A 71,236-nucleotide genomic window follows, 5' to 3' on the forward strand; every position below is an offset into this window, starting at 1 on the left:
TGACCCTTTAGCTTAAGCCTTTCCTATGTTACCCACACTTCCCCATAGTCCTGAACCTCCTTTCCTTGACATGGTAATTCCTGTCTTCTCCAGTGTGTTCACGTGGGTAGATGGCAGCCACAGGTGTGTAAGTTAGAGCTGGTTCAAATCTAGACAATTCTATTCTTTGTTGGTGATACTGAACCAGTCATTTTACCTCCCTGACCCTGACCCTTGATCTCATGTGAAATTAAGGATGTGTTACACAGCCCCCCCCCATTACATGTAAAGCACCTAGCAGAGAGGAGGTGCTTCATTTACACACACACCCCCCCCCCCCTACTGGGAATTGAATTCAGGGATACTTAACCACTGAGCAACATCCCCAGCCCCCTTTTTGTTTTTAATATTTTTTGTTTATTTTTGTATGGTGCTAAGGATTGAACCCAGGGCCTCACATGTGTGAGGTAAGCACTCTGCCTCTGAGCCACAACCCAGCACCCTAGCACCCCAGCCCTTTTTTGTATGTAATTTTGAGACAGGGTCTCACTGAGTTGCTTAGGGACTCACTAAGTTGCTGAGACTGGCTTTGAACTCATGATCCTCCCACCTCAGCCTCCTGAGCCTCTGGGATTACAGGTGCCACTGGGATTACAGTGTACCACTGTGCTCGGCTACTTTTTTTTTTTTAAGGACAAAAGTAAATTTGTGAATTTACTTTTCATTAGTGTCAGCTCTTTTGACAGGCACTAACTGAAAATTGCATACTAGTGTCACTTACTCTGAGATCATTTTAGTTCCTTTTCTTTCCCATGATTGACTCTTCCTCCTCCCCTATTGTGAGATCCTCCCCCCAGCCATGTCCATGGTTGGAAGATTTCATATTGATATGCTTGAGTTTTCCAGAGAAGCAGAGCCAATAGGGCATGTACTTAGAAAGATCGTGGAAGCTGGCAAGTCTGAAAATTTCAAGGGATGCTGACAGGCTCGGAATTCCAGTGAGATTTGGTGTTGTCTTGAATCTAAAACCACACTCAAGGTAAAATTCCTTCACCCTTGGGTGCCAGGTTTCTGTTCTCTCCACTAAAAGGCTCAGGGGTCACTCTAGTTAAACTGGGCTAACCGGGCTGCATGAAATAACCACACAAGAGACACAAATACCTTTTTCTTTGGGGTTGCTGTGACGGCTCCTCTGACCTTAAGGGTCTGCAGAAAGAGAGAGAGAGAACACACGCTGACCCCTTTTATTGAGGAGAAGTTATTCAAATGAGGCAAGGGGTCAGGTTTCAGGGGGCTGAGTCTATCTTCATGATGTCCACTGTCAGCAGGTTGACTGACACCTGGGTAGGCCACACCCAAGGGCACAGTAAGAGGAGGGGACACACACAAGGCACTTCCATGGAAGATTCTATCCTAAACAGGGCAAGGGGTTATATTACAAAGGAACAGGTGAGCATAGCTTCACCCATGGGGCTGTAGCAAGACACACCCATTTCTGTGACTGAGCGCCTCAGCACCCAGCTGGGGAGTGTAACTCAGTCACCCGTAAGGTTGGCCTCCCACACTTGGGGACCTTCAGTCTTTTCTCTTAAGGCCTTTGACTAACAGTATGAGGTTGCTCATGTTATAGAGGGTAATCTCCTTTATTCAAGATCTTTTTTTTTTTTTTCAGTTGTAGTTGGACACATACCTTTATTCATTCATTTATTTATTCATTTATTTTTATGTGGTGCTGAGGATCTAACCCAGGGCCTGGCATGTGCTAGGTGAGTGCTGTACCGCTGAGCCACAACCCCAGGCCCTTTTATTCAAGATCTTTACATGTTAAAAATACCTTCACAGTAACATCTAGATTGGCACATTAGCAAACAACTGGCACATGGCCTAACCAAGTGGAAGCAATCCACCTTCACAATTGGTCACTTAAACTGATGTTATTGGATTCATTATAATCTCGGTTAAAATCCAAGAATGCTGTTTAAAATGATTGACAGGCTGATTGTAAAATTCATATAGAAATGCAGGAGAACTAGAATTTTGTCTGTCTAGAACTCTGAAAAAGAGCAAAGTTGGAGGATCCGCAGTACTTGATTTCTAGACTTAGTGGGAAGTCGTGGTCATGAAGACAACATTTTAGTGAAAGAATAGACACATAGATAATGCAACAGGATATGGTCCAAAAGTAGACTCACATATATGGTCAATTTTTGTTTTGCTTTGTTGTAGTTCTGAGGATTGAACCCAGGGATTCTATGCCACTTAGCTATATCCCCACCTTTTTGAAATTTTTATTTTAAGACAGTATCTTGCTTAATTGCCCAGACTGGTCTCAAACTTGGATCCTCCTACATCAGATTATAAGCGTGCACTACCATGTTCGGTGAACTTCTCTTTGGATGACTTTTAAGGGCTGGGAATGTGGCTTAGTGGTAGAGCACTTGCCTAGCAAGTGTGAAGCCCTGAGTTAGATTTCTACCACAATATATTCATAAATATATAAATTCACTTAAGCAAATGGAAAGACAATTGAGAGTAGGGGAAAATATTGTAAATCATGTCTGATAAAGGACTTGTATCCAGCATGTATAAATTACTCTCAAAACCAAATAAAACAATATTCTGTAATAACTGAATGCAGAGGTGCTTCATCAAAAACACTGAAGAAGTAGATGGCAAATACACACATGAAAATACAATGTTCGGGCTGGAGTTTTAGCTCAGTGGTAGAGCACTTGCCTCGAAAGTGTGAGGCACTGGATTCCATCCTAGCACCACATAAAAACAAAAACAAAGGCATTGAGTTCATATACAACTAAAAAAAATTAAAAAAAAACAATGTCATTAGTCATAGGAAAATGCAAATTAAAACTACAGTGAGAGGGGCTGGGGTTGTAGTTCAGTGGTAGAGCGGGTGCCTAGGAACTCTCATGATTTAGCCATTCCACTTAAAGGCATTTATCCAAGAGAAAGGAAAGCATATATCTGTAAATTGATAGTATACAAATGTTCATGGGTATATTTTATTTTTCTACTTATTTGTAGTACTGATGGTTGAACCTGGGTCGTCGCACATGCTAGGTAAGTGCTCTACCACTAGTTACAACCCGATCCTTTGGCAGCTTTATTTGTAATATTCCAACCTTGGAAATAACCCCACGTTTGTCCTCAGGTGCATGAATAACAAATTGTGTTGACCATATAATGAAAGACTAGTCAGTAATAGAACAAATGATTAATACAGCATGAATAAACCTCAAAAATTATGACAAGTGAAAGGAGCAGCAAAAAAGGACATAGTAGGATTCCATTTATAGCAATACTTAGGAAATGCAAACCAACATATATAGATAACAAGCAGATCAATGGTTGCCTGGGAAGGGTTCAGGAGGGACTGTGAAGTGAGGAATCTGTTCCTTATCTTGATTGTATTAATCACTTCACAATTAAACACATGTCAGAATTTATCAAGGTGAATTGTGTGTTGTGTATTGATTATACCTAAATAAAGTTCTAGTGCCTGACATACCTAGGTTTTAGTTCCTTTCCTCCAGGCTGACTCTGCAGCCTCCCCTCATGGTGACACTGTCCCCTTCAGCCGGACAGGCCAGTGTCTGTTGTCCTAGGGCTTCATACAGCTGGCTTTCTGGACCATCATGTGCCCTTAAGAAGACTGCATCAAATGACACTTTGCAGAGGTGACGTAACATTCTGGAGCCCCTGCCCATTGGAGATGGATCTCTCTCTTTACTTCTGACTTACATCACAACCTCAGCCAGCCGTGGACCTCAAAGGTCAGATGTCACAGGCTTTCCTTAACTGGACATTCCCTTGAATGCGATCAGTGGCTATCAAATAGAATCTCTTAGTTTGCCCTACAGCTTCTTCAATTGGAGGCATGATCAGGGCCTTGACCTGCCCCAGACCTTACATCAAATTAGAGCAAGTCCTGGGGCCTTCCAACTCCTGGACCTAAGCCCAAGGGATACCCCACTTTGTCTCCCTCATTACATCTCATACGATCCCAGGGCTGCTGTGGGTAGGGGAAAAAAATGCAGTCCCTGACCCTGCCTTCCAGGGCCTGGAGGCTGGGACCATAACTGCAGCAGTTTGTTGGGGTCTGGACTTCTTCCTCATCACGTCTGCCCAGTTGCCCTAGTGACTGTGTGACCCGCCCCCCACCCCCGCCCCGCCCTTGCATGCTGCTGCCTCCCATACCCACCATATAAATAGAGGCGAGGAGCAGCTGGGCTCTCTTGGCAGTCACCATGAGGGCGCTGCTCCTGCTCTGCTGCTTCCTGGCCTCGCTCCTGCTCTCAGGACAATCAGGTACGCCCCCCTACACAAGTGGACCCCGCTGTACCCCAGATGCTTCCCTGAGGTTTTCTGTTCCCTGGAGTGGCAAAGCTTTCCTCCTTCCTGGTGTCACTGTCATTACCCTTCTCCTTGGGGTCTGGGCTGTGGAGGAAGCAAGGTGCTAAAGTGAACTGGGGGATAGGATGGCTTGGGGGAGGACAGAGGAAGTAAGAGAGGCAGATGAGCCTGAGAGCTAGGCCAGGGTCGGAGAGAGGAGCCTGATGGCCGAACCTGGGAGAGAAGACCTCCACAAATCAAGTCTGGAGGAGATTCCAAGATGGACAAAATAACAGATTGGAGCTGGAGGTCATTTGGGTTACCCTCCCACTGGGTGGGAGAGAGGGCAAATGTCTTGGCTCTGGCTAGAGCCCGGGTTTGCATGACTGAAGACAGAGGTGGACACTGTGGGCAAAGTTGGGGATCATTTTGCAAACTGGGATAAATTTGGAGTTTTTTAATAGGGTTTGATATAGATTTAGGATTTGGGCTGGAAACAGAATTAGATGCAGAGTCCAGTGAGGAGGGGGACCCATTTTGCATGAGATCCTCTGTGAGGGGCAGGGGCTTTCATCAGGAAGGGGCTCAGCTCTGCATGCTCGGCTTTCCTTTGACATCTCAGCACTTTGTGAGGCAGAGCCGGTGGCTTGGGTTGCAGCATGGAGGTTATTTATAGGCTATAGAGGGGACACCAATCATTTTGTCACCTCTCATTCCTAAGACTCCAGGGGCTAGCTTCCCCTTGGGGATGCTTTGGGGAGAGGCTGTGGGATCCCCCTAGGAATCTAGGACTCCCACTGTATCCAGGCTCAGCCTTTAACCCATGTCTGCACATGGGACTGTGGGGACCCGGGGTTCCTGTCTCTATAAGTCTTTGAGGTTCTGTCTCCTGAGAACAGGGGGCTGCAGGGGCATCATCCCAGCAAAGAGCAGAGATCAAGAGCAGCAAAAGCTATTCTTCTGGGGATTAGGGGTTCCGCAGGGGGCTCCGGCCCTAGCACACGCTGCTGGGCCCTGCCCTTGTCTGCCCTTGAGTTAATTTGGGCTCTGTGGGGCTGCAGTGGCTAGAGTGGTGAGTATTCCAAGCGGCTGTCAGGTGGCTAAGTATGGAAACAGCTATGTAATTGGATCCTGAGCCCCAAGCCACTGCCACCCCCTCCCCTTTGCAGCCCCTCCTCTGAGGCCCAGCCCCAGCTGCCACCTCTAGGCCTCCACATAGCAGGGCCATAGGAATTACTAGCCTTTTACGGACATCCTTCATCTTTCCTCCCACTGAGGGAACTGGGCATCTGTGATGTTCCATAGGCCATGCTGGGGGCTCTTGCTTCAGGGAATAAGCAAATGCTTTGTGGGAAGGATCTCTGTGCTGTTTCCTTTCTGGGCCCTGTGCTGTGCTCTTCCTCTGGCACGTCTCCCAGTGTGGAAGCACCCCTTCCTCCTTGTTCTTGCTCACCTTATCACCACTCTGCCTCAGCTGTAGATTGCTTAGTCAAAAGGTGGCTTTCTCCTGGGCCTATGGGAGCATCCAAGCCACCAGGTGGTTCCCCAGGCCTCCATAATGACAAATCTTTCCTTGTGGTTGATTTTCCCAAGAATTGTGCTATCCTGGCCAAAAGTCCTGTCTTTGTCCCTGAACTCTTCTCATTCCCTCACTGTGTATTTCCCTCCCATTTCTCTCAGCTCTCATCTGGATGGCAATAGAAGCCCCTTCTTGCCCATTTCAAAGGGTAGGAACTATGCAGTGCTGCCTTCTTTTCTACTTATGCTGTCCCTGTGTCGCTCTGGACTAGGGTGGTTGGCTCTGTAGCCCCTATCACCTACCAGGAGACCAAGCATCCCTCTCTCTTCCACCTGTGCCAGGACTCAGATGAAGTAGCAAGGCCCTGTCACCAGACACCATCCTGGTTTCCACCCTCAACCTGCTTCCCTAATCCTTGTAACTATCTGGGTTCCCCTATGGTCTGGGTCATGGAACAGGTCTGCTCAAGGACAGGGGGAAAAGACCCTAGAGATAGCTTGATGATCTCATTATCCAGAGACGGTAAGGAAGGTCAGAGAAATGACAGATTTGTTTGAGTCAGTGACAGAGGCATGTCCAGCAGTGTTGATCTCACCCACCAGGATTTGCTTCTGTCCTCTGTCTGTCTCTTTGACAAACCTGTCCTGTGGGTGGGTATGAAACTGGGGTGGATAAGGTCACCTGAGGGAGATTTCCCAAGAGATCAAGAGAGTGATGCTTTTGTTCCTCTGATTCCATGGGAGTGGGGTGAGGTAGGTGGTGCCCAGAAAGCATTTCTTTGGATTTAAGCCATTAATATTTATTGGTGAAGGCTCATTGAGTATGCTTGTGCTTCCTGTTGTCCCTCCTGTTGCTTGATACGGAGATCTGTGACATGGGGGTTCTGTGTCCATTTATCCTTCATCCTCCTTCACACCCAGCCCTGGTTTGTAGACCATCAAACTGCTCTGGCCTCACCCTGCATCCCAATAGCAAGGAATTTGTGCATGCTGAGGGTATCCATTTTTAGTCCTAGGACTAAAGTGTCCCTCCTAAAGAGACAAGGGTACAGTATGAATGTTAGGAGCCCTCCCCGAACTGAGATATTTCCAGGAGGAGTTTTCATTCCTGTCACCTCAACAGGGCACTCCACCATCCACCATGGGGAGGCTGCTGAAAGAAGGGAGAAGCTCAGGGTCTTGGGGAGAGAGCAGACCCCAGAAGCCCTTTCAGCTCCCTAAAACCATAATCTAGTTCCCCATTTTCCACACAGAGTCTGGAGTGGTAGACCAGGATATACTTATGGATGCATCCCCCTACAAAAGAGTGACATCTTGCTTGGTGACCCATGTAATGGAAGTTTAAGAAATGATGATTTTGTCCCATATCTTAGTGTTACAGTGAAGATCATACAGAAAATCCATGACAGGCTAGAGCTGAGATTCAGGTCTCTTTGTGCCTTGGCCAATGCTTTTGCCCCCTTATTCCCTTCTGAAGTCCAGATAGGTCCGGTTGCATACTATTGGCCATTTGGTACTCACTCTGGTGTGTGGACTGGGAGGGAGCCTGACCTGTGTGGACAAAGAAGGAAGATGGCTGCCTCTGCTTCTGGCTTAAGGAACAAGGACAAGGCTAGATGTTGTGCATCCTGTATGGAACATCCATCATGAATGGAGGAGTGGGACCGGGTGGGGTCCACTGCTGTGGGACACTGGGATGGAGTACCCAGGCTTACCTTTCTCTCCTGGGCACATTCCTACTCCAGAAACAAATCCAGATCTCCCATGGCACAGCCCTTGCAGGTAAATGTTGCTTAGATATGCAAAGCCCTTCCTTCAAACACCTCGTTGCATTTCATCATTTTAGGGACTCATCCCACATTTATTGGGTTGCTGTTGTTTTCATATATGGGACTAGAGGAATGCAGATAGGTATTCTGTTTTTGGTGGGCTTACAGTTCAGTAGGGACTCCTACTGGAAAAGTGAGGTGGGCTGAAGGAAGGGGACAGGTTATCTTGGGCTAAGCAGGTCAGAAAGTAAAGATGAAACTGGGCCTTGAAGAAAGTAGGATAAGGACATAGGGAAACATCAGGAAGGGAAATCCATGTAAAGGGAATCGGATGAGGCAACTCATGGAATCAGAAGAATGGGGACCTAAATGTACCATTGTTCTGTCTTGGATGAGGGTGGGCAGATGGGAGTGAGGCAGCAGGAAATTTATTTGGAAGGTGGGGTTGGGGCGGAAGTGCAAGGCCTTGACTGGTAGGCCGAGAAGGGCAGTTTTATTCTGTGGACAGTGGGTAACCATGGAGGGCTCTGGTAAAATACACAGTTGTTGGTGGAAGGAGCAGGATTAAATGTCTCAGAGAGGATGAGAAGAAACTGATTGGTCAGACATGCCAGGAATTTAAGCAGGGTGGTGGTGTGGACTTGGGCAAGGCTGGGAACAGGGAGAAGGGGGAGCCTCAACAGAGAACGGGGGTGGAATCAGATGAACTTCCCAACCTGATGAGCCAGGGCAGGGAAAGGAGTCCTGACAGGCTTATGTAGGTTACTGGAGAACAATCTTGCCAGAAGAAGACACCATGGAGTGTAAGAGAGAACAGATTCTAAAAGTTTATTTTGGGTTATTTTGAACATCAGGTGCTGGTGGGATGCCTGTATGGGGATATTTCAGAGTGGTTAGAAAGATGGGCCTGGATCCTAGGAGGAAAGTCAGACCTGGGAATCTGGACATGAGATTCATTTGGGTAAAGATGAGAGTGAGGCAGAAACGGAGGAAGCTGTTGCAGTGAAAGAATGAGATTTGAAGACTAGTCCTGGAAGAAACTGAACTTAAGGAGTAGGAAGAGGAAGAGGATAATAAATGGATTTTAGAAAGATGGGAGGGGATCCAAGAAGAGACAGTGGCTTGGCAGCTAGGAAAAGGATGTCTCCTAGAGGAAGGGGTGTTCCACAGGATTAAATGTCACAGAGATGTCGAGGAAGAGATGGTGTTGCTTTCGACAACCTGAGGTCACTGACATATTATAAGGGGTTTAAGAGCAATTAGTGAGGACGTGGAGGCAGACATCAAGGGCTGAACATGGTGGCACAAGACTCTGATCCCAGCAGCTTGGGAGACTGAAACAGGAGGATTACAAGTTCAAAGCCAGCCTCAGCAACTTAGCAAGGCTCTGAGCAACTTAGGGATACCTTGTTTCAAAAATGAAATGAAATGAAATAAAAAATAAAATAGGCTGGGAGGGCTGGGGTTGTGGCTCAGTTGTGGCTCAGTAAAGCCCTTGTCTAGCACATGTGAGGCACTGGGTTTGATCCTTAGCACCATATAAAAATAAATTTAAAAAAAGTATTGTGTCCATCTACAACTAAAAAAAGGAGGGTCCTGGGAATGTGGCTGAGTGGTTAAGTGACCTTGGGTTCAATCCTTGATATCCCGCTCCCCACAAAAAAAGACTTAAAAATTCAGTTGAGGGGCTAGGGATGTGGCTCAAGCGGTAGCGCGCTCGCCTGGCATGCGTGTGGCCTGGGTTCGATCCTCAGCCCCACATACAAACAAAGATGTTGTGTCTGCCGAAAAAAATAAATATTAAAAAACTTCTCTCTCTCTCTCTCTCTCTCTCTCTCTCTCTCTCTCTCTCAAAAAAAAAAAAAAAAAACTCAGTTGAGTGGGATAAAGACAAGTAACACTCTGCAGAGGTAGAGAAATTTTTCAACACTAGAGAAGTGCTAATGGGCCTATAGGAAAGGATTCTGTAGAGAAAGATGGAAGGAAATGAAGAAGAGATGGGAGCCAGGTGACTGAAGGCTCGGAACACTTGAGGAGGGTAGGAAAGGTCGAGGAAGGTCTAATGGGGAACATATCATGGCTCTGGGGAGAAGCACTGGGGAGACCTCAGGTGGGCAGCATACGTTAGAGATAGGCTCTGCAGCCCCATGACAGCCAGCAAGCCAAACTAGGGAACACGGGTGTGGATCCTGGTCTACACTGGGGATTTCTCCAGAGGGCATGGAAGGCTACGGAGGGAGGAATGAGTCTAATCTTCTTAAGAATCTTGTGAGGTAGAAAGGGAGACCTCTTGCCCCAAGTTTATGATGTTGAGGCTGAGCCCAGTTCCTGTTATCCACTGCTGGGAGGAACCAGGTGATACCTGAAGGAGAAGGCTGAAGGCAATGCCATGGGTCAGTGTCTCAATCCCTGAATGCTCAGGGGTCTGCCCCCTTTGGCTGACACCTTAGAGTGGAGGGCAAAACTAGCTTCCAGGCTCTGTCGCCTAAGATATGTGTTCAACTAATGTCTGTGGGTCTACAATGGGTGAAGCACAGTATTTTGACTCCATGGTGATTTTTAAGTGGAAACTGATGTGGGAGGCACTGCCTGAATTACCCAGAGGTTGACCTTGTCCTTGTTCTTTCTTGTGGGATGGAACACGGGTTCAGCCCTCCTGATGAGGCAGGTAAGTGAGAGGAGCACGTCGATGGGGGGGGGCTTGTGATTTTCAGGAAATCCTGGCTCCTCAGAGCCCCTGGCCCTGCTCTCATCTATCTTTTCAGGCAAGCATTGGAACTTGAGCAGCCAGCCTTCAGACTTTGTATCCACTCTGTGTGATCTGTGTATTTCCTTTGGGTGGCTCCCTTCCCTCCTCAACACTGGCACCTGCCCCATCCTCCCTCCTACTAGCAAGATGTATAGATGAGAACGGCTTGGCTCACTCTGGTGGAGGGCCAGTGGCTCAACAGCTTGCACTATGCTCTCTCAGATGTTGTTTTAGAAGATCCAGAAGACCTTAGCTCCAGGAGTGCATCTTTAAGGTGGACTTGCCCATTGCTTTGGTGAGCAAGGTTTTACCCAGTTCCTACATCACATCATAGAAGCAATAGGTAAGCCTGAGTACAAAGGGGCCAAGCTGTGGAGTGGGGCTTCCTCCACCTGTTCCTGAGTGAGTGTGAGTGCCCAGAGAACTGGAGCCATGGCCAGCCCAGCTGTGTAATCTGCCCAGCAATTGGGTTTGCCTAGTGTTTCCCGTCTCCTTCTCCCACCCTAGTGTGCTGAGCAGGAAGCAATGGTCTGAACAATTCAGCAAATGGAACAAATTGGATTTAGCTGAGCTTCTGGAGAGTTACTTCTTTCTAGTCTATGTCAGGCTGTGCTGTCATGATGTAGAGTTTTTGTTTGTTTGTTTTAAGATACTAGGGGTTGGGGCTGGGGATGTGGCTCAAGCGGTAGCGCGCTCACCTGGCATGCGTGCAGCCTGGGTTCGATCCTCAGCACCACATACAAAATAAATATATTGTGTCCGCCGAAAAACTAAAAAATAAATGTTAAAAATTCTCTCTCTCTCTCTCTCTCAAAAAAAAAAAAAAAAGATAATAGGGTTGAACCCAGAGGCACTTTATCAATGAACTATACCTCCAGCTGCCCCCCACCACCACCTTTTTTTTTTTTTTTTTTTGGTACTGGGGATTGAACTCAGTAGCCCTTAACCACTGAACCACATCCCCATCCCTTTTTTTTTTTTTTTTTTTTTGTATTTTATTTAGAGACAGGGTCTCACTGAGTTGCTTAGGGCCGTGCTAAATTGCTGAAGCTGGCTTTGAATTTGAGATCCTCCTGCTTCAGCCTCCTGAGCCACTGGGATTACAGGCATGTGCTACTGTGCCTGACTGCAGCCCTTTTTACTTATTTATTTTTTCTTTTGAGACAGGGTTTTACTACATTGCTTAGGGCCTCACTAAGTTGCTGAGGCTGGCCTTGAATTTGAGATCCTCTTGCCTCAGCATCCTGAGCTGCTGGGATTACAGGTGTGTGTCATCAAATCAGACTTGGGGAGTCCTGTCCCGTCTTGTTTCATCCTCTTTCCTCTCCAGCCTGAAGGTGGTTTTACTCACAGACAAGGTCCAAGGCACCCTTGGAGCAGCTATTGCTGAGTTGCCTAGTTACAGAGTTGGGTGGCAGTATCAGAATTGAAGTTCCAGAATTAAATCAGAAGTGGATGTAATTATGTAATTAATAATCAGAATATAATTAAGTTAAGTAATAAAATTAAGTCAGAATTTCATTTAATCAGAATTAGAGTGCCTGAGCTACTAGGAACCCAACCATTCACATCTCCTAGCCCAGGGCCTTATAGTACCTCCTCTCCCTAGCCCTCCAGTTCCTCCCCAGGTGGTGTGGAAGGAAAGCCACTTGGGCTGCCCTGGGGCTGGTGTGCCTAATGACCTATTTCTGAGGGCAGCATGAGACCTTCTTGGTGGACCCCTTCCCAGGAGCCTGTGTTTCCTGAGAGTGCTGTGGGGAATTCAGGAAAGCAGGGTGACTAATGCTGCATCTAGTTCCAAATCTGGGGTCAGGAGGATTCTGGTGGAACATTGCCCAGCCAGGGTAGGCTCCCCTGGTTCATTGCAAGGGTGCTAAGAAATAGGAAGAGGCTTTCTCCCTCTCACCTCCTTCCCCCAGGTTCCTTGTCCTACACAGCTTTGAGAACCCTTCCTTTTTCCTTCAGTTCAGAATAAGTGTGGATTGTATGCCAGGCCTCAGGTGCCAAGGGGCTCAGCACAGAGTCCTGGAGAATGGGAGATGTGGCTGTCCTTGGGGAAAAACTCACCCTTTGGTCAGGGAAGCAGAATTGACTTGGATATGAGGTAAGGGTCAGGATGTGATCAGAAAGAAGTATGAGGGTGCAAGGACTGACTTGGATGCTCCAGGAACTTGGGGGAGGTAGAGGAGTGGGGTGTCTGACAGGAGAGGAGGGAAAGGAAAGGCAGATGCATGGTTCCCATAAGGCCCAGCTCTCAGCCCTTTGTCAGCCCTGCAAGGTCCTGGCTAGGCCACATGGTGCAGGAAGGAACAGGCTGTGTGTCTCTGCTCCCAGGAGCTGACCTTCTATTTGGGGAGATGACTCGCACTGAAAAAAAATCTAACTAACACCCCCAGCAGCCTACACTTTGATTGGAGTGTAGAGGATGGCTGAGAAAGTTGGACTATCAATTCTGAGGGGACAGGGGCTATGTTTCTGTTTAATTCACTCACAGAGTGGTCCCCCTTGTTTGTGGTTTTGCTTTCCATAGTTTTAGTTACCTGTAATTAACCATGTTCCAAAAATATTAAATGGAAAATTCCAAAAATAAATAATTCATAAGTTTTAAGTATAATAACTTTTCTTATGGTCTATTGTTATAATTGTTCTATTTTTATTAGTTATGTTTATCTCTTATATGTCTTATTTGTAAATTAACATTATCATAGGTATGTATGCGTAGGAAAAACAGCATGTATAGGGTTCTATATTCTCTGTGGTTTCAGGTGTCCACTGGGGGTCTTGGAGCATACCCCCTGCAGATAATGGGGAGTGTTGTACTGTATTGCGAACCCAGCACTGCGCTTGGCTCAGTGAAGGCATTTAACAATGTCTAATGAATGAGCAGATGATTTGCGCAGGCAGCGACATCTGAAGATGGTGATGGAAGCCAGGAGGTGGGGAAGCTCAAAGGATTGCACTGGCAGGAATGGGATGCAACCAACTCAGGATAGAATGTGAGGCTCATGTTCAGGGGAGCCAAGGCCACCCTGATGGGTTGGGGCCAGCTGGGAAGGGCCTTGAATGCCTCTCCAAGTAGCTGTCTCCCTAGGCCCTCAGCAGACTCCAGTAGGTTCCCCTTCTGGCTAGTCCCCCCACACCGGGTTCCTCACAGATATTTTTGGATCCTACTAGATCAGGGACTGCAAAACTCTGAGCTCAAGCAGGTGCAGGCAAAATCTGGCCTGGAGTTCTGGATTCACAGGAAGTGGGTTGTGCTGGAAGCTTGACCCAGCACCAAGCCAGGGGAGAACCCTGGGGTTTGTGAGCCCCATCACTCCCTCCACCAATGGGTTGCTGCCAAAACTGCTATCCCTGGTCCTCCTCCAAGGGCCACTGGGTTAGGACCCAGGCCAGCCCAGTCGCCTTGCATAAATTTTCCCTAGATGGCAACAGGTAAAGGAATGGCTTTCTTTGGAAAACATGTTTCCAACGCACATCTGATTTACACTGAGTTTAGGTCCTGGCACCACATGCCCTACACACCTGCATCCATGTCCACGAGAAGCCTTAGCTGATTTGTTGGTTACTCAGTTTTCCCTGCATTTCCGCTCACCTTTATTCCAAGAATCAGGTGGAAGATGACTTATTTTTCTACCATGTATCCAAGGAGATTGAGCACTCACCTTGGACAGGCAAAGATCAGGAGAATGAGCTTGGGGACAGCAGTGACTGTATCACAAGTCTGGTGGCAATCTCATCTCTTTCTCCTGTCTTCCTTTCTGGGTTTCCTTTCTGAACTGGTGGGACACCTGTACTTGAGGACAGAGCAAGCACTAGTTTTGTCATAAAATAACCACCGAGTTCCTTAAGATTCTCTGCACCTGTTTCTTTGCTAGTAAAATAGGGATAATAATACTTGCCCTGTTTATGGCATGGAGCTGTTATGTGACTAAAAGAAGAAAATCTTCTTTGATATCAGATATTGTTTAGGGTTAAAAGGGTTTTGACCTTAGTGACATAGTAAGTCTTACTGTTGAACATATGCTGCAGCTTGACAGTTGCTGCCAGTTTCATCAAATATCATGAGAGATGAACAACCAGGGGAATCCATCAACATTTCTGCTCCTGTTCAGGACCATTAATATCTTTGGGATTCTCTGTCCTCAAAGAGCTTATAACCCAGGAGGAGGGATAGTCCATGCTCATGAGATGAATAGAAAACCATATAAGGCAGGTGGAATCAAGGGCTAAAAATAAGCAGCTTGAGAGTCCAGAGAAGGGGGAGCAGTTGTTGGAGAGGCTTTGTCGTTGGGGACAGCTTGAGCTGAGTTTCAGAGCATGTGGATACCAGGTGGTAGGGGCAGGGTCTGGGGACTTTAGAGCCAACAAACACCATCTTAATGTGAGAGCATGTGGGGGAGATTCCATAGGGACAGGCTTAGATGTTGGTTCTTATATTATTTCTTGTGGCTACTTTAATAAGTTGACACAAATTTGTTGACTTTAACACAACAAAAATCTAGCCAGGTTCAGTGTTACATGCTTGTAATCCCAGCTTTTTGGGAGGCCAAGGCAGGAGGATTGCAAGTTTGAGGCCAGCCTCAGCAACCTAGTGAGACCCGTCTCAAAATTTTAAAAAAGAAATAAATAAAAAGGGTTGGGGATGTAGTTCAGTGATGATGTGTCTTTTGGTTCAAGCACCAAAACCAAAACCAAACTAACCAACCAACAGAAATCTATTCTCTCACAATTCTAGAGGCCAGAAGTCCAGAATCAAGGTGTTGGCAAGGCTGCACTCACTTTGAAGGCTTTAGGGAGGATCCTTCTTGCTTCTTCCAGCATCTGGTTGCTGTCAGCAATCCTTGGTGTTCCTGGGCTTCTAGACTCTTTGCTCCAGTCTCTGCCTCTCCCTGCCTGTGTTCTCCCCTCATCATGTAAGAACATTGAGGACTTTGGATTTAAGACCCACCCTAATACACTATGATCTCGTCTTAATTAATCACATCTACAAAGACCCTATCTCCATGTAAGGTCAAATTCTCATGCTCTTGGTGGACAGGAATACTGGGAAGATACCATTCAGCATACTGTAGTTCCTTACCCTGGGACCCAGTTGTCTAACAGTTGCTGGCTTTGAATGTTTAGTCTTGTCTTTCTCCTAGGAGACAGTCTTCTGCTGGGCAGAGTTGGCACCTGTTCCCTTGTGCTCCCTGGTCTTACAGCCCCATGGTGGCTCCAGTGGCTAATTTGGAACTAACTCTTCTGACACACCCACAGCAAGTGTTGAATGAATGTATGGACAGCTGACGGGGGCAGAGGATTCCTGAAGCAGCCTCTCTGGCTACAGTAGTCCTGGGGAGGAGGGTGCCTGCTGGGTGCCTCAGCTGCAGAGCAGGTTAGAGGGGGCAGATACTGAGGGAGGGAAGGCTGATTCCTGGATGGGAGTGTGATGCAGAGAACAAGGACCAAGAAGACCCAGCTTTCTCCCCTGCCCCCTGCCTGCTGTGCCCCGATCTCTTTTCAGTGGGGATTGAACCCGGGGGCACTTTACAACTGTTCTGCATCCCCAGACCTTTTAATTTTATTATTTTAAAATTTAATTTAAAAAATTTCTTTAGTTGTAGATGAACATCATGCCTTTATTTATTTATTTATTTTATGTGGTGCTGAGGATCAAACCCAGTGCTTCACATGTGCTGGGCAAGTGCTCTACCACTAAGCCACAATCCCAGCTCTTAATTGAGACAGGATTTTGCTAGGTTGCCCAGGTTAGCCTCAAACTTGAGATCCTCCTACCTCAGACTTGCAAGTAGCTGGGATTATGGGGATGTGTTACTGTGCCCAGCTGGGGTTCCCATTCTTTTTTTTTTTTTTTTTTTTTTTTTTTTTTTTTTTTTTAAAGAATTTTAATATTTATTTTTTAGTTTTCGGTGGACACAACATCTTTGTTTGTATGTGGTGCTGAGGATCGAACCCGGGCCGCCCGCATGCCAGGCAAGCACGCTACCGCTTGAGCCACATCCCCAGCCCCCCCATTCTTTTTTTAAAAACTATTTTCTTAGTTGTCAGTGAACCTTTATTTTATTGATTTATATATGGTGCTGAGAATCGAACCCAGTACTTCACACATGCTATGCAAGTGCTCTACCACTGAGCCACAACCCCAGCCCCTGAGGTTCCCATTCTTACAGTGCCTTTCTGCTAGTAGCAGAGGTCCCTCACTGGAAGGGCAGAGTAACAGAATCTTCTTACTGTGGATAACAGGGTCCCTAAACTGGAGTCTGAGTGTGTGAGCAGCTCTGAAAGCAGATTGTTATGGCTCATCTGGTTCTAGGGGAAATGGGATGAGGGGACTGGCCTCCACCTCTTTCCAGCTCAGGGTCTTCAAGCCTTTTCAGAAATATTCACCAATGATCATGGGGGCCAGTGTCAAGGGGCCCTCCTTAACCTGTTGTTCTGGGCTTTCCTCTGTCTGGCTCTCTCCCACCTTCCTAAACATAGCCGCTGGTTACTTCACATGTCTGGCTGGGCTCCTGCAGTGGACCACCCAAAATGTGAGCAGCTACTCAGAGCCCCAGGGATCTGCCCCCCACTCAGGCACTGAGACTTTGCCCTTGTGGTTGGATCTCTCTTCCTGCCTGCTCATCTCCTCCATTCAGATCCTAAAGTCTGTGAGGGTGGAGCTGAGTTCAGCGGTTCCATTTTGGTTATCACAGGTGATAGCTGGGACAGCAGCTCTCTCTGAGGTTCATTCATTTGTTCTTCTTGGCTCTTTCTTTCCCTCCCCCTCTCTGTTCCTTCCTTGTACTTTGCTTGCACTGGGAATTAAGCCCAGGGCTTCACACATGCTAGGCAAGTGCTCTAACACTGGGCTACATCCCCAGCCCTTTCTGAGAACTGGGCTTGGAGGGATTCAGTGACTTGGCCCAAGGACACAGTTTTGAATACTGGTCCTCTCCTGTTTTCTGGAACTCTTTGCCACTGACTTGAGGAAAGATTTTTCATTTTGCTATCATCCATCTATTTATCCATTCATCTACCCTTTTTCCATCCATTCATCCATTCATCTATCTATTCATCCATCCAGCCATCCAAATGGCTGTTCTAGGTGATGGGGATACAACATCCCTGACAGATAAGAAACCAAGTAAGTAAATTATATAGTTTATTAGAAGGTGGTAAATGTGATTGAGAAACATAAACTAAGGAAGGGAATTGGGGAAGGCTGATGGGGAAACAATCTTAATGGGGTGGCTGGGAAGGCCTTACGGAGAAGACAGAATCAGAGCAAAGGCTTAGAAGGGGAGGGAGTGTGCCGGCTGGTTGTCTGGGGAGAGTGTGCTTAGCAGAAGGCACATCAAACACAGTGAGGCAGGAGGATTCCTGCCCTGGTCAAGAAAGAATGTGTCTGGGCAGCTGGACAGAGAGGACAAGTTGACTAATCAGAGGAGAGTCACCTGGAAAAATGCTTACTGAGAGAGGAAGCTCCTTTTTGTCAGGTATATCCAGTAGGCTCTTATACTTCAGGGATAACTTCCAAGCCCCAACTGAACACCTATAATACCCCTGGGGATAGAGGCCATCACATAGGGTGACAGGTGCTATGGGAACCTAGAGCAGACACAACTAACTCAGTACTGAGGGGTCACTGGGCGGCCTCACAGAGGATAAGCTTCAAAGTTGAGCTCAGAAGTGGGAGCCAGAATTATCCCAGGCCCAGGCAGGAGCAGGGGGTGCCAGTGGAGTTCACACTTGGGTGTTTGGATAGAAACCCACCCTGAGAGAACAATGGTGCAGGCACAAATGGTGTGAATCTCTATGCTCACTACTTTCTCATGACCTGTGGGGATTTGGCATAGCCCTTGTCCTGGAGATGTGTACCTGGAAGGGAAGATAGGACAGGCATGTACAGCCTCCTTACCCCAAGGTCACGACCGCAGAAGTCAGTTTGTGCCTTGTCACTTTGCTCAATGTTCAAAGTCATGGACTTAGAGAGTTGAGGCCAGAGAAGGCGATCTGTGTGGCCTCAAGTGGTAACAACCAGAGGCGCTGTGAAGAGTGGCAGGGTGGGGGCTGGGAGCATAAGGCTGGGCAGGTGTGAACAGGTAAGGCTGGGAGGCAGGAGGCCCTTCCAGGCAGGTAGGCTATCAGGGTACCTTTCATGGGTTGGATTTTGTCTCCTAAAAAGACATATTGAAGTTCTAATCCCAGTACCTTAAAATGTGGCCTTATTTGGAAGTAGGATCATTAGAGATGTTGTTAGTTAAGAATGAGTCATTGTGGCTGGGGATATAGTTCAGTTGGCAGAGTGCTTGCCTTGCATGCACAAGGCCTTGGGTTAGATCCCCAGCACCACATTTAAAAAAGGGGAAAAAAAAAGAATGAGACCCTGCTAGGCTTGGTGGCACAGGCCTGTAATCTTAGCAGCTAGGAAGGCTGAGGCAGGAGGATTGAGGCAGGAGGATCACAAGTTCAAGGCCAGCCTCAGAATTTAGTGCAGCCCTAAGCAACTTAGCGAGACCCTGTCTCAAAATTTAAAAAAGGGCTGGGGGTATGGTTCAGTGGTAGAGTTCAGTGGGTTTAATCCCCAGTATTCCACCTCTCCCCCACACAAAAGAACTGTTGGAGAAGGTGGGCTCTACATCCAATATGGTGGTTTGCCTATGGGGAGTGGAGAGACACAGCAGATAAGGAAGAAGAAGGAGGCAGAGACAGAGGAAGGTAGCTGTAAGCCAGGGGTGCTGGAAGATGCCAGGAGCTAGAGGCAGGAAGGGCCCTCCCTACAGGATGCAGAGGGAACATGGCCCTGCTGACTCCGTGACTCAGACTCTGGCCTCCAGAACCGTGAGAGAATGGATTTCAATCTTCTGTGGTACTTCATTATGGCAGCCCTAGGAAACTGACATGAGATCAGGTTCAGGCATCAGTGCAGGCATTTGGCTCTTGTCCAGCTGGGGACTGCAGGGACCCTTATAGCAGGCTGGCCTGCTGAGCTCAGAAGTGGCACTTGGCATTGACGGGTTGGGGAACCGGGGTAGGGCACAGTAGGGCAGGGGTCAGCCTGGGTCACTGAGTGTGGAATGTGCATTTGCATTACCTCTGTTCTTGGCTTTGACCTTCTCTCTCCAGGGGAACCCCATGGGAACTAGGGAGAAGATGGCCTGCCTTGGCCTTCTGCATGGCTATGGGGTTGCCAAAGGAAAAATATGTAATAGCCCAGGGCTCTCCAGTGGCAAGAACTTCATATGGCTTTGGTACTTGAATAAATGAGATGGGATATAAGAGCCCAGGCTCTTGGTAATACTACACCAGAGAAGGGGACTGCTCTCAGACTTGCCTGCTTATAATTATGTCTCCTGAGAAGGAGGATGTCCACAGAGGGAACTTTATAGAAGACCTCAGAGGCCTGGCCTGAAGGGCCTGGGTGAGCCATGGCTCACCCAGGAAAGTGTGTCCTCACGTGTTGAGGTTCAGGTGACCAGGCTGCTTGGGCATATAAACTGGAGGCTCTAGTAAGGCTGCTTCCAGGGCAGGCATGAGATTTCTGGAATGGTTCCCCCTTTAAGTGGCCTGAGCATGCTGGATATCTTTGCCAGTGGTATTCCAGGTTCTAGGAGCAAGAATACAGGGAAACGGGAAGATTTGGTGTGAGGCTTTGAGAGTTTGTACTGTTTGCAGAGCACCATGGGTGGGGTCCTTCCTCGGGTGACCAGACTCTGGAGGGGTCTTCTGGTCCCAATTCTGTGGCTTCTGCTTTTGTGAATTCAGGTAAGAACTGATGCCACATGGCTTTCGCTGAACCGATATCCTTTGTTTCCTGGTGATGACCCTAATGAGACCATTCCCTGCATTCTTCTGGTGACAACAGGAATACCACATACCTTATGGCAAGGGTCAAATCTCACTCAAATCCTTCCTAAAATCTCCAGACAGAGCTGTGCTTAGGGAACTAGCTGGACTTCAAATCCACTCTGGATACCTCTGGCATGGTCCTCCTCAAGTGGCCATCCTTTGGAGAAACAAACAGGAGTGAACGAACAAGTCCAGGAATACCAGGTCCCCTGAATGGGTGAAATGTGACCACTTTAATATTATAAATACCAGGGAGGAAAGGAAGTGCTTATTTGGGAGCCTGGGTGTGCAGACTGTGGTGAGGAGTCTAGAGACCTGGGGTTTAGGCCTGGCTCTGCCCCTACTCACTGGGTGACTTCTGACATATTATTTTCCTTCCCGGACCTTGTTTCCTCATCTGTGAAATAGAGTGTTGGGCTAGTTAATTTCTAAATTACCTTCCAGTTTTAGAAGTCTCTAATATAAAAATAATCATAAGGATAAAGAATAACATGAGATTTGGGACCATGCATGTTAGGACCCAGGGGTGGAACTCATCTGTTGTGGTTGTGGTGGGACTCTCTGGGAAAGAAAATGGAAAATCTGGCCTCTTGGTGTTTGAACAGTAACTCTTCCAGAAGGGTCTGTGGGCCAGGGAGCCCAAGGCAGAACATCTGTATTCTTACTGACCGAGCCTCTGCCCTTAACTTGACTTTCCTCCTTTACCCATTCTGAGAATGGGCAGTTTCTCCTGTCTCTGTGGCAGTTGGGGGCAAAAGCTACTATAGACACCTCACTGCCAGAGCGGGCAGTGGCCTTGCTGGGCACTGTTTGCCAGGCATCCTGGTTGTGGTGCTTCCTTTCACGTGGTCTTCCAACCAGCAAGAGCTGCAGGTGGTGGTGGAGGAGAGGGGTCATGTACAGCCATGCAGGCCTGTGTTCATGGCTTCAAAGCCCTGAAAACATGAGCTCTGATTTCACTTGAGCAGCCTGAGCAAAGCATCCTTCAGGCAGAGCTGGAGCTGCTGGCCCTGTCTCTGAGCCTCACTGTGTGCTCAAGGGCTTACTGTTTTGTTCCTTACTATGAAGATGACAGTGCCTGTACAGGTATCTCTAGTGTCCTCTCTCCAATTGTGTTGCTATTTTAGAACATCTTGAAGGGCACTTACTTGTTCTCAGCCTTTGGAAGGGCTTTCTTCCATTCTCAGACAGAAGCCTTGGCCATGGGTCTAAATGTCCCCTTGAGTGTGCATTTGTGTTGGGGATGAAGTTCAGGAGCATCTCACTTCAGTGTCTTCATGTAAGAACCTGGAATGTGGGGAGAGGGAAGTGGGAAGTTCCCTCTAGTCATGGATGTTTCTGGGTGATTCAGGACTGACAGAGGCAGTGACCATAGGACTTATCTTTGGGCTCATTAGGATGAGCTCTTGGCCCTGGGAGTGTGGCAGCTCAGGCCTTTTCCTATCCCCAGACCAACGGAAGTCTCAGAAGAGAGCAGCACAGTTCCCAAGTCACCTGTGGCCCCAACCTGAACTGCTGCATTTGATGGCAGAGGAGAAGGAGCTCTACCAAGAAAGACATCCTCTGGTCCCCTGACCAGACCCTCAGGCCCAAAGGGTCAAAAGGAGCAGAGTGAGGGTGAGCTAGCTTGGCTGCTGTTCAACAGTGGTTCTGTTTGGCCACTCAGTGAACTTGGGATTTGGCCAGGAATCTTTCCCCTTCTAGGAAATAATGGTGACACCGGAAACACATTAAATGCTCGTGAACATCACTAGATGTTTAAAAAACTCCCAAGGGTGTTGCCAAAGCAGGTATCATTATCTGCATTTTGTGGGTGAATGAAATTTGATACATTAATGAGCAGCCAAGGTCACACAGCAGGCTGGTAAAACAGCAAGGGCCAGAGCCTCCTGACTTCCAAGTGCATTCAGAGAGGTGAGTCTCTTGACCCCTCAGCCATGAGGCCTGGCAAAGGAAAGCCCTAAGGTGTGGTCCTCCCAATCTAAGACATTTCAGATGTACTTCCCAAGCTGGAGAGTCCAGCAGACTTCCTCCAGCCCAATGGGCTGGGAATGAAGTGGGTCTGGTTTCATTGCTCCTTTACCTGCACAGCCCAGATGACTCTGACTTTAACTCAAGGCATCTTAGAGGGAGCTGTACTCTTCTGGCTTCAGCAGGTTTCTCCTTGCCTGGCGCCTCAAAATTAAACCATCAGCCCTCTCACATCTCTCCCCACAGATCCCAGGCAGATTCAGTTTCTTTGAGCTGGAGGTGGGGAGGTAGCAGGAGGCCAGCCACCTGCCTCAGTCTGTCTCAGAATCCACCCTACATAGCTTCTTCCTTCCTCCAAAGGGAGGAAATTATTGCCCAGTGAGCTGATCTTGGAAAAACTAGATGCTCAACTGAGTATCCCTTTTAACAATCAGCTTACACTGAGCAGGTATGACTTAATGTTTTGCTTCTGGTATTTGCTCTTCAAAAATGAATGAGGCTGGGCATGGTAGCACATGCCTGTAATCCCAGTGGACGGGGAGGCTGAAACCAGAGGACCTCAAGTTCAAAGCCAGCCTCAGCAATTTAAGGAGGCCCTAAGTAACTTAGTAAGACTCTGTCTCCAAATTAAAAATTTAAAAAGGTCTGAGGATGTGGCTTAGTGGTTAGGTACTTCTGGGTTTAATCCCCAGGACCATTAACAAAAACAACAACAAAAAGAATGAGCATTTACACTCATGAATGCCTCCAGGCATTAAAGACAAGCATGGATTAACCCCCCCCCCCCCACACACACACATACACACAGGTCATGGGATTTCTAGTAATTTCTCTATGTATTTCTCAAACCAAGAATTCTCAGGAATTGGGGATAGGATGGAAAGTAGTTATTCTGTCAATTCTCCATACTTGAAAGTTAAAGATAATTATGTTGAAATCTTTAACCATCATTTTTATTATTTATTTATTTTTTGGGAGTGGTGTTGGGAATTGAACCCAGTGCCTTATGCATAGGCAAGCACTCTCAACTGAGCTGTATCCCCAGCCCTATTATTTATTATTTATTTTATTTTTTGGTATTGGGGATTGAACGCAGGGGTACTCTACCACTGATCTACATCCCCAGCCCTTTTTATTTTTTGTTTTGAGACAGGGTCTCATTAAGTTGCTGAAATTGACCTTGAACTCACATTTCTCCTGCCTCAGCCTTCTGAGTCACTGGGGTTACAGGTGTGCACCACCACCCCTAGCTAACAATCATTTTTAAAAGAAGGAATAAGTGGGAAGGCTAACAAGTTGCTGCCCCAGGGCAAATGTGACCCCTTCTATTGGCTGAGTAGAGGTGGTGGTTGGAATGTGGCCCAAGCTGGGACAGCTCCTGAGACTTAGAGATGGTAGGGAGCTGGGTTCTAGAAGCAGCTGTTGCTAGTGAGCAAGCAAGCCCTTCAGCCCTGGGACAAGCACTTCCCAGAGCTTGAGACTTTTGTAAAATCCAACCAGTTGATGTGTGAGATGGTCCCTTTTGACTCCAAATCTCAAGTTTCTCTCTGATTGCTGCCTTTGTCCTGTCCCCTGTGTGAATCATTTTGGGGCTAGAGTCCAGCCAGGGACAAGCTGTCCCAGTGGGATTATACTTGACTTTAGGAACTTGGCCAGGAATCCAAATAAACCTTCCAAGAATGGCTGCCTCTTTCATTGCACCCTAGTCACCTTTGTCTGGGGAAGAGGTAAAGGCCAAAAGAATGAGCAGTTAGGGTCTCAGTCTTTCCTGTGCTAAGGTGTTGGCTTTTTGGTAAGTTATCTGATGAAGGCTTCATCTAAGAAGTGGAAGAACAAGGGGCCCTGAGTGGTGAACAATTGACTCTGTGGGATAAGGTGGAGAAAGAATGAGACAGCAGAAGAGGCCGGCCTTGCCAGGAGTGTTCAGAGATAAGACTAGAGAAGGAAGCTACCTCAGCTGCGTGTCTCTGTGTGCTGACATGTTCTCAGCCACTCTGGAGTCACAGCCTATGAGAAGCCATTACATGGGTTGAGGGCAGCAGAGGATGACTTGTGACTCCTCTGTGCTCCAAAATTAGGGGTTCTGACCACCTGAGACAGCCAGATCCAGGCATAGAATGAATTTTTCCCTGGGATTTTATTATTAAAGACTTGTTTACATAATTGAGTATGAGTGATGTTCAAAGGGTGTATTTATGTGTGACTTTGAACTCTAGAGTTTCTGTTTGAGTGGATAAGAAGTCATGTGAAAGAATACCTCTGCAGTCTTTGTTAGAAATATCTGCTAAGGAGACTCAGGCAGGCTGGAATGGAATTTGCATTGAAGTGAGCTCAAAACAGGCCAAGAAAACAAATGGTCTTGGGTTCTCAGCTATAATCTTCTGATCTCCACTTTCAAATTCAAAATGGCCCCCTTAGTGCTAAGGGAAGTCTTAGAGGAGTCTCAGATGTTGGTGTTCTTTGGAATTACCTTGCAGAACTCACAACTATGCTCTGACTCAACTGCAGAGACCAGGGTGTGTGCTTGAAAATTCTGCAGGTGTTTCAGTTATCTGTGTGGAGTTTGGTTCCCAGGCAGAGCTCTGCTGGCTTGGCTTGTTGAGCCTGTCCTGTGTCTGCTCCTTCATTTAAAGAGAGGTTGATACTCCTTCCTTTTTCTGCCTTAGAGAGCTGGAAGGAGGATATCAAAGAATAAGAATAGAAAACATGAAGTTCTAGTGAGGGCAATATAGGATTTAACTCAGAGCCTTGCATCTATGGATGGACAAAGTGAAAAGATACTGTGAGGGAGGCTTTTGGGGGATGTTGGAGAAGTTGGTAAAGAAGAGATAAGAGGAACTTATTTATAGAGAGAGGAAAAGAGCCCTGATTGTCAATCTCCCTCTTCTCTCCCCTTCCTAACAGTGGAGCAGACAGATCCAGGAAGTACTGAGGGGGTGATAACCCTCACCTGTTTCATCTCCCCTCTCTTCTCAGGCACTTCTGTAGGAGCCTAGCACTTCAAGGGACATGGTTTGTGAGCCACCTGGGGAGCAGAAAGAACTCTAGGCTTTGGAAGCAGGCTGAATCCCAGCTTGACCCTGTCCTCCAGCAAGCCTTTAAAGCTCTCTGGCCAGGGCTTCCTTTTTTCCAGTTGTACTCACCAGGCCCTTGGCAACTCTGCAACACTCTGAGTCTATGGAAAGTGCTTTGGAATGAGTGAGGAGCTGAGGAAACAAAATCAGGGTGTTTGGTTAGTGGTGGAAAGAAGAGAGGAACTGAGTCCAGGGCAACAGCTGTCTGTGGGGCTGGTGGGAGAAGCTGAAAGCCCAGCTCCCAACGAAGGGCTGATGGCAGAGGGGGCATCCAGAGAGGAATAGGACTGGTTTGTGCCATGCTTAGCCTGGATGGGTGGGACTGGCCCAGGACTGGCTTGGGCCTTCTGTGGTTTCTGGGGCTGAGCTGGGGGCCCGCTATTCATATGCTCTGACATCAGTGTCCAGGCCTATCTGGGGCTGGAGCTGTTGTGTTGGCAGTAGCACATACAGTATGGTACCTCGTGTCCTGGAATGGGCTCAAACTCATTTTCCCAGGACTCAACCCACACAAGGGTCCTCAGTGCCTTCTTACACCTCCTGCTCCAGCTACCAACAGGGGCTGTAGAAAAAAACTAGGGAAGCCAGGGAAAGAGGGAAAGACCTGGCACTGGTCTTGGATCTCAAGAAATTGAGCTGAATGTTATGGGAGGCTCCTTGGGTCTCTGATGTGCCCCCCAGGGGAGACTTGGGCCCAATTGCACAGCTGCTTCCTGGGTTGTAATCTCTAGGGACCCAATGACATAGCTTGTTTCATTAAGGGACTGTATTAGAGAAGTTTTTTTTAGCTCAGGAAAGAAAGTCACAGGGCATGAAGCTATCATGCTCAGTCTTTTTCACTTCAAATTGTGTAGCAGATGGCCAAGGGCAGCACAGCACTAAGCTATAAACACAAGGGAAGGGTGTAGACATAAATGTGTGCATACATGCATACACTCAACTTCCTGACCAGGAAGTGGAAACACACAGCGTGAAGGTCATGGCAAGCTAGCGTCTATGGCTCCTCATACCCCATTGGGAATCCTCTTACTCTGACAGGGTCAGAGGGTCTTTTGAGAATATCAGAAATGATACAGGAAGTCAGAACTAAAGTCCATGTGCCTTAGTATCATTGCCACTACTGCCATCATTGTAATACTACACCACCACCATCACCATCATTTTCATCATCACCATCACCACCATCATCATCATCTTCATCATCATCATCATCAGTCAACAGGAATCTGTGGAAAGGTTCCCCAGAGGAGAAGCCTCAACCACTGCTACTACAAGAACAAATGCCAGGCCATGGGAGACCCCCAACCTAGGAGCCCCCAGTAGGTACCCTCCCCATGGGGAGGGCCTAGGAGCACAAGCCTTGGGGTGTGGGTTATTTGGCTTAGTAGCTACAGTGGTTCATGATCTTAATGTGTTAGAATTGCTGAAGAATTTTTTTTTTAAGTCTGGATGCTGGGGTTACAACAGAGACTGTTTAAATCAGAACCACTGAGGAAGGAGAGGAAGTATGGGACCAAGAACTAGGTGATTCCACCATGCAACTATGTTTCATGGGTGTTATAGACCAGCACCTCTCAAACCATAACTGAGGATTTTGTTAAATGCTGACTCTGATCAGTGGGTCCTGGCAAGGGACAGAGAGCTGTCTCCAGCAAGCTCCCAGGTGATGCTGAGGCAGCTGGTCCCAGACCACACTTTGAAAAGTGAGAACCCTGCTTAGAGGTTGGGCCATCTCCTCACAACTCTGAAGTCAAATGGCCTCAGCCAGTTATTAGCTATGTGACATTGGTAAGGTCCTCAGTGTCTGGTTCCGACCTCATTTGTAAAATGGAGCTTCAAGTAATACTTGTTTTCCAGAAGCAAGTAAGAGTAAGTAAAGTCAGTGAGATTAAGGAAGTTCATGCTTTCTATTGCCTCACCCTGAATAATTATAAAAGCATATCTCACCTTGTGTATATTATATGTCTTGCTGCTTGGAGGACTACCAGTCTTTTCTTGGGCTAAAGCAAATTCCTGCCATGGATTCTTCTCCAGGCTAGGGGTTAGGAAACTAGAGGTGCAGGGGCAGAATCAGTACTTAGAGGGAGTGGAAGTACTTAGGTGGTAATGAAAGCATTTTTTCCCCCGGTACTAGGAATTGAACCTAGGGTGTCATGCATACTAGTCAAACATTGTACCACTGGATTACATCCCCAGCCCCTCAGCCCCCATTTAAAAAAATTTCATTTTTAGTTGTAGATGGACACAATATCTTTATTTTATTTATTTACTTTTATTCAGTGCTGAGGATCGGACCTAGTGCCTCACACATGCTAGGCAAGCACTTTACCACTGAGCAATTACCCAACAAGCCCCCATTTTAAAGTATTTTATTTTGAGACAGGGTCTTGTGAAATTGACTATGACCTTGCACTTGCAATCCTCATGCCTCAGTCTCCTGAGTAACTGGGATTTGCAGGAGTGGGCTACCACATCTTGCTATGAAAGAAAATTTAAATGAGTAACATCTAGCATCCCACCCTATCTGCCCCCCACCACCGCCACCAACTAAGGGATCAGGAATTCTTTTTTTTTTTATTTTTTTTAAATCCATTTTTTTAAAAGAGAGAGAGAGAGAGAGAGAGAGAGAGAGAGAGAGAGAGAGAGAGAGAATTTTTAATATTTATTTTTTAGTTCTCGGCGGACACAACATCTTTGTTGGTATGTGGTGCTGAGGATCGAACCCGGGCGGCACGCATGCCAGGCGAGCGCGCTACCGCTTGAGCCACATCCCCAGCCCAGGAATTCTTACTTGTACCTGTATGTAACCTCTTTTAGCACTTTCTATGGGTCAGCCTGTGACCTGGGAATACAGAATTAAGACATCCATGAGCAGTCTAGAGCATGAACCAAGAGGGAAGGCACCTTCAGGAAGGGACTGAAGTCACTCTGGAAAGGGGTTTCCTGTGCCCGCTGAATACATCACAGACCAGGAGTTGGCAGTTCTGGGTTTTTTACCCCTTAGTCACCTGGTGGCCACATGTCTGGGGCAGGTCAAAGACCATCCACTAATTTGGCCCTAAAATTTGTCTGGCAGTAATGAAGGAAGTTAAATGTGGTCATGTTTGTGAAAGTGCTTGCAGAAAACTTTATATATTAGTGTAGGGCTCCTTTTATAAAAAGTCCCAAAGCTTTCCATCCTTCTGAATTTCATGTAGGCTACATGAAGGGACTAATGAGAAAATCTCCCTTCCTGACCCTGGAGGCTGCCCCAGCTTTCTGAGAACCAGGGAGAGGGTTCTCTGAGGCTGAAAGACTTTTCTTTATGGGACACAGAGACGGGAGCACCAGGCTTGGCCTGAGATGAGAGAAGGGTGTCTATACCCAGCAGAGGGGTGGGGAGAAAGAGGCCTTGAGAGTCAAGGGAGTTGGGGCTGTCTCAGCCACCTCAAGGTGAGTTATATGCAGTCCCCTGATCCCCATGAGCCTGCACTGTCCTCTCATGGAGGGGCCTCCTCTTTAAACAGATCCCAGTCTGGGCAGGAGGGGCAAAAGGAATAGGCCCAACCCTTGCTTCCCACCCCATTTTCCAAAATTATTAAACTTGACCTTTGGCAGCAGTCTCTGGCACAGACTGGGCTCCTGTATGCTCTCTCCTGCTCCCTCTTATGCCCTCCCTCTCTGGGTAAAGCTACAGGCCCTTAGAAGGGGATCCCCTTAGAAGGGGTTGGCTGAGGCCACTGGGAAGCCCAGGCCTGCCTGATTTGGATATCTCCTCTTCAGTCCCTGTCCCCTCTAATCTAAGGTAGTGAGGCCAGCAAATGCCTGCCCTAAAGGGGACAGAGTTAGATGTGTGACTTAATAAGGTTGAGAGCCGCAAGTAATCCCCTAAGTACTTTGCCATGTAACCTAAGATTATCTGGCCTGCAAACACCTGTTTTCACCCCTTTGCTGATAGCAGTATAAAAAGCATGCTGGTTAATGACTCTAGGAACTGACCAGGGGTGGAATGTACAAACATTGTCCTATCTTGGAAGTATTTCCTCGTGAGCCAGGTGGCACGTGCCTGTCAGCAAGGTTGAAGGACTGTAAGGGCTCACCCAAGTTTCCATCCATTGTAATCATTAGGACCTAATGGGGACTCGAAGGTCAGGGATAGGTCTTTGGGGCTCTTGGGGTAGTGTATCATCTAACTCACTTAGTGATGTACGATGGGTCAGTCCTCTAACATCTTGGGATGGAGGCAGGTGATCATGACAACCTGGGGAGGGAGGCATAACCCTGCATACCAGGCACACGCCATATTCCCGTCAGCGGGAGCTAGATTCTTGTAGACTCTTGAGAAGCAGAGCAAGTGCCAACCCTGTGAACTGACCAATCATGTTCTAATCATTTAGAACTGCAAGTCCCTGCTTCGGGTGGCACAGAAGATGTTGGCAATTTGTTGGAGAATCATTTCTCTGCTGGAGACGCAAGTCTAGAGGAAAAAGAAAGGGCACTTAATGCAGAAGCGGCCCCTGGAGACAAGAATCTGCTCCTTCACTACCCAGACCACAGGGAGGCTGAGAGCTCGGAGCAGACCGCCACCGGGGCCCTTCCTGCTGACACTGGCCCAGGCCCCGAGCCAGAAGCCAGCCTCTCCAATGCCTCAGCCTCAGAGTCAGCTCCACCTGGGGATGCTACAGGGACTGGGGAGGAAGAGAAGGGGCCACCAGTGGCAGGCACCCTCCTTCCAGGAGGGGATGAGGGTCCCGTGGAAGAGGAGAGACCAGAGCTCAGTTTGGGAGAGGGACCAGGAGAGGAAGAGGCTGGGCTGGGGCACCCCACTTTGGGAACTTCCAGTGGGGAGGCAGAAGGACAGGAGGAGAGTGACAAGGAAGCCAGGGGAGTCCTAGGAGACAGCTCCATGCAGGGAGCAGTATCAGGGGTGACAGAGCCTGAAGCCTTGGGGGCCTCTCCTAGGGAAGAGGATAAAGAGGCCCACACCCCAGAGGCAGAAGGCAAGGGCAGCCCAGGGCCTGATCACCAGCTGGTAGAGCCAAATGGAGCCCCCATCACCACATCTGCTGGAGAAGAGTCAGAGAGTGACAAGGACACAGAAGCCGGGGAGGGGGCTGAGGACCAGCCACAGCCCCAGGCCGATGATGCCCTGGAGGCAGAAGGCGAGGGCATCCCAGAGCCTGACCACCCACCAGCAGAGCTAGATGGAATCCCTGTGGCCACACCTATGGGAGTAGAGTTGGAGGCTGAAACGGACACAGAAGCCGGGGAGGGGTCCAAGAACCTGGGGGAACCCAGCCTCAGCCAGGAGGCTGGCCTAGCCACAGAGGCCAGTGAAGAGTCTGGGGATGCCCAGAGCTCCAGCACCAGGGAGACCCAGGAGGACCTTCCCCCTGAGGGCTGGGCACCAGGGATGCCTGAGGAGGAGCCAGATGAGGCCTCCTCTGAAGAAGAGGGTGGTGAAGAAGGTGAAAGTGAGGAGGAAGGAGGAGTTCCATCCAAAGAAGAGTCTGGAGAAGACAGTGGCGATGGGGCTAGCTCAGAAGAGGAAGGGGGCACCTCCCAGGAGGCTGGGGAGCCCCAGGAAGCAGCAGGAGCCACGAACTCTGGGCAGGAAGGGGCCCAGCTTGGCACAGAGGGATTAAATACAGGGTCTGAGGGTGGCGAGGCCCAGGATTCTGATGCAGAGGAGCCGGAAGAGGGACATCAGGGGAGGGGGAATCCTGTAATTGCTCCTCAGGGTAGGAATTGATTCCTTAAGGCAACCCCAGAACCTTGGGTAGTTCCATTCTTCATGGAAGTCTTGTATAGGACAGACAATCAGGGATGGGATGTGTGGGAGAGTCCCTAGGTAGTTGTGGGTTTGCCAGGTGGGGCCTGTTCGGGGTACCAGCCTGGGGAGGTATCCTCTGTCTTCTCCAGTGTCGGGGGACTGAGCAAGAAGGTCCAGAGGGACTTGGCCATTTCTGAGTCTGGCTCTCTGAACCTCTCCTTTAGGGTTGCTAGATGGACCAGTGCCTTGAGGACAAGGCATAAGAGGACTGATGGCAGGGAATGAGGCCCCAAGTCTGGCTGGTGAAGCAATGTGCAGGGAGTTGGAGGGCGGTTGGGAACCACTAAGTGATCGCCTTGTGAACTAGTTCCTGGGTCTCCACTTGAACACCTCCTATAGGAGGAATGGGAACTGCGACCAAGAGGCCAGGATCACAGAATGAGAACTTGGGTTGACTATGGCCACTGATGTCCCTGAAACGTCCACCTGGAGTAGAGTAGCCCTCAAAGAGCTAGGGAATAGGAAGGGAGGGCATAGGGCAGAGAAGAAGCTTTTGGGCAGTGATGGCTAGGACCCTCAGGATCCTCAGTCCTCATTCCCCATGACTGCGAGTAGAACAGAAGCTGAGCTTTCAGGGTGGAGGTTGGGGTCAGGTGTTCACTTTCCCAGACAGCTTCCTGCAGGTTTCCTTGCAGAACTTAATGTATATACTCTGTCAAGTGCTTATATTCTCTGTAAGTGGTGGGCCTGCAAGCAGTAAGCACCTCTCTGTTCCCTGTCTTCCCTTCTGGAGACGCATGGGTTTGAACTCAGATACTGCATGATGCATATGGATACTGGTCTCCCTCTACCCCACAGATCCAAGTCTACCTGCTCCTAATCTGAGACCCTCTGAGCAGGTGGCCTGGCTAAAAAGGTTGTGACCTTAGAGGCCTAGGGAGGTGAGCAACCTGTGCCCTGGAGCTAGCTGGTGGTGGGCATGGCCATCTGTTTTTTGCTTAGGGTCCAGAGGGACCTGGACCCTAAACACACACATACACACACACACACACACACGCACATACACACACACACACACACCCCAGACACGGCAGTGGCTCCTTCTACCCATTCTCCTGCCAGTGTGATCCTGATAACTCATTTGTTCTGTCAGTTGTTTGAATGGCTCCCGTTGCCTTGAATGAAATGCAAACCCCCATGGTGGCCTTTAAGGCCCCTGTGGACCTCTTCAGCTCCCTAGCACCCAGTTCCCCTTCCCTGTGACCGGCTATAGACTGCTTCTCTGCATCTTGCTAAACAATTCCTATATGGTCCTTCATAGAAACTCCTCTCTCTTTACTAATTAACCCCTTCTTAGCTGCAGACCTCAAGGGAGACTCCTCTGACTCCCTGCTAAGGCTGTAGGCACAGCCCTAGGCCCTGTAGCTGCCAGGATTCTTCATCTCATAGCTTCCTTACTGTTCTTAATTATTACATATTTTAAAGACTATTCATCATTTATCTCCCACTAGACTGTGGGAAAGCTCCCTGTGGGCACCACTGCATTCCCAGCATGACACTAGGTGCTGGGCATGTAATAGGTGTTCAGTAAATAAAATGGATCTCAATACTTTGAATTTAAATTTGGATTTTCTAATTCTATCCTAAAGGCAGAACTCAGTTCAGTTCAGCCTGGCAACTTGTTCAGCACCTGTTTGAGGCCCAGCCCTGGTCCCTCTCTCTGGAGCTCAGAGCTCAGCTGGCCTACTTTACCCTGACCCTGTTGTCTGCTTTTTCCCTCAGAAGAAACGGAGGATGTGAGTGAAGAAGCCCCAATGAGGGACCGCTCCCACATCGAGACCACCCTGATGCTGAATGAGGACAAGCCAGCTGATGATTACTCAGGTAACCAGAGAAGACAGGGAGACAGACCAGCCTTGTGGCCAGCAGCCAGGCAGAGTCTGGGAGCAATAGAGCCTCACGGCTGTCACTCTGAAGCCAGAAGGGACCACAAGGAAGAGAAGGAACCTGGGAAGGGGGGGCGGTGCTATGTGAGGCATCTCCATGAGCAGAACCCACACCGGAGCCTCCAGGTTGGTAGGGAGGTAATCCAAGCTGAGCAACTACCACAAGGGCCAACGGCAAATCCCAGGACCGCCTCCATAGAATATGCCCATGTCTGTGCTCTGGCAGAGAGGATAGTTAATAAGAACTCAACTCATTTGTTTTGACTTTTAGGCTCTTTCCAATCCAGTGTTTCATTTCATCATCATAATAACCTGAGAATTTCAGTAGGGCTTGTCCCATCTTAACTGATGAGCTAGCCAAGGTCAGAGCAAGGCAGCAATTTGTTCTTGGTGCACAGCCAGAGAGGAGCAGAGTGAGGGCCAGAGCCTCTCTAGCTTGTTTCTTGGTTCCTGAGCTCAGTTCTTGTGTGCCTCACACCTGGCAGACTTTCCCAGGAAGACACCTAGGGATGTCTGGGTCCAACCAGGGGCACTGGGGGTGCAGTAGGCAAGGGCTTGGGTAGCTGTGCTGCGGGCCTGCTGGGCACCTGGCCTCTTTGACCTCTGGGTCTAGGGCAGCACAAGCAGAGGCAGGCAGCAGAGATATAAAATAAATGGAATTCTAATTTTTCAAGGAGAGGACCTTCAGTTGGGCTGTAGGCTGAGCTAGTATTTCCAGATACACTGTTGAGGTAGGAGGAGAAAAAAGTTAAGTTTAAAAAAAGAACTCAGGAGGCTTTGCTGGGTAAGTAGGAGAATGCTTTTGGCTTCAGACATTGGGATGTGGACTAGTTCCCTCCACAAAAGTGAGCATATCACACACTCTCTTGGGTTGCCAATGACCGTGCTCCCCACCAGACAGGGGTAGAACTGCCTAAGGTGTGAGGTCACCCCACAGTGAAGGAGCTGCCTGGAGTCCACCTAGTCTGATAGTCTCCTCTTACCCCTCTTTGCCCCCAGCGGTGCTGCAGCGGCTTCGAAAGATCTACCATTCATCCATCAAGCCCCTGGAGCAGTCTTACAAATACAATGAGCTTCGGCAGCATGAGATCACAGGTACAGCATGGCCCAGAGTGGGGGCCACACCTCTGAACCACCCTGACTATGCCAGTGCCTACACATTTCACAAGTTCCATACGTGCTATGTTCAAGTACACCAGGGGCTGAGCTCTCCTGAGAATTGGGCAAGACAGGGACCTTAGTCCTGTGAAGCACCCATGTCCAGGAGGAGTGATAGATAGTGCACAAAGCATTGATAGATAGCATTTCGTTGATAAGCATTTATGTCTCAGTAGCACAGATTTTGATTTCTGGGATGGTGATGCCTGGTCAGGGAGCTTCTATTGCTCCTGTGTTCATGAGCCCTCCAGGGCTTCCAATTCACTTGTGGATCATGTCTGAGTCCTCTGATTGGCCTGTATTCCTCCCTTCCTACCTGTCATTCTTACCAGGTGGCTTGTGTTGGACTGGTGAAAATAATAAAAATGAGGCCTACTTCTTATAAAAAATTATTTTAAAATAGTGCATAATAGTATAAATTGGGGGGGGACACTTCCTTTCTTGATCTCTCATTCCTCCAGTTCCATTCCCAAAGATGCCCTGTTGTAGTCTCTCATGAATGCTTCCAGACATTTCCTCTGCAAACATGAGCATAGAGAAGTCTGTCTTTCTTTTACACAAATGGGGTGTATTGTGCCATGTGTGTGTGTGTGTGTGTGTGTGTGTGTGTAGATCCCTCTTCTTTCTGGTGCCTGCTTGGTCCTTTCTTGGTCCTCTCATGTTTTGTATAACCAGTATCCTCCTGATGGACATGGGGTGCTTTTCATTTTCCATTTTAAAAAATGTTCCAGGCATTACCATAATCGTATTTTATGTAAGTGTACTCATAAGATGTTTTTTTAAAAAGTGCAATTCTGAAATTAAATTTTGATACTTGTTGCCAAATTTCCTTTGACTATACCAATTGGTAAAGAACAGTAGATGAGCGAACTTATTCCCCTGCAGCCATGCCATTTTTAGTGTTACTCATCTTTGTGGTGCTGGTGATGGAACCCAGGGCCTCTACCACTAAGATAAGTGCTCTACCACTAAGCTTCACCCCAGCCCTATTGCTGTTTTAATTGTGATCTTGCAAATGTCTTCCTGTGTTATCTCACTTGATTCTCTCAATAGCTATATAGTAGATAGGATATTATCGGGTATATATTATTGTTTTACAGAAGAGGAACCCAATGCCTAGGAAGCACTGTGTTTCCTGGGTCACACACATGGGATTAGGATGGAGACTCTGTATCTTCTCCCAGGGGAAACCCTGTTCTATAGCTTCCCATACTTCTTCTCACAATCCTAAGTAGTGCTCTTCTCTTTCACAGAGAACATAGAGACCTTGGTGTGAGGTTACAGTCTCCTAGTGGCTCTGCTCTGTCCTCCACACTTACCTTCTCTCCAGCCTTGACACCAAGAGTGGTGTGGCACTCCCAGGAAACCCCAATCTTGAAAGCAGCAGAAGCCAGGAGGCTGCCCTTTGTCCCAGGAATGGTGCTCTGGAGGGAGGGCGTATGTTGCTGGCTCCTGGTCTCACTTTCTGAACTTGGCTCTTCTCCCCAAGTCCCTCGCCAGTTTCCTGCATGACCTCCTGTCTCTGGCAATCTTTGCTGGTCTCTCCCATGCATGCCCGTGATGCCCCCCTGCTGTTGAGAGTAGGAACAGCAGAACCTTGTCTGGGGTCTGTCTCAGAACCTGCAGATCTGCAGGGCCCGCCTTGGCCTCCCTCACCCCCACCCACACCTCCACCTCAGGGCCTGGGTAAAGAGACTTTTGTGAAGTCTCTATGGCTATAACTGGGAATACCTGTCACCTCCCTGCCTGCCCTAGCCAGATGGGGACCTCTGTATATTTACAGGCAGGGAGGGAAGGGGTATGACCATGGTATCCCTTCCAGGCAATGTATATGTGCCTGCATTCATAAGACATAATCTTCTAGGACTTAGCTTCACTCCAGAGAAAGAAAACCAGTGCATAAAACATCCAGATGCAGAAGAGGAAGTACTATAAAAAGACAGAGGGGAACATGATATAGATAAACACTGCTATATATGCATTGAGATAGCGGAAAAACATATGTTAGAAATTAGCACTGGCGTCAGACACAGTGGCACATGTCTGTAGTTCCAGCTACTAAGAGTTTGAGACCAGCCTGAGCAATATACTGAGACCCCTGTCTCTAAATAAATAAATAAATAAATAAAAAAAAGACATTGAGCAGTGGTTACCTATTAGAGATGGTGTTGTGGCCCAGGGAGATTGGGGATAGGGATGGAGGTTTTTTTTCATTGTGTATCTTTTTATACTTCTGATTTTTGAGCCAAGGAATTAAATAAAAATATAAGAATAAATGAAAGAAATAAAAAGGAGGATTTTAGTATTCTATGCAAGCTCAGGGAGACAGAGACATCTGGAGACTTAATTATGTAGGACTGATTATTCAGAGAAAAACTGAGAGAGGCACTGAGGAGTCCTGCAAATCAGCAGTGGGACTGACTGCATCTCATGTCAAAAGCCTCTCACCCTCCCCTCCCTGTCCTGCTTTTTTTGTGTGTGTGGTACTGGGGATGGAACTCAGGTCCTCACACAGGATAGGCAAGTGCTCTACCCTGAGCTACACCATCTTTGCTTTTTATGCTTCCTAGCATGGACTCTAGAAGGTCCTTGTACACAGGGCCCTAGAACCCTAGTATACCCTGTTCAGTGTTTGGTCTTGGACAAAGGCAAATCTGTAATGGACTTTGGACACTAATAGTGGAGACTGGCCCTAGAGCCTAGGGTTGAGTTAAGCCTAAGGTGAGGATTTGGGGAGCCAATGAAGAAAACTGTAGAGCTGGGGACAAGGCAGGTCCAGAATTCAGATGGTCCTAGATTGTATAAGTTTCTTCCATGTCCTTTCTTTCTCTGTTATCAATTTGGGTTACAGTTGTAACTTCTCTCCTTGTAGAAGCTCTTTCCTTCCTTTTTTATGAACTGTTCTCCCAGAGTAAGCACTAAACCAGTGCTTGTGGAATTCACTTAGCTCCTCCTTCTGGTGCGGGCAGATATGCCAAGGATTTGGGCAAGGTCAACACAATAACTTCTTTTTAAATAAGTGATTGCATTTACAGAGCAAGAGAAGTGCCACTGATGGCTGCACAGAACCAGTGCACACAGAATCGCTCAGTTCAGTTGGATGATGGTCAGGGATGCAGAGTGCTTTAGAGAACCGTGTCACCCCTACAGTAAGAGCTATTGTTCTTTCACTTCCATTTCTCATCCCTGTTGTCTATAGATGGGGAGATCACTTCCAAGCCAATGGTGCTTTTCCTGGGACCATGGAGCGTTGGTAAATCCACCATGATAAACTATCTTCTTGGGTTAGAAAACACTCGCTACCAGCTCTATACAGGTAAGAGATTTTTTTTTTTTATGTGATTGTTAGTATTTGAATGTCGAATGTAAAAGTAATATGAAAAATTAAAACATTTATATAGTCTTCAATAATAATTAAAAATACATACAGGAAACTGGTAGCTACACCAGTGTTCATAGCAGCATTATTTAAAGTAGCCAAAAAGTGGAAATAATCCACAAGTCCACTGATGGGTAAATGGACAGTCAAAATGTGGTTTGTTCATATGATGGAATGTCACTTGGCCTTGGAAAGGGATGATTGTGCTATGAGAATGTATCAGATACATCTGACAGATGCTCCAACCTTGATGAAGCTTGAAAGTAATATGCTAAGTGAGAGAAACAAGAAACCAAAGGTCAAATATTGTATGATTCCACTCATATGAGGTACCAACAGTAGGAAAATTTGTAGAGAAAGTAGAATAGTGGTTGCTAGGAGTTGTGAGGAAGGAGAAAAGGGAGTTACTGTTTAATGGACACAGAGTTTCCATTTGGGAATATTGAAAAAGTTCTGGAAATGGTGGTGATGGTTGCACTACAATGTAAATGTGCTAATGCCAATAGGAAAGAAAGAAAGAAAGAAACAAGTAGCTTGGCAAACATGTCCTGCCCTTGTGGCAAACCCTCCCTGAAAAGTCTTGCTCATTCACCTTCTTTGCAGCCATCTGTTTCTCAGAGATGACTGTTTTCCTGCAATCTCACCCTGCATGTAGGTGCTGAGCCCACCACATCCGAGTTCACGGTACTGATGCACGGGCCCAAGTTGAAAACCATCGAGGGCATCGTCATGGCCGCTGACAGTTCCCGGTCCTTCTCGCCCCTCGAAAAGTTTGGCCAGAATTTTCTGGAGAAGCTGATTGGTATTGAGGTTCCTCACAAACTTCTGGAGCGGGTCACTTTTGTGGATACACCAGGCATCATTGAGAATCGCAAACAACAAGAAAGAGGTAATTTAGCACCCATTTTTCAATAGCAAGAGCTCTGTCTTAGAAAATTACTTGAGAAGGAAGTTTGGCCAGTGTTGCCAAAGACCAGGAGATGCATTATTTACCTCCACCTTCTTCTCCTTGTCACTGGGGTGCCACTGGGTTTTGGAGTGCCTCATCCTCCTACCTCCCCAAGGACTGATTTGGTTTGAAGATGGTCAATATTTTCCCAGAAGGAGAACTAGTTTTCTCTGCAAGAGCTCCAAGAGATCTATGCTGTGACTGAATCATCTTTGGGAGGCCCAGTCTGTCCTGGGTAGTCAAGGGCCTGGACTAATCAGATCCCAGTCAGGTATATTTAATTTCTGGCTAAACTGGGCCTGGGGCTCCTGGGCTTGCTCTGGGTTGCACCTGATGTTCGAGTCTTCCTAACTCCCAGTTTCTGTGTACTCAGTTCTGCTTCTGTATAAGCTTTTATCAGACTTTCTAGGATCCTGCTTGCCTTCAGGTGTCAGGGGAACACCACTTTGGGCCTGGCAAGCCTGAGGCCATGGCATAGGCCACTATGTACTGTTGTGACACAGGCCTATCTGCATTGATGAGTCCTAAACAGGGCAGTTCTAGAAACATGTGACCAGATGCCTGATCTAAGTTTATGGTTATGACCATCATTTGGGTTATAACTAGATCCTGTTTTATTGGTGATGATATTGTCACTCACAATTATAAAAGTAAATTAACCTTATTGTACTCCCAATGTATATCCAATTATACACTGGATAATTTTATGCATTATTGGTTGGTCATTGTAAAAAAAAAATGCAGGGCTGGGGTTGTGGCTCAGGGGTAGCATGCTTGCCTAGCATGTGTGAGGCACTGGGTTAGATTCTCAGCACCACATATAAACAAATAAATGAATAAAGGTCCATCAATAACTAATAAAAATTTTAAAAATGCAATGTTTTCAAGATAGGTATTCCTCATCTCATTTTGTAAATAAGAAAATCGAGGAAATAAGAAGCAAAAGGAGTTAAAATATATTGGGCACCACTATATGACTGGCAGCTTTGATTCTGTGCTTTCTTGTTCATCACAATATAATAATCTTCTCATCAGTTTTGAAGTTACTGCCTTTCTTGTATTGTAGGTAAGGAGCTAGAGCTTAGGAGCATTTGCTATCCAGCTGTCCAGTGGCAAAGCCCAAATTCTGTCAGTCTTAACACTGGATCCTTATTTCTTTCTCCTAAATCTTGCATCCTCTATCACGTTCTTCCAATTCCCTGACTTCCTTAACAGTTTTTCCATTGCCCTAGATTTTTTTAGACAGTTGGAAAATCTCCACTTTGAACAAGTATTTTAATTCCTTAGAGACTTGGATTCCACTGTAGATGAAAGGAAGGATCAGGCTGTTCTTGGTTAGAGATTGACAAAGAGCAGGAGATATGCAATTAATTCTTCAGTAGTCTTTAGAAACTCAGAAAATCCCTAGAGCATGAACTTTCAGCCCACAGAATGATTTGGTTCTGAAGGGAGGTATGCGGGGCTTTGCATGAGCTCCACCAGCTTGACTTCTCACTCTGTCTCCTCAAGGATACCCCTTCAACGATGTGTGCCAGTGGTTCATCGATAGAGCCGACCTCATCTTTGTTGTCTTTGACCCCACCAAGCTGGATGTGGGTCTGGAGCTGGAGATGCTCTTTCGCCAGCTGAAGGGACGTGAGTCTCAGATAAGGATCATCCTGAACAAGGCTGACAACCTGGCCACACAGATGCTCATGCGAGTGTATGGGGCCCTCTTCTGGAGCTTGGCCCCTCTCATAAATGTCACAGAGCCTCCAAGGGTTTATGTCAGCTCCTTCTGGCCACAAGACTATAAACCTGACACTCACCGGGAACTGTTCCTCAAAGAAGAGATCTCCCTTCTAGAAGACCTGAACCAGGTGATTGAAAACAGGTTGGAGAACAAGATCGCTTTCATCCGTCAACATGCCATTCGGGTCCGCATTCATGCCCTCTTGGTTGACCGCTATCTGCAGACTTACAAGGACAAAATGACCTTCTTCAGTGATGGAGAACTGGTCTTTAAGGACATTGTGGAAGATCCTGATAAATTCTACATCTTTAAGACCATCCTGGCAAAGACCAATGTTAGCAAGTTTGACCTTCCCAACCGAGAGGCCTACAAGGACTTCTTTGGCATCAACCCCATTTCCAATTTCAAACTCCTCTCTCAGCAGTGCTCCTACATGGGAGGTTGCTTTCTGGAGAAGATAGAGCGGGCCATCACCCAGGAGCTTCCCAGCCTCCTGGGTAGCCTCGGGTTGGGGAAGAATCCAGGTGCTCTCAACTGTGACAAAACAGGGTGTAGTGAAACCCCAAAGAATCGCTACAAGAAGCACTAGATAGTGTGTAGCTCTTCTCGGGTCCCTGTTGGTGAATGAGCTTGTGTCCTGTCTGAGAAGTCCTGGTTTATTAACCCTTTGAGCCACACTGGTGAGAATCAGTACACACTGGAGATTTGGGAGTTTTGTTGAGGCCTGTGGTAGGTGAAGGTGTGTGGGTCTAGGGAGGAGAGCGGAAACTGTGAATTATAGTGTGCTTTTCTTGTTGCTTCAGTTAGGAGGCCTGATTGAGGCAAATCAGGCTCTACTTGCTTTTCCTGGGTCCTGTCTTGAAGGGACAGAGAGCAGCTAAATTCTAGTGTATCCTAAATGAGGGTCAAATAAGCTAAACACAGCCTGAGTGAAGAGGGCTCTCAGGTCCATGTTGGCTCCTTCCACACACGGTCTTCTGTTTGTTCCCCAAACCTCCTCTACTCCCTCCCAAGCTTGGGCTGACTTTCAAAGGCAGATAGCCTCTTGGATCTAAATTTACCTGAATTTTGAGCCTGTCCCCAGTACCTCTTCACTGTTTCTCCATAACACTAAGAGAGAACAAGAGTGCCGAGGTCAGGGTGAGGATCTGCCTCCCAAATGCCATTTCTGTGATGTCCCAGCTGGGGAGCTCAGACCCATCACTGGCCCCAAGAGGTGGTGAGTGGGTGGTGGACTCAGACTGTTCCCTCTTGGAAGTAACTTAAGTGAGGGTACTGGAAGGGCTCAGAGGGTTAATTGGTTTGCAGTGTGTCTTTGTCTATTGCATGTCTTGGAAAACTCAGATCCCAAAGGTGTTGGGCTCAGAGTGGACAATGGAGACTTTGTTCCTTGTCCTTAGGGACTTTGCTGGGCAGTCAGCCTCTCCCAAATTTAGGAAGATGCTGTTCCACAATTTCTCTGTGGAAGTACTTGGCAGAAAAGTTGTTTCTTCAGTTTCCCATTACTATGGCTTTTCCTTTCTTTTCTTCTCCATTCCCTGATGCACCAACACTTAAACCAGAGAAACTTCCTACAATGAGAACCAGCACCAGCCATCTGGCATCAGTGGCAACTGAAGCTTAGGGTTTAGCGTCCACCTGTCCTTGACATGGATAGCTGTGGACTGTACCACAGGACATCCAGGGCTTTCAAACACCAGTGAGTGTGGATATGTGTGTACATCATCCAAGAGAGGTCAGGAAGATGACAAACCTGAGGCCACAGAGAAAGAACTCATCATGAGAGTCCTGCAAGGCCGGCAAGCACTGTCCCCTTGGAGGGGCACAGAGACCCAGTGGATAAGTGCCCTTTGAAGGGAGCATGTACTGTGAGATGTGTGCATACAGGGATAGCCCAGGCCTGCCTTGAAGGGCTCCTTTTGAAGGTCACATCTGGCCACTCCTCTTGGGAGCAAGCTATCCTTGGGTCATTAATCCTGTCCTGGGTCAGGACCCACCAGCACTGGGTAGTCATCTGGATCAGAAGGAAATTTTGAGAAAAAGGTTGATTAGGCAATGTAAGTAGATTGGTGATCAGATGGGGTTCAGAAAGAACCCCAATTTGATTTAGTATTGCTCAGAATTCGGAGCAGTCCCATGCCTGCTGCAAGAGAGGCTGCTGCTTTGGACTTTATGGAGGATCCAGATCCTCTCACAGAGAGCCAGAGGCTCCAAAGCCACCAGGACACTGTTTCAAGGAGCAAGCCAACTGGAAAAGAAAAGCGAGTTCTGTAAGGGACATCCATGAAGCCTGGTAGCTGGGGCAGATGAGTTGCAATCTGTCCTTGGACTTTTCTTCTCCCCCAAATGAACAACCCCAACCCCTTGGCCTCACTTCCAAATCACTTATCCTCTTGGAAGACTATCCCTCCTGCCTGTCTCTTTCACACTGCTCATCCCTGTTGGTTGCTTTTGGTGAATCTGTTTTTTCTTAATGCAGTCAGGGAAATAAAAAGTTCAGGACTATATGGGCCTTTTTTTAGTTGTGATGTCACCATCATTTTGGGAAGCAGGGGGGATGAAGCTAATCAGTTCATGCAATATTAGTATTTTTGGGGGGCTATATTATCAGTGTGTCCTCCCACTTTTGGATTTTTCTTTTCTCCACCTATTTTCCTTTTCTTCTTTCTTCTTTCTCTCCATTCTGTTCCTCACCTCGCTGTCTGCCTTACCTTTCCTTGACTGCCCACAGGCCTGTTGATCAATCAACACAGGTTCTAAGTGCCCGTTCTTTGCCCAGCTCTGTGGAGGATTCTGACTCTTAAGGATGATGGGTCTGGGAACTGGGGAAACTTGGGACCCAGAGATTCCCCAAGAGGGGTCCCTGTGAATATTTGTGAAGGAATAGGGGCTGAACCTTTCCAGTGACCTTTAGATTCTGACTTTACCAGGGAGAATATTTCAATAAAGTTCCTATCTCTTTAACATCTTCTCCTTCCTGATTGTCTCCAGCAAGGTGAATCTCTGATCTTGCTTTTATGTAGGAGAATGTACTCATTTTTAGATTTCTTGGGAATAGGTTGGGAGTTGATAAAGTGCTTATTCTTGGTTTGGATGCTTTCTGGCACCCTCCTTTGGTAGCTCCCTCCTGCTTCCAGCCTCCCAGGTATTGAAGATGGCTTGTTCTTTCAGCAGTCATGAAATTTTTATCCCCAGATCCCTCACAGAGATGGCTCAGGTAACTATACCAGTCAGCCCATGCCCTCTGCTGTTCAGCTGCCTCCAGATGCCCATAGCCACGGTGGAGGAAGCCTGAGGTCTGCAGGAATGGTGAGGATGGCTGCCTCCCCTGGCTGCTCCAGAAAGTGATTGCCCTCTGCACCTGGTATGGGCATGGGCCTTCTGTTTGTTACCTTCTGAACACATCCTGGATTGCCCTTCCCAGCCCAATTTGCTCTTTTCGGTGTCCTGGAAATTCAGCAGTGCTCTTGAATTTTGAAGTTTTCCCTCTGGTGTCCTCCAAGAAATTTCACATCTGTGCTTGAGAGTTGGCTTTGAAAGAGAAAGAACAGGGCCCTGGGGAAGAGTTAGGAGGTTGGAATGAACCAAAAAGGGAGAGCTGGACATAAAAATCCAGGCCATTGCCATACAGTTGTGCCCAAGAGGATGCCAGACTCAGGTGACTTCCCTGGGTACTCCAGGGTGCTCCTGGCTCAGCAGTGGCTGGACTTAGGGCTGAGTGAGTGGAGTCACGCTGTCCTTTGTTTGCTTCCTGGTCAGGGAAAGTCTATATGCAGTCTACACGTCTTTGAGCAACTGAGCAACCTGACCTACTAAAGTCACTCCTGCTCACCTGCCCCACCTCACCTTCTCCTACCCATTCTTGGAGAAATTGAGGGCTTTCCCTACAAGAGAAAAGTCACACAAAGTCAGTGTTTTTTTTTTTTTAGTTGTTGATGGACTTTATTGTCTTTATTTTTATGTGGTGGTGAGAATCGAACCCAGTACCTCGTACATGCCAGGCGAGCACACTACCACTGAGCCACAACCCCAGCCCCAAAGTCGGTTTTGAATAGAAATGTAATAATCCGCTGGATCTGTCTTCAAAATTGTGCTGTTTCACAAACCTCATAACCCTATCACCTTTAGGTTAAATCTGCCTTTAGGGTGCTAGAGCAACCAAACAGAAAATGGAGAAAGCAAAACAGAGGCTATTCTAAACATAGCCAGGTAATGTGAGGGGTTCGAATATAAAGAATGAATTTAAGGGTCATGTCATTGGAACATTACAAGTAGTTATACAAATAAGGGGCATGCAAAAACATACATGTGAAATTCTTATGTATTGGAAAACAGATGTGGGTGTGCAATTTTGTGGCCAAATGATGCCTAAGTACCGAGTCCAGTGTTCAACACCTAGGTACTCTTTACCTGACCCCAAACCTTTCGTTCCCCTTTTTTTACATGGGCTCTGGGAGAGTAAAGAAAGGTAACTATGTGTTTTGCGTTGTGTGTAGATGGTCCTTGCCACAGAGGTATGCCTGGTTTGGACAAGTGACTGTGGCTGTGAAGAAGTAATTGTATTCATATGAGAGAGTGGAATACAGATTATGGGAACATGTATGTGTGGGCAGATGTGTGAATGGGGTGAACCTGGATAGTCAAACCGGGTTGAGATCCAAGAAGAGGCAGCCATGGAAAGACATCCTACTAGTCCCTGGATTTGCAGGTATGCCTTGCCACAGTGAACTAAGGTGAAAGGACTTCAGAGAACTTAATACATGCTGGCAACATTTCATGCCAGTTCTATCTTCTGTGACATTAGGCTCTGGCTTCTCCCAACCCAAGGAAACCTTACTTTTTCTCTAGAAGACCATAAAGACAATACAAAGAAAGCAAAAAGAAAAACAGAAACAGAGTAGTAACAAAAGGTTGTCTGTAGGAAAGGTATATTCAACAGGTTGGGCCAACCTCTTACCCTCAGGATAAACATTCATATAGGAGCATTTCCACATCTGCTTGGACCATGGAACATGTTCTGTTTTCTCATGATGTCTATGGGGAAGGGAACCAATTCTAGAGTATCTCCTTCGTGCCAGGGCTTTAGACCTGCAGGCCTCACCACCCTTATACCTTACAATGAAGTGCTAATCATAGTGCTGTGCACTTGGGACTACTCTGAGTGCTTTATGTACATCATTTCATTTAATCTTCATAATAACCCCATAGGGAGTTAGATGGCTAGCACATTTAAGAGCACAGAGTCTGATTGTTTGGGATTGGTCCTGGGCTTCCCCACTTGCTACAGGGCTGTCCTAGGTAAATAATAAAATTTCTCTGTGTTTCAGTTTCCTTACTCACAAAATAGACACTGATAGTCCCTCCCTCCCATGAGGACTATCATAGTGGGGATTAAGTGGCTTGATATGTGTGTAATGTGCTTGAAATCGTACATCGTATGTGGCCCACAGAGAGCATCCAGTAATTGTCAGTTGTTATTACTGTTAGTATTCATATTTTACCCATGAGAATGATGGTCAGAGTGGCTGAGATGATGGCTTGTGTGCACAATTCTACTTGACACTTGTCTCCCCTTAGGGTTATACTAGGGTACTTGCTTGGGACTTTCTTCTTTTTTGGCAGTGGGGGGATTGAACTCAGGAGCACTTGACCACTGAGCCACATCCCCAGCCCTATTTTGTATTTTATTTAGAGACAGGGTCTCACTTAGTTGCTTAGTGCCTCACTTTTGCTGAGGCTGGCTTTGAACTCACAATCCTCCTGCCTCAGCCTTTGAGTTGCTTGCTTGGGATTTTTCTGACCCCACACCTTTCTTTCCCCTTTCTTCACAAACTGGCAAAGATTCAGAATTGCTTGATTTTTTTTAATATTTATTTTTTAGTTATAGGTGGACACAATGTCTTTATTTTACTTTATGTGGTGCTGAGGCTTGAACCCAGTGCCTCACTCATGCTAGGCGAGTGCTGTACCTCTGAGTTACAACTCCAGCCCCAGAATTGCTTGATTTTTAAAAATACTTAAAAAAAAATTTATGTGGTACTGAGGATGGAAACCAGTCCCTCACACATGCTAAGTAAGTGCTCTATCATTGAGCTACAACCGCAGCCCCTACTTGATTTTTTTTTTTTAATGGTCATTCAGCATGTTGAACAAAATTTAAAATATTTAAAAGTAATTTTCAGGGCTGGGGATGTGGCTCAAGTGGTAGTGCGCTCGCCTAGCATGCGTGAGGCACTGGGTTCAATTCTCAGCACCTCACAAAAATAAAAAATAAAAGATATTGTGTCCACCTAAAACTAAAAAATAAATATTAAAAAAGTAATTTTCATCAGGAAATTTATTGAGGGTTGTTTCTTAAACACATACTTAAAAGTAAATTTTAATTCCATTTCACATTTGATCTTCTCCATAATCTTGTAAAGTAGATGGGAGGTTTATTTATTATCCCTAGTTCCAAATCCAACATGAGGAAACTGCATCTCCAGAGAAGTCCAAAGACTTCTGCCTGAGTTTACTCAACTCATACACAATAAACACAAAAAAGTTGATTTTCTTTTTACTATTTTCTATCACATCAATTTGTGCTAATCTGAACCTAAACCAAATTGTGTATAGTATATTTTTATTGTACACTAAAAAAGTGATTTTATATTTATAAAGAGTACAAAAATATTTGCTATATTTCCATTTAAATTTTTTTTACTTGAAGTTGGACATAATACCTTTATTTTATTTTTTAAATATTTATTTTTTAGTTTTTTTAAAAGTGGACACAATATCTTTATTTTATATTTATGTGGTGCTGAGGATCAAACCCAGTGCCCCATGCATGACAGGCAAGCACTGTACCACCGAGCCACAACCCCAGCCCCACAATACCTTTATTTTATTTATTTATTTGTATGTGATGCTGAGGATTGAACCCAGCACCTTGCACACATGCTAGGCCAGTGCTCTACCACTGAGCCCCAGCCCCAGCCTCTAGTATACTTCCACTTTATCCAAACATTTGAGTTTTCCCCAGCACAATTTCAAAAGATTTAGAAGTTTTGCATATTTATTAAGGCATAGTTTCTGTACTGGGGGAAGTAACCATCTAGTAAGAGACACAAGGTTATCAGGGAAGAGACATTTTTCAATTCATAAATTGGGATACATAGCCTGGTAAAGGATTTGCTTCCTCATTTGTTTCCACTTTTATTTTGAGATAGCCTCCCTGTGTTGTCCAGGCTAGTCTTAAACTCCCACACTCAAGTGAATGCTGGGATTACAGGCCCTGCCCTTTCTCATTAAAAAGGGACTAACATATATAAACTGTTAAATTTATTTAAACTAACTTATTTAAACTTCTGTTGAGAAGACTACATTCAGATAGCATCAAACTGAGAGTACTAGAACACATAAGGGGTTATGGAGCTTGGGGAGGGAGTGGAATTTTAGCTATACTTTGAGGGGTAGGCAGGTTTGGCTGGTCAGAGATCAGAAAGATGATCCTGAGGAAGATCAGGAGTTCACACTCAAAGATAAACTGTGTGGTGGTGATGAGGGGGAAACAATCCAGGTGAGAGGAGGAAGTTAGGGAAAACTAGGACTTAAATGAAAGCCCAGGGAGTCTGGGCTTGAGGCCATTTGCAAGTTCCTGGGCAAAACAAGGCTGTGCAAGTACCTCAGAAGATCCAGCTGGCAGCTGCACTGGGGTAGGGAGGAGGAGGTGGGAATGCAGAGGCCAGAGCTTAGCACCAAGACGCCTGCTGCCTGCCCCTGGGCCCCGCTGGATTGGGGCACTGGGGTCTCTGTCCCCTCTCAACTCTGCCCCACTCGAAAGAGCTGGGAACCAGCCGATGGAGTCCCAGAAATAGGCCAGAGCAGCAGACCATCAGCCTAGCCCTGCCTGGGAGATCCTGTTGGGCTCTGACCCCCACCAGCCCAAAGGAGGCCACAATCTGTGTCCCTTCTCTGGATCCCTGTGACATTTTAGGTCATTCCATTTCTAGAGACAGTTAACAAGTGAAGGACCAGCGAAGAGGAGGTCATGCTGTCCTGCGTGGCTCTGAGGCCCTACCAGGACACTGGGCCCTCCATCTCCTGGCCCTCCATCTTCCCGTCCAGCGTAGATGAGTCACAGCGGGAACACGGGCAGGGACGGAAGCTGCATCCTGTGCGGGTACAGGCCTGCAGGAAGATGCATCGGTGGACGGATCTCCTGGGCTGCGTCCTCCTTGTACAATGACCGTAGGCGCTGCAGCCTGCATTCCCAAAGGGGCCAAGTCTTGGCGCTCTTCCTTCGTCCGAAAGAAAGCGGGCGGCGGGAGGAGCCTCGGCCTTCCCCAGCGCACCTTAGTGGGGAAACTAAGGCTGCAGCAGGGCAGCTCTGAAGAGGGAGGGGTCCTGAAGGTGAGCAAAGCCGGGATCCTGGCTGAATGTTGCCTCTTCCCTCAAGCCCAGCTTCTTACGCGCAAATGACTCACCCTGAGAATGGGGAACTCATCACTCGTCTTTGAGGACTGGGGCCGACGTTGTGGCTGCCCAGCCGTCCGAGATCCCGGGATCTAGCCCAGCAATGCCTCTGCCCTAAGCCAATCTTGCTCTGAACATCCCAGCGTTGTGATCGACCCTGTTCGCCTCGAATCGCCCCGCCCCGCCCCGCCCCGCCCGCCCCGCCCCGCCCCGCCCGCCCCGCCCCGCCCGCCCCGCCCCGCTCGCCCCGCCCCGCTCGCCCCGCCCCGGGCTGCGCTCTCGGGCTGTCACGCGTCATGTCTGGCGCAGGCGCAGGCACAGGCGCAGATGCGCGGTCGCGGTGCTGACAAGTTGCGGCCGCGTTCTGCACAGCGTCAGGCGAGCGGTGGCTCGGCCCTGGGGACCGGCTGCGGCGCTGCTGGGGGCCAGTTGGGAAGGGCCAGGTTCCTTCCGCCGCTGTTCCACGCTGCGGGGTCGCTCTGGGGACGGCGGGGCTGCCGCGTCAGACGGGGCTGCTTTGTGTGCTATGGGGCAGACGACCTGGGAGTCCCAAGAGGATCTCGCAGGCCCGGTCGTGGCCCACAGAGGCCTCGGACTGGCGAGTCACATGTGTGCAAAGAACACCAGAGCAGTTGGTGCTGCATTTATTAGAGTGACTTTGGCCCTTGAGGCCATCCCCCAGGTAAAATGAGGATTTTAAGAGATCCCCGCTGCCCTCTCGTCCCGCCCCCGTACCCGCTCCTCGGGGCCAGTACTCATTGGAATGGCTTCCTTGCGGCCCTTGGGGTTTCCTGAATCATGGATATTAGGAGCTGGGAAGGACTTAAGGGATTCTGTAATAGTCTCATCAAGAGGTCATTATCCTCGCCAGGCCGGTTGCCCCACCTGTGATACCAGCTACTCAGACTGAAGCAGGAGTATTGCAAGTTCTAAACCAGCCTGGGCAACATGGACCCTAATCTCAAAATTTGAAATAAAAAGGTCTTGGGGTATAGCTCAGTGGTAGTGCGCCCCTAGGCGTTCCCTCCACCTTCTATATAATCTCCATTATTCTCTATTTGAAAAGTCCAACGACAAGGATCTCAGTCCAGGGCACTTAATGTCTTTTGACAGGATGAATGTTTAGCGCACTCCATTCTAGAAGCCAGCTGTCTCTGCATTTCCCAGTGCCTAGACAAACCTTGCTTCCCTGTGCAGCTTGTGGAGAATGCTCTGGTATCAGTGTATAACTGCTTCCCTGCTGCAACCTCTGGGTATGTTAGGATCTATAAAAGGGGCTCTGTGGTTTAATAGTTCCTGAAGGGAAAGGTAATTGACTTTTAACTTCATGGGCTTTCTTGAGAGTTGCTTTGGAGTGGGACATGATTTAGGCATAAGCAGTAAAAAAAACACCTTGAAAAGGAGATAGGTATAATGTTCTCTTCAAGAGGTCATTAGCCTTGCTGGCTTCTAGGTTCTTCCCTGGGTTTAACTTCATAGAACATTTAGTAGGGGCAGGGAATTGTAGCACAAAAGAGCTTTACAGTCTAACCCTCTTTATTTTACAGGTCAGGAAGCTGAGGCCTAAAAAAGGAAAGACTCTTTGAGGTCATAGGGCAAGCTAGTGGCAGAGATGAGACTTAAGTTTAGGTCTCCCTATTCCCAGGCAGTTCTCATTCTAACCCTTGTATATTTTGGGTGCCACAGAAAACAGATGGCACATTTAAATTGGTTAATTTGAGGTAGGATGTAGGGAAACAGCTAGGGATAGTGGAATCTTGCCACCTGTACTTCTGGAGGCACAGAAGCTATGTGGAGGATCATCTTACTAGAGCTGGGACTTTGGGTCAAGAAATTCAGGAAAGGAGTTGGAATAAAAACTGCCCTCACTTCTTCCCTCTGGTCTGTCAAAGCTTCCCCTGGACCAAACAGAATTGGAAGTCAGGGCAAGGGAGTCTTGAGTAGTCCAAACAGGGCAGTTCTAAAGCATAATATGATGGAAAAGAATGAAGAATGTACCTAGAAGGACAAATGAAAGCTATCCAGCATAATTAATATAAAGTTTACATTAATATTTAAACTAGGTATAGTTTACATTTCTTGAGCATTTGCTCTCTACCAAGCGTGTCTATGATCTCATTACATGTTCGCATAAATTCAGTTTTCTCCATTTGACAGATAAACTGACCAGTGAAACAACTTGAGGGATGAAGGTTTGAATAACCAAGTTGACATCAGTGTCTCCAGAATCCTGAATTATATACAATCATTACTATGTGGAATGAAAAGAAAGTGAATAAAGAGCAAACATTCAAGGCTCCCTGAAGAGGCTTCCTTGTGCTCGTTCTCCTGGGACTTGTGGAAGCTCAGCCACAGGGAATGAAGGCCATCTGCTGAGCTGAGTTATATGCCTGCTGGGGTCTCACCTGCTGATTTATATAATAGGCCAACATCTTGAGGTTAAAGGAGCCAGTATGGAAGACTGAAAACATATCTTGGTCTTCTGCTTTTCTTCCCTAGTGGAGGATAGCTTTTGGAATTAAAACTTTCTCTCAAGTCATCTTTACCCACCCCCTGATTCTTATACCCCACAATCTGGGCAGGGGCCCAGGGTGCTGCCTCTTTTCCCTGCTCAACTCCTACCCACTGTTCCACCCACAAGCTCTGTTCTGCTAATTGCATTGCTGGTGCTGCTGCTGGAACACAGCGTTCTTCAGGGATGAACCAACAACCAACTTGATGAGGAGAGTTTTACCAGCACCCCTAAAATGGCCTGCTGTGGAGCAGAAAGCTCAGCTTAACAGCATTGGGCTCTATTCTCCAAACTTCCTCTCCCTGGCCATCTCTTTCTCTTCATAATCTCTTTTTATTGGCCTCTTCTTTCCTAGAAGGCCCAATAACTCTTTCATTTGTTGTTGGGTAGAAAGTAGGGACCTTGCAGAAGCAAGAATTGAAACCTTGGATAGGGACTTGTCCAAGATCACACAGACATTAAGGATGGAGCTGGCATTTGAACTCCCAAGGTTCATCCTGATAAACTTCCCATTCAGAATAAACCTGCTGCTGCAGCATTTGGGTTTAGAGCCTTTTCCTCATGCCATTGCCTGTGTCCCTGGGGCTTGTTCTTGTCAGATCTACTGTTTCAGCTCACTTCTCTGGGTTTCCACATCGATTTGCCTAATATTTGGTACATCGTCTTACAGTCCTTTCCTGGTGGTGTCTCTTCCATCAGGAGGTAATTTCACCTATTTCTTTTTTTTTTTAATTTTTTAACACTTTTTTTTGAAGATTGATGTGATTCTTTTATATACCTTTATTTTATTTATTTATTTTATGTGGTGCTGAGGATCGAACCCAGCGCCTTGCACATGCTAGGCCAGCACTCTACCGCTGAGCTCCAGCCCCAGCCCCAATTTCACCTATTTCTACTGGTAACATCCAACCCATTCACCAAAGCCTAGCTCATGCCACCTCGTCCACCTCGTTCCAGTCTCATTTGCCTGCAGATTCCCAAGCTCCCTTTTGTAGGCCTTCTCTAAAGTATTTCTTGTATTATTTATTGTGTTACAGTGTGTTAGTCAGTTTTTCATTGTCTTGACAAAGTACCTGAGAAAAACAAAAGGAGGAAAGGTTTATTTTCACTCAAAGTTTGAGAGGTTTCAGGCTGTGGTTGCTTCACCCTGTTGCCATGGGACCTTGTCAAGGAGAACATTAAGGCAGGGAGGGCATAACAGAGCAAAGCTGTTCACATTAAGGCAGCCAGGAAACAGACAAAGAGGGAGAGAGGAGACGGAGGAAGGGGAAGGGGCTCTAGACAAAATATTCCTTTCAAGGACATGCCCCCACTGACATACTCACTCCAACTAGGCCTTCCTTTCTAAAGTTTCCCCACCTCACAATAGCCCATTAAGCTGTGAACCCATCAGTAGATTAATCCATTCATGAGGTTAGAGCCAATCACTTCCCAAAGATCCCAACTATGAACACTGCTGCTTTAGGGACCAAGCCTTCAACACATGAGTTTGTTTTTTTTGGGGGGGAGGGGGGACACTGGGGATTGAACTCAGGGGCACTTGACCACCGAGCCACATCCCCAGCCCTATTTTGTATTTTATTTAGAGACAGGGTCTCACTGAGTTGCTTAGCACCTCACTTTTGCTGAGGCTGGCTTTGAACTTGTGATCCTCCTGCCTCAGCCTCCAGAGCCCCTGGGATTACAGGCATGAGCCACCTTGCCTGGCTTCAGCCAGCACATGAGCTTTTGGGGGGCATTTCACATGGAAACCAAAATATACAGTAATCTGTGTATGTAGCTTTTTTGTTTGTTTGTTTGTGGGGTGAGGGGATTACTGTGTCAATATTTGGATCTCTCTAATTCCTAACAGAGGACCTTACACATTACAAGCCACAGTGAACAGATGTTTCAGGGGAGCCCTTATGGTGAAAGAATTTGCAAAATTAAGATTTTCCTCTCGTTATTATGTGTTCACTTTGCTTAACATAAGATTCAGCTATTCAGGGCTGGGATTGTGGCTCAGTAGAGCGCTCGCCTAGCACGTGCGAGGGCCTGGGTTCAATCCTCAGCACCACATAAAAACAAACAAACAAACAAAATAAAGGTATTATGTACAACTAAAAAATATTAAAAAAAAAAAAAGATTCAGGGCTGGGGATGTGGCTCAAGCAGTAACATGCTCGCCTGGCATGCGAGGGGCGCTGGGTTCAATCCTCAGCACCACAAAAATTAAGATGTTGTGTTCACCGAAAACTGAAAAATAAAAATTAAAAACTTCTCTCTCTTCTCTCTCTCTCTCTCTCTCTCTTGATGTCTTGATTGAGTCTCGCCTGGTGTTGGGCCCTTGTAAGAGCTTGTGTTTTCTTGAGAGCTTCAAATTTAGAAATGAAGAGACACCAGTAAGGACATTCAGTGGAGGATAGGCTGCTTAGGTACAAGGGGCCAGGCCCCACATATCTTTTTCTTCATATGGGTCCCAACAGAGTAGTGAGCCATGTCTCTTGACCTTTTTCATGTGCTGCAGCTTTTCTGAGGCTGTCCAGAGAGCAAAGGCCTTTACACCTCTTGGTCTCATTACCAAGAATGAGGGAGAACTTGGCCATAATGGCAGCCCTCCCTCCCTAGGACCTGAGTTGGCTCAGAATACCCATTTCCCATATCACCCAAGACAGACAGATGCTGGGGCCCTTCATCAGAGAACGGGTGTGGGCTGGGATGACTCACCTGCTCTGTCACTGCCTACAGCTTGGCTTCAAGCCCTTGGGAATCAAAACACTTTCCTAGGAAAGACACAGAAGGCTCTCCTTATAGAGATAGCAGCTTGGGTTCCTGCAAGTCTGCAAATGTTGGTCACTGTCTTGATGTTCAAAGCCCAGGGCAGTGAGGAGCCACCTAGCTGAATGGCCATGAAAACTGGTAAAAGCAGAAGTCTTAGAAAGTAATGCCCTGGTCTGGGCATCAAATGACATAGATTTTTAGGTTTACTTGTATAAAGGAGGCATTCACTCTTTTCCTTTTTTTTTCTAGGCAAGAAAGCTCTACCACTGAGTTATTGAGCTATATCTCCAGCTCCAGCCTTCAATAAGTAAACTTTTTTTAAAAAAATATCTTTTTCTATTATGTGAACTAAGGGCAGAGGAGTTATGCAAAGTCAAAACCTATCCCCCTACCCATTGATGGTCCTTCAGTCTCTGTAAATATATATAAGCCAGGGTAATAAATGCTATATTGAGGTGTTTTGTGAGAATGGAAGAGAAACTAACTTGTCCTTCCTAGGGAAAGTGGTCAAGCAAGGTTAGATTTAACTGAAGAGACGGCAGGCCTTGGAAGTTGCAATACTCCTGACAGGTGTAAGTTTATGCATCTTTGGGGAATATTGTGCAGTGTATTGACATTGGAATGTGCAGGTATGAGGGTGAAGAGAGGAGATTGCACCTGCAGGTCTATCTGGATCTAGCAGTAAGAGGTTTTGTAAGTCTTGCAAACTTTGGGCCTTATAGTGAGTGCAGAGGGGAGACATTGAATTATTTCAGTGTTAAGCACAAAGCATGATCAGATCTGTGTTGTATAAAGATCATGCTAGCAGTAATTTGGAGGATGAACTGGAAGGATCAAAGATGAAGAGAGACACTAGTTCGAAGAGAGTTAGAATATTAGAATATCACAGGAAAACAAGTTTAGGGTCCCAACTAGGGGATTAGAGAGACAGATAAATCAAAAAACAAAGTTCTGTACCCATGAGCTTACTTGTGCTTTGGTGCTTCTTACCCCATTCCTCAGTGATTACCTTGATTGCTTGCTCATGATCCATCACAGGTCTGTGACCTGGTTGTTTTTATTATTATTATTATTATTATTATTGTTGTTGTTGTTGTAGATGGACAGAATGCCTTTATTTTATTTGTTTATTTTTATGTGGTGCTGAGGATCAACCCCAGTGCCTCACATATGCTAGACAAGTGCTCTGCCACTGAGCTACAGCCCCAGCCCCGCTGTTTGATTTTGGCCCTGTGTCATTTCCCTGGTGTTCTGTTCACCCAACACTTGAGAGACTCCGCTCTCTGGAGACCAACTAGTAGGGAGATGCTGTTTTGCCTCAGAGTCCTTTTTGCTTCCACCTCCAGTTCCAGTTCTGCTGTTTCTTGCATTGGACCTGAGTTCTCCAGATAGGCAATGGCATCTATGCTGTCCTTCCTGTTACTCTTTCCAAGAGGAAGGATGAGACATGATGTCTCATTGTAAGTTGTTGACAAGCAGGAACTAGAAAAATGGATTAAAGACTAAATTTGAGATCTTGAACTAAGAGAAGAAGGTGAAATACATGGCAGTCCTACATGGTGACCTAGCAAGTCTGAGCATCTTGATTTAAATTTAGATCAGTTCTATAAAATGTCACCCCAAAACAAGAAAGATGTGCCTTCTAATTCTTTCACTATTCTCAGGCCAAGGTTACAATGATGTCCCTTCTTTCTCTCCTTGCTTGTAAAGTTGTCACCTCATGATTCTTGGGTCTATATACATTAGCAATTAATCAACAAATAGGTTCCTGGTACTCATGGTGTGCGCCTAGCCTATTATACTCTGAGGCAGGATATAGATGCCCCTGGGCTATGTTGTTGTTGTTTTTTTTCTTCTTCTTTTTTTAATGTTTTGGGGGGTTTTTTTGATTTGTTTTTAGTTGTAGGTGGACACAATATCTTTATTTTACTTATTTATTTTTATGTGGTGCTGAGGATTGAACCCAGTACCTCACACATGCTGGGCAAGTGCTCTACCACTGAACTACAATCCCAGCCCTTGGCTATGTTCTTAAAGAATCAGAAGACTGTTATTTTAGTCTAATTGGGACAGCAAAACCATGAGAGCCAACTAAAGAACAGAGAAAATGAGTATTTAGGAGGGCACATAGGATTTTTGTCAAATACATAGGACCTGAGAAAGGAGGAAGCAAGTGGTATAGGTCTTTGATTGCTTCAGGTTAGGATTAGATCTACCTAGATCTAGCTCAAGGGTCCATAACAGATCCAGTTAGTCTTAGTGTGAGGTTGGGGGCCAAGAAGCACTTTATGTAGCCTCATCTGGACAGGGTGGGGAGTATGTCCCTAAAATGCAAATGTTTCCTTAGTCTGTATCTCCCTGGTCAGAATTCTTCCTTCCTCCTTCTAGGCTCAGCCCAAATGCCTCCTATCAGCTAGAATTATTGCTGTCTTCTCTTTCCTCTGCAGCCCTTTGTTTATAGCTCTGCCATGACGTTAATTTCATTTTGTCAGGTATTTGTGAGTGTTTTTATTAGTTCCACTTGATTGTAAGCTGTTTGTTAGCAGGAACCATATTGGATTAGTTTCTCTAACTCCCAGTTACTAGCCTGGAATGGGATCTGCTCAGAAATATTTGCTAAATGGATAAACAGCAGTTTAACAGATTCTATTCTCCTTGATATCTCAGTTATACAAAGTCAGTTCTATAAAAGTAATCCTAAAACCAGAAGGAAGGGGAAGGGCCTGTTATCTGGGTCCAGTTTTTTTATAGGAGAAGACATAGATTATAAGCCATTTTAAGCAGGAGTTGCATGGACACACAAAAGAGGAGTATTCAGTCTCCTCTTCATCTTGATTCTTTAGGATCAAAGGGATAAAAGTGGTTATGCCAGCAAGAGGCTCTTCCAAGCTTTTAGAATCAGAAGACCCAGGGGCTGACTAGTTTTCATCAATCTCTGGTGACATAATACTTGCCTTGTCAACAGTAAAAATAGGTGAATTCTTCTGGGCATGGTGGTGCAACCTGTAATCCCAGTGACTGGGGAGGTTGAGGCAGGAGGAGTGCAAGTTGGAAGAAAACCTCAGCAATTAGCAAGATTCTGTCTCACAATGGGTAGAGGGTGTAGTTCAGAGGGAGAGCATCCCTGGGTTAAACCCCCAAGACCCCCCCTGCCCTCACCACTAAACAAAATATGAATTATTTGGAATCTACAATGATACTTGCTTATAAGGCATCCTTATAACTGATTTTCCTCTTGCTTTCTGATCCCTATCTCATATATATATATATATATATATATATATATATATATATATATATAAATTTTTTTTTAGTGCTGAGGATTAGATCCAGGACCTGGCACAAGCTAGACAAGCACTGTACTACTGAGCTACACCTTCAGCCCTCCATTATTTCTCAAATCATCAGTCACTGATGTCAGTTAGAAAGAGTTTAACCATCTCCATTTGAATTCCCACTTAGGCCCAAAGACCAGATCCAAAATGTAGAGAGAGGATGTGGTCTTTTTGCTTCTGAGTCTGAGTAAATCACTTCCCAGTTTCCTCATCAATGAGATGGAGATTGCAATCTCTACCCCACCTTACTACTGGGGCCAGTGGGAAGGTCAGACAGCAGAGTGTGAAAGTGCCTTATAAATCGTCAAGGCCTGTGTGAATTCTATGGACCTATTTTTTAATCTGTGCTTGAGGCTCTGGACAAAATTTTCCAAGGCTGCTGCACATCTAGACAGTGACATCATATGCATGTTATTAGAGTCCAGGGTGGGGCACAAAAGAGAGGCCCAGAGTCATGGAGGCAGGGAAGGATACAGAAGGGAGCCCCACCCATTGCCCGCCTGTGGAAGACCTGTTTTCTGACTTAAATAAATTAATTCTCTTAGTTTTAAACAATCATGGACTCTGCCTGACCTCTGTGCTCAGGGGATGCTCTGATTACCCCCTTAAATATAAGGACTAGGGCTGGGGATGTTACTCAGTGACAGAGTGCTTGCCTAGCATGTGTGAGGTCTGAGAAGTTAGTTCAATCCCCAGCACTGATCTGGGGATTGAAAAAAAAAAGTGTATGAGAGACTCTGATTTATCTTTGTGTTGACCTTGGGGCCTGGACATGGCAGGCATTCAGGATAAGTTTGTTCAACAAAATACAGGTAGAACATTTTGTGAGATCTCCTCATCACCCTCATTCTCACTTCCTTTGTGTTAGCAAATTCTACTTGTAGATAAGCATAAAAAACCAGGATGTGATTCAGGGAGATGGAGGCTCTACTCATGCATGAAGATGTCATTGGCCAGTATTAATGAAAGGGCTTCATTGGAGTGTTACCATTAGGTACTTTGTTAATCCCAGGAGACTGTGAATCCAGGGTCTGGTAGGAAAAGCTCTCTGTCTGCCAGTGGCCAGGTTGCTTTTGAACCCCTTCACTGGTCCTGCAGATCACTGGAGCAGAAAGAAAATGGCTTAATTAACAAATGTTTGTGAGATTTTATTGTGTGCCTGGCCCTATTTTTGGTGCTTTGGGGAACAAAAAGAAGGTCCAATTGTGCCTTCTGAATTGGAAATATGCACTACAGTTGAGAAGATGACCTGTAGAGGCACGGGGAATTCCTGCTGCCAGGCAGTGTTAGCATAGGGCCAAGACAATGGTAATCACTGACATCCAAGACAGAGGCGGGGAGATCTTCAGAGGCCCTAGGGGTGGGAAGGCTTTCTAGAGGAGGTGGAACTATGTGAGGGAGAGAAAGGCAATCATGGAGACTTTCCTCCTCCACTTTCCACAAATCTTCTTTCCCTTTATGGTATCAATTAGGAGACTGCTTTAGTTTTCAACTGCTGCAAAACAAAATACAACAAACTTAGCAGCTTAAAAAAAAATTCATTTTTCACTTTACGGTTCTGCAAGTCAGAAGTCCAGGCATGGTGTGCTTAGCTTCCCTGCCCAGGGCCTCACAAGATTGAAATCAAGGTATGAGCTGGCTGGGTGCTGGAGGTTCTGAGAAATGACCTCCTTGGCACTCCCAAGCTCGTTAAGGGTGGCAGAATTTAGTTCCTTGCAGTTGAGGGACAGAGGTTCCTGTTTCCCTGATGTTATTAGCTAGGGCTGCTCTCAGCTTCTAGAGGCCACATTCTCAAGTCCTTTCTTCATGGCTCCTTCCATCTTCAATCTAGCACTAGCGTATCAAACCTCCTTCATATTTTGAATTTCTGACCTCCTTTCAGGCACAAGATGAAGAAATGTTCTGCATTTAAAGGTCTCTTGTGATTTTCTCCAGTGCCTCTTGATGGTCTCCTTACCATCAGCTCAAAGTCAATTGAGAAGTAATCTTAATCCACTTGCAAAATCCCTTTGTCAGGTGAACTAACATAATCAAAGTCCTGGGAAGGGGGATAGAAAATCTTGGTGGGAGTTATTTTGACATTTCTTAATAGAAAGAAAGTTATGAGGATCTAAACTCAGGTGTGGGCAGAGGGATAGCAGAGAGGGGAGAAGCTGAGAGACAGCAAGGACTGAACCAGGCACTTTCACAAAGGACTTCTCCATCCTCACAGCGAAACTGGAAAGCAGCATCATTCTCATTTCCTCATTTTATCCATGAAATGCTGAGACTCAAAGAAAAGAAGAGGCATAGCCATTAAATGGCAGCTCTGCCTAATTCCAGAGCTTTCCTGTTCCATTTGGCTGTCTTAGAAAGGAGGAGGGGGCAGTGTAAAATACCCTGGGGAGATCAGGAGCACAGACCTTGGCAACTGATTTGCTGTGGTGCAAAGGTTGGAGAGGAATCCAAGATGATCTAAAGCACTGAGACTAGAGAATAGGAAGATGGTGGGATCATTAAAAGAAATATACCCAAGGGCTACTTCAGCCAGGTATAGAAAGGTCACCACATTTCTGTGTGGATTTCAAATACTCAGTACTTCCGGGCTCTGTAAACGCATGCCTTTACCATCATAGAAGCTGAATCTCCTACCAAGGAAAGATAAGGAACCCCCAGCTGTGTGTCTTGACTCCTAGCAACTGCCTAGGAATAGCTGGAATCCTGATATGCTAGATCCCAGCAGGGTGAGGCAAAAAGGGTTGATACCAGCTGGTGGCCGCATCTGGAGCTGAATGCAGAAACTCCTCTTTGCCAAGTGTTCTGGGTAGCACTCAGTGTTCACACCAGTTTGACTTTTTGGACTCTGATACAGAGATCAGGTGGGTAGTCACACTAAGATGTCTGTACATGGCTCTTAAGAAGTTGAGCGCCGTCCCTGCAGCTCCTCTAGGACCATCGTTCCTGGGCTTACCTGCTGTTTCCCCTTCCCTGTCTTTCTCTATCCATTCTGTCTATATCAGGTGACGAATTCAAAGGCACTTTAATGTAAAACATGGAATTTCTGTTTAGTAAGTCCCTTTCTGAGACTGTGGCTTGCTGGATTAGGTGGTTCATGTGTTGCTGTGCTCTGAATTCCTTCTTCACCTTGCTTTCTCCAGAGCAAGGATGTGATGACTCAGAGAAGGAAGGCACTTTTCTGTGGTCTGTCCTCACCCATTTTGAAAACTTACCATCTCAACAAATATTAACACCTCCAACAGTAGCCAACATCAGCTATGTTGTAACTAAGAGTTTCCGTGGGAGGCATGGCTAAATTGGATGTTTTCTCTAAGGGCCATTTCAATTGGGGTTCTCTGTGCTTGGGGAGTTTAGTTGAGAGGGACATTTGGAAGGACTGGCAATAAAAAGATAGATGGAGGAGAGGATAGGGTTGCTTACATTGATCATTAAAGGATGGCTGGCCCTGGGTTAAGTAGTCAGGAGAAGTCCTCTCAGGCAGGGTGAGGGCTGAGCGAGGATGCGCAGGTTCCAGGGAACATGGTTTATGGGATGTGAGTGAGGCTCTCAGGGTGAACCAGGGAGGTAGAGGAGGTGGAGGCACCCTAATCTGAGAAAACACTTTCTGTTCTGTTTCTTTTCTCTTTCATTAAGGTTTGGGATTTTTTAGCCTCCTCCCCTATAGGTGGATTTGTAGGGAAACATTTTCTCTGGCCTAGCCTCAAGGGCACATTGTGGAATACTATATCTCTTTTAGGTTTATTCTCTGCCTTCCTGTGAATACCCTTTCCTTTCCCCTGCCCCAGTCCTCATTTCTTTAAAAAGTACTGTTTTTACCAAGGAAACTTACTTGTTTTCATTTCTGCAGACAAATGCAATATTTGAATGCATTTAATTTAGGCACTAAGCCATGGCAGTAAACCATGATAACTGCCCCAAGTGAATAATTTATGAAGTGGGAGGATCCCCAAAAGACCATAAAACCCCCAAAACATGGGGGTACCTCCTCTCTTTGGGAAGCTCTGCTTCATGTTCCTGGAGCTTACTTTTTCATTAAATAAACCCTTTACACAGGGGCTGTGGCAAACACCTGTAATCCTCGTTACTTAGAAGGCTTCTAATCACAAGTTTGAGGCCAAGGCCAGCCTGGGCTACTTAGACCCTTTCGCAACATTAAAATAAATAAATAAATAAATAACAAAAGGGCTGGGGATCTAGCTTATGGGTAGAGCACACTTGGGTTCAGTCCTCAGTACTAGGGGGAATAAACAAAATACCTTTATGCTATTCTGTAAAAAAAAGAATGCACTTAAATGTCATTATATAGTTATCTATCATTTTACCTCTCTTTGGGAGCTAGTCCATATTTTGCATGATTTGTTGTTACACATTTTCTATAGAAGTATAGGAGAATGGGGCCTAGTTTTTCTATTGAGGCAGGTATGTAACACTAGGCTGGAAATTCCTTTCTCTTCTCTGAATCTGACTACAATAGGGCACAACTCCAGTGATCATATGTCATGAAGAAATGAGGTCATACTATATTTGTTAGCATTCTGTTATTGCAGTTACAAAAATCATCTGGTATTAGTTTGAGTCAAAGAAGAGAATTTGTTTAAAAGATTCAAGGATATGATATATCCTGAGCTCTAGGAAGGAATACAACTGGGCTTCAGGAAGGGACTTGACATAGGAACTGCAAAACCATCAAAAAAGAGAGGCAGTTTCCTAGTGTGCTTCCTTCAGTGAGTGCTCTGTGTAGACTGGCTGTCCCTGTTCCCAGTCCATGTGCAAGCCAGGAAAGGCCCATTCCCACCATTATCAATGAAGACCTGTTAGTTGCATTTCTAAATATGTTCTGGAGATTGAACCATAGTAGTACAATCAGCAGTGGCCAGTGTGGGATCACAAAACACAAACACTGACTGTTGGAGGCCTGGCCTATAAGAGGGCGTACTCATCAGAAAGGCCTAATTTAACATCCATCCTGCCCAACCAGACAGGTGGCCAACAACTTATTTCTATCAGTATGATTTTTGTATTTCACAATGAACTAGAGACATTTTGTAGAGATGGTGGAATCTATGACTAGGGGAGCCATGTGGAAGACATAGGTCTGGCTTACTTCTGATCTGTACACGTCACAAGTTATTCTATTACTGAAGATGCCTTGAAGATACAAGACTCAGCTAGGAGCTCATTATCGGCCTCTGGCCCAAAGCCACATTCTATTTTTTAAAAAAGTGCTTTAGATAGAGCAAAGGGAGGGAGGGGAAGGGAGGGGGCATGGGGATAGGAAAGATGTTGGAATGAGATGGACATCATTTCCCTGAGTACATGTACAAAGACACAAATTGTGTGATGCTACTTTGTGTACAACCAGAGAAATGAAAAATTGTGTTCTATATGTGTACTATGAATTGAAATGCATTCTGCTGTCATGTATAACAAATTAGAATAAATAAATCAGTTTTAAAAATGAGCTGGAGTTGTGGCTTAGTGGTAGAGCACTTGCCTGGCATGTGTGAGGCCCTGGGTTCAATCCTCAGCACCACATATAAATAAATAAAATAAAAAGATCCATGACAAATATATATATTGCTTAACTGCTGGGTACCTTGATGAACACCTATAATCCCAGCAACTTGCAGATTGCAAGTTCAAGATCAGCCTCAGCAATTTAGTGAGACCCTGTCTCAAAATACAAATTAAAAAAGGCTGAAGAGGGGGCTAGGGTTGTGGCTCAGTGGTAGAGCGCTTGCCAAGCATGCATGAGGCACGGGGTTCAATCCTCAGCACCACCTAAAAATAAAGACAATAAAGTCCATCAACAACTTAAAAAAAAAAGGCTGGGGATGTGGCTTAGTGTTAAAGTGCCTCTGGGTTCAATTTATAGTATTGCCAAAAAAAAAAAAAAGTACTTAATTGAATTGTTTGAAAGTGTTTTTGTTGTTGTTGTTGTTTTTGGTTTGTTTTTGTTGTTGTTTTTGGCTTGTTTGTTTGTTTTTTGATGCCAGGAATACAGGCTTTTAAAAAAAATTATTCTTGGAAGACAATTTTTAAGCTTTTGGTAGAGAATTCTAAGAAAAAATTGGGGGGTAGATTTGTTTGAAGAGCCCCCCAACTGATGGGAGAATGGCTGTTTCTGTTTCTTAAGAACCAATGTCCTTTAATAGAAGTAGCATTCATTGGTCTGAATCAGAAGTTGGACTGATTCACGACTCTGATGCCAGCTTTGTGGCTTTGGGCAGGTTATTCAATACCAGTGAGCCTTAGTTCTGCTTCTGTGAAATGGGATAAGTGTTAGGGTCAGCCTCTTAGAGTCAAAAAGTGTGAATGAACTAGTGTAGCTCGTGTGCTCAGGCATTCTTTTTAAATATTTTTTTAGGCTTATTATTTTATTATACACAGTGCTAAGAATCAAACCCTGTGCCTCATACCTGCCAGGAACGAGTGCACCTGCCATAGCCCCAGCCCTCAGACATTCTTATTTGCATATTTAAGCATTTTGTAAATGTGATCTTAGAAAAATCATTCATTGAGCTTGTTTGCTAATAGTCTAGAGTTAATGAGAAAAGAACAAATTGTGTTTGAGTGTTTATTTTTAAAGCATAATCTGAGTGTAATGCTTAAAAAAAAGCATTTGCTAGTGTTGCCTATATTTAGCTATTTAATCAAGAGTTATATTTTTATGGTTATGTCATTTTTTGGGGGGGGGAGGGATATCAGGAATTGAACTCAGGGACAATTGACCACTGAGCCACATCCCCAGCTCTATTTTGTATTTTATTTAGAGACAGGGTCTCACTGAGTTGCTTAGTGCCTCGCTTTCGATGAGGCTGGTTTTGAACTCAACATCTGCAGCCCTTCTTATTTTGAGTCAGGATCTTACTAACTTGCTGAGGCTGGCTTTGAACTTGTGGTCTTCTTGCTTCAGCCTCCTGAGTACTAACTGTCTTTATAGGCATGTGCTACTGTATTCAGAAAATTAGTTGTTTTGTGTGTCCTAAGAAAGGCACAGCTGGTCTGAACCTTTTGAGATGGGTCATGAGATTTTTTAAAAAAAAACTGTGGTAAGATGCACATAACATGAAGTTTCCTGTCTTAAACATTTGTAAGTGTATAGTTAAGTGGTATTAAGTACATTTACATTGTTGTGCAGCCGTGACCACCAAGCCCTAGATCTCCTTTCACCTTGCAAAACTGAAACTCTCTACCCAGTAAACACGAACTCCCTATTTCTGTTCCCCCTATTTCTTGGCAATTGCCATTCAACTTTCTTTGTCTAAATTTGGCTACTCTAGATTCCTTATATAAGTGGAATCATAAAATATTTGTCATTTTGTGTCTTTATTAATAATGTCCTCAAGTTTCATTCATGTTGTAGCATGTGTCAGAATTTCTTTCCTTTTTATGGTTGAATAATATTCCTCTGTGTTTGTGTCCAATTTTGTTTGTCCATTTGTTCTTGGATGTGGACACTTGGTTGCTTCCATTTTTTGATTGTTAAGAGTAATGTTGCTGTGAACATGGGTATATGAAAATCTCTTAGAGACCCTGCTTTCAATTCTTTTGGGTATATAGCCAAAATCAATCATCTTATGATAGTTCTATTTTTAAGTTTTGTTTGTTTGTTTGTTTGTTTCTTTTTGTGTGTGGTGCTGGGGATTGAACCCAGGGCCTTGTGCATGCAAGACAAGTACTCTACCAATGGAGCTATATCCCCAACCCTATTTTTAAGTCTTTGAGGAACCCTATACTGTTTTTCACAGCAAATGCATCCTTTTATATTCTCACCAACAGGGTACAAAGGTTCCATTTTCTTCTACATCTTTGCTAACACTTGTTATTTTCTTTTTCTTTTTTTTTAAGAGAGAGAGAGAGAGAAAAAAAATTTTTAATATTTATTTTTTAGTTTTCGGTGGACATAACATCTTTGTTTGTAATGTGGTGCTGAGGATCGAACCCAGGCCGCACGCATGCCAGGAGAGTGCACTACGGCTTGAGCCACATCCCTAGCCCCAACACTTGTTATTTTCTATTTATTTTTGTTTAGTTAGCTGTTTATTTGTTTGTGGTGTTAGGGATGGAACCCAGGGTCTAACACATGCTAGGCTAGTGTTCTACCATTGAGCCACATCCTCACCCCTGGTTCTTTTTTTAAATTTTATTTTATAGTAATTATTTTTCTGGGTGTAAGGTGGTATTGCATTGTAGTTTTATGTTGAGCATCTTTTCATGTGTTTGCTGACCATTCATTCACATGTGGGTCAGGAGCTCTCGAAGAAAGACCATCACTGCTGTACGCTGATAGTGTACTCAAAGTGCACGAAAAGTACCACTGGGACTAAATGCTCTACTGTACATCTGCAGAGATGAGAGAAGACGAGAGCATGCTTAGAGCTGGGAGATGGGCAGGGGCAGGCTGGGGAGTGACCATTCACGGGTAGGGGTTTCTTTAGAGGGTAATGAAATATGAAATTAGATGGTGGTGATTATTACATAACTCTGTGAACATACTGGAAACCATTGGATTATACACTTTAAAGGGGTAGAATTTTATGTTATATGAAGTATATCTCTGGAAAATTGTTTTAAAATGCTGTCTTTGAGAGTAGAATTAAAATAGTAACAGTGATAATAGCAAATGTTGCCACTTCATTAGCCAACTTCACCCAGTAGGAGTGAATGTTAGACATTTTTGGTGAATTTTATTCTTACCCAGAATTTTAGTCATCCCCTCTTTCCCTCTACTTTTCCAAATGAATCCTTATACTCTCAGTGTGAGTCTGTCTTATATGAGTTTCCCAGTTTCTTCTAGCCTAGGAATCCTCTCTACCTCATCTGAGAGGAAAGTGAAACTCCTTTGGCATTTAGAAGCAGAAAGACATGAAGAGTAAGGCAGCCTATGGTGTGTCCGGGCCTCACACCCCAACCTAAGGCTGACCAGAGGGAGAACACCACAATAGTGGGTCTGATCAGGAACTAATGAGTCACTGACTGAGCTGTGTTATACAGGGCCTTAAAAATGCCCTTCTAATGACTATACCTAAATCATTCTCCATTCATCTTTGGTGGTGACTGAAGGCCTACCGTTATGGATTAGTAAAACCCACCTGGTTACTAACCCCTTAGCCTATGGAAAGTTTTGATATCAGTCTAACCAAAGTGAGGTTTGAAAGGATGAGAATCAAGTAAGGTTTTGGTGAATTGAGGAAGAAGAGTCCTTACATGGTGGGACAGCCCTAGATATGTCCCCATGGAGGAAGATAGAATCGTAGTGCGTCTCTAGCCAGACAGGAAAAGCACCAAGTCCCTGGGTTTCCTCAGACTTACATATGTTGTGCTTTTAGTTGGCTTTTTAGTGGGCTTGTACAAGTACAAGGGACTTTCCTGAGGCTTTGTTCTGCATATGTCCTACTTAGCAGGTCTCTTGGAAAAACCAGAAGGGTGCCCCCTTGCAAGCTCATTTCCTGGTACAGTAAGAAAGTATGTGACTAAGAAAGCTAGAGAAAAGATGGCAGATAGTTTAAGGCTGGAGGTGCTAGGAACATTATTTTGGTAGAGCTTGAGGGAGAAGGTTATCAAAATTCTCTCTTCCAACAATGATATCTCTATAGGTCTTAGATATTTGCCAAGGAGAACATGGCCTCTCCATCCCTGTCCTTTTCAAGATGAAAAAGTGGTACCAGAGACAGAAAATGACTGGCCCAAGGTTGCATGGCTCCTGTCTCTTGCCTGTGCATGTTTCTTCCAAGCTTTACTCACCCAATTGAGTCCACCAGCTGCTGTTTCTGGAATATCCATTGCTGAGAAGGAGCAAGGTCGCAGGATGCATGTGGAGTGCAGCCTTCTCTGGAGGGCCTGTGTCTATCCTAACACGTAACTCTGCCCACATGTTGCTCCTGCAGTGTTCTTTGGAACCATCTCCTTTCCTGGTTGGTGTTCTGCCCTCTTGGCTACAGTGCCCCTTCCTCCTGTGTTTGCACCATCTGGAACTCAGCGAAGGCTCTCCATCATTCTGCCGTGTTCTGCTGAGTGTGAGCCTACACCAACGCAGACTTACTAGGCACAGAGAGTTCTCCTTTTATTATTTTTTGATTGCTTAGGGAAAAAGAAGTTGCTTCTCAGGCTTCAGAGTTGTAGAACTTAAGTGTTGTCAATTAAAAAAAAATATGTACTTACAACTGGGCTGAGTGGTGCACATCTGTAACAGCAGTAGCTCAGGAGGCTGAGGTAAGGGAATTGCAAGTTCAAGGCCAGCCTCAGCAACTTAGTGAAGCTCTAAGTAACTTAGCAAGACCCTGTCTCAAAATAAAAATTTTTTAAAAAAACAGCTGGGGATGTGACTCAGTGGTTTAGAGCCCCCGAGTTTAATCCCTGGTACCAAAAGAAAAAAGAAAGAAAAGAAAAAAGAAAGAAAGAAAGAAAACAATTATTTGCAAAAGCTTCCCTGTGGTATTTGCTGTAGTTCTTTGGGCATTCCTCCTGTCTGAAATTTAGTCCCTGGCCTAGATTTACATTGTGGATATGACCAGTCGTTTCAAGGGGTTGGATATTCAAGCTGCATGGGGCTATTCTGTCCCCCATGTCACACTGCCTGCTCCTCTGCTGTCCACCACCCTGATCTTGTTCTGGGAGGTCAGGAGTCCTAGAAAGCTCTCCAGAGTCTTGGAGGGTCTGGTCTACACTCACTCCTTAGGCAAAGGGAAGATGCCCCATTCCTCCTCCTTGCCAACTGCATCTTCTTTTTCTTGCTTCCTTCCCTCCTTCATCCTACTCCCTTTCCTTTCCTCTCCACTATTTCACCTCCAGACTTTTTCACCCTTGCAGCCTAAAGTTATCCAATTACTATCCACATGTAATTCTCTATCAAAGATGTGGCCATTTTCTGCTTGCAGATATGATAACATTCACTGTCATTTGGACTATCAACTATCTGGGAAGGTCTCAGACCAGAAAGTAGCTCCAGAAGGCGGGCAATTCCCAGGGTGGGACTCTATCTTTTTATTTCACTCACGAAAGTAACAATGGGAAGGTAAAGTTGTTGCCTCTCAATCAATGTGTAACAGGGCAAAAGCAGTGCCCACTGAATAAAGTGAGAGAAATCCCAGGCAAAGGTGTCACTCAGAAGAAATAGAATCAGAGTTCCTCAACCCAATGCCTTTCCCCTGGGGCTTCTCTTTGCGGCGTTGATCATAGGTTTGGTTATGTCTCCACCAGGAATGATGTCCCCACTTCGCTCCTCACCCATCTTTGCCATGAGGTTTCCTGTAGCCAGCCAGGAAAAGCCATCTTTCTTGGTGGCTATTATTTGAGAAAGGACCAAGAGAGAAGATATAAAAGGAAACTGTGAAGCAGTTGTTGACACATTGCAATCAGGAACCACCTGCTCTAGCCTCTGGTCTCCACTTTAGCCATACCCAATTAGCCTGTGGCCCCCCCAGATCTGCTCTTGCCTCCATTTTGGTAAGTACAGTTCTCTTTGCTTAGAGTCTCCTTCCTCCCACTTCTCTGCCCAGCTAATACCTCCTATGCTGGGACATTCTTTCATGTGAGAAGCTCAGTTAGTGAGTTGGCTCTCTGTGCTCCTACATTTCTCTCTACCAGCCTCCATTAAAGCATTTATGCCTTTGGGTTGTGATGGCCTCTTGACACGTCTGTATTCTTCACCAGATTCTGGGCTCCCTGAGGGTTGGGGGTATTGTAGGAATCATTCATTGCTGGGTGATGGACTGAATGAAGTAGCAGCTGGTATGACCACACTCACCAAACAGGCATATGCATTCCATTCCTTTTTAAAAATTAATTAATTAATTTAAATTAGGTATATATGACAGCAGAATGCATTTTGATTCATTGTACCCAATTGCATCACAACTTTACATTTCTATGGTTGTACACGATGTAGTGTCATACCTTATGTGCAGTCATACATGTATCTAGGGTAATGATGTCCATCTCATTCCTCCATTTAAAAAATTAATTAATTTATTTATTCTAATTTGTTATATAGGACAGCACAATGCATTTCAATTCATAGTACACATACAGAGTACAATTTTTCATGTCTGGCTGTACACGAAGTAGAGTCACACCATTTGTGTCTTCATACATGTACTTAGGGTAACGATGTCCATCTCATTCTACCATCTTTCCTATCCTCATGTCCCCTCCCTTTCCCTCCCTCCCCTTTGCCCTATCCAAAGTTTCCTCCCATGCTCCCCTCAACCCTGTCCCCATTATGGATCAGCATTCTCATATCAGAGAAAACATTCGGCATTTGGTTTTTTGGGGGTTGGCTTACTTCACTTAGCATAATGTTCTCTAACTCCATCCATTTACCTGCAAACACCATGATTTTATTCTCTTTTAATGCTGAGTTATATTCCATTGTGCATATATACCACAGTTTCTTTATCCATTCATCTACTGAAGGGCCTCTAGGTTGGTTCCACAATTTAGCTATTGTGAATTGTGCTGCTATAAACATTGATGTGGCTGCATCATTATAGTATGCTGTTTTTAAGTCCTTTGAGACTTAAACTTCCTTAATAAGACTCCTATAATGCAAGAAATAAAATCAAGAATTAATAAATGGAATGGATTCAAACTAAAAAGCTTCTTCTCAGCAAAAGAAACAATCACTGAGGTGACTAGAGAGCCTACAGAATGGGAACACATTTTTACCACACACACATCAGATAGAGCACTAATCTCTAGGAAATATAACTCCAAAATCTTAACACCAAAAAACAAATAACCCAATCAATAAATGGGCCAGGGAACTGAACAGACACTTCTCAGCAGATGATATACAATCAATCAACAAACACATGAAAAAATGTTCAATATCTCTAGCAATCAGGGAAGTGCAAATCAAAGCCACTCTAAAATTTCATCTCACTCCAGTCAGAATGGCAGCTATAAAGAATACAAACAGTAAGTGTTGGTGAGGATGTGGGGAAAAAGGCACACTCATACATTGCTGGTAGGACTGCAAATTGGTGTAGCCAATATGGAAAGCAGTATGGAGATTCCTTGGAAACTTGGAATGGAACTTCTATTTGACCCAGTCCCCCATTCCTTTTTTTTCCCCAGTATTTCTTTTAGTTGTTGATGGACCTTTATTTTAATCATTTATTTATGTGTGGTGCTGAAAATTGAACTCAGTGCCTCACATGCAAGGCAAGCATTCTACCGCTGAGCTACAACCCCAGTCCTCCATTCCTTTTTTTTTAATATTTATTTTTTAGTTGTAGTTGGACACAATATCTTTATTTTATTTATCTATTTTTATGTGTACTGAGGATTGAACCCAGGGCCTCGCACGTGCTAGGCAAGAACTCTACCGCTGAGCTACAACCCCAGCTCCATTCCATTCCTTTTTTTTTTTTAAATATTTATTATTTAGTTATCGGCGGGTACAGCATCTTTGTTGGTATGTGGTGCTGAGGATCGAACCCAGGCCGCACGCATGCCAGGCGATCGCGCTACCGCTTGAGCCACATCCCTAGCCCCTCCATTCCTTTTTGATAGAATGAAATTTCCACAGGAAAGTACACTTGCCTGGGGTATGGAGAAGATGATTATATAGGGGTTCAGTGTGAGTTACATTTCCACCAATTCTGCAGCATGCTAGTTTGTGATTGCTGCTGTAACAAATTGCCACACCCATGTGGTGGTTATGTGGTGCTGAGGATCGAACCCAGGGCCATGCACTCACCAGGCAAGTGCTCTACCGCTGAGCCACAACCCCAGCCCCCCACAAAAATCACACTTATTATCTCTGCAGATCTGAGGGTTAGAAGTTTGAAACGAGACTCATGGGGCTAAGGTCTGTGTACCTTCTGGAGGTTCCAGGAGAGAAGCCCCTTGCCTTTTCAGGGTCTGGAGGCTGCCTGAATCCTTGTCTTGGGGCCCTTCCTTATATCATTCCAACATCTTGCTGCCATTGTCATTTCTAGCACTTATTCTCCTGCCTCCATGTCACAAGCACCTTTGTGACTTTGTCCTGCCTGGATAATGCAATATAA

General features: G+C 45.9%; 1 protein-coding gene across 3 annotated transcripts; it reads left to right on the forward strand.

Annotated features, from left to right (window-relative positions):
• Positions 1–4,225: 4,225 nt before the first annotated feature.
• On the forward strand, positions 4,226–43,124 carry Srl (sarcalumenin). 3 transcript variants are annotated; one of them, XM_026385400.2, is made up of 7 exons: positions 4,226–4,305; positions 29,621–30,964; positions 32,779–32,880; positions 33,942–34,037; positions 37,300–37,416; positions 38,135–38,368; positions 39,938–43,124. In XM_026385400.2, the coding sequence occupies exons 1-7, from the start codon at positions 4,245–4,247 to the stop codon at positions 40,747–40,749; spliced, it is 2,766 nt and encodes a 921-aa protein (XP_026241185.2). In that variant the 5' UTR covers positions 4,226–4,244; the 3' UTR covers positions 40,750–43,124. The 3 variants fall into 3 exon arrangements, with proteins under 3 accessions (XP_026241185.2, XP_026241186.2, XP_026241187.1); XM_026385401.2 differs by having other exon boundaries at positions 29,621–30,691; XM_026385402.2 differs by lacking the exon at positions 29,621–30,964 and having other exon boundaries at positions 4,228–4,305.
• The last annotated feature ends 28,112 nt before the right edge of the window (positions 43,125–71,236 follow it).

This window comes from Urocitellus parryii, chromosome 9, assembly GCF_045843805.1.
Source record: "Urocitellus parryii isolate mUroPar1 chromosome 9, mUroPar1.hap1, whole genome shotgun sequence".
In the NCBI taxonomy this organism is placed as follows: domain Eukaryota; kingdom Metazoa; phylum Chordata; class Mammalia; order Rodentia; family Sciuridae; genus Urocitellus; species Urocitellus parryii.

What these genes read in the sequence shown, in the direction of transcription:
- Srl (XM_026385400.2), top strand. Translation starts at nt 4,245, where the DNA reads ATGAGGGCGCTGCTCCTGCTCTGCTGCTTCCTGGCCTCGCTCCTGCTC. An exon ending in CCTGCTCTCAGGACAATCAG is followed by an intron (nt 4,306 to 29,620) that starts GTACGCCCCCCT and finishes CTAATCATTTAG; the next exon opens with AACTGCAAGTCCCTGCTTCG. An exon ending in GCCAGCTGATGATTACTCAG is followed by an intron (nt 32,881 to 33,941) that starts GTAACCAGAGAA and finishes CTTTGCCCCCAG; the next exon opens with CGGTGCTGCAGCGGCTTCGA.